This window comes from Notechis scutatus, chromosome Z, assembly GCF_049901735.1.
Source record: "Notechis scutatus isolate UNSWTSFEM ecotype Mainland chromosome Z, rNotScu1.2, whole genome shotgun sequence".
Taxonomy (NCBI): Eukaryota; Metazoa; Chordata; class Lepidosauria; order Squamata; family Elapidae; genus Notechis; species Notechis scutatus.
The window spans coordinates 120,250,569-120,321,003 of record NC_142025.1 but is presented as its reverse complement, the minus strand read 5'-3'; the positions used below and the strand labels follow the sequence as shown (position 1 = coordinate 120,321,003).

The window sequence follows — 70,435 nt, the reverse complement described above, 5'->3', positions numbered from 1 at the left end:
CCTTCCTCTGTAATCTGCCTTGTTACTTCTTGTCATCCCTTCCTCTCTAATCCGCCTGCTTACATCTCTTGTCATCCCTTCCTCTGCAATCTGCTCTGCTTACTTCTTCTTGTCATCCCTTCCTCTGTAATCTGCTTACTCTCTTGTTATCCCTTCCTCTGTAATCCGCCTGCTTTTACTCTCTTGTCATCCTTCCTCTGTAATCTGCCTGCTTACTCTCTGTTTATCCCTTCCTTCTGTAATCTGCCTGGCTTACTTCTCTTTGTCATCCCTTCCTCTGCAATCTGCTTCTGCTTACTCTCTTGTCATCCTTGCCTTCTCTCTTGCTTATCTTCCTGCTTACTCTCTGTCATCCCTTCCTCTGCAATCTGACTGTTTACCTTCTCTTGTTCATCCCTTCCTCTGCAATCTGTCCCTGTTTACTCTTTGTCATCCCTTCATGTAATCAGCTCTGCTTACTCTTCTTGTCATCCCTTCCTCTGTAATCTGCTCTGCTTACTCTCTTGTTATCATCCTTCCTCTGTAATCCGCATCTGCTTACTCTTCTTGTTCCAAAGGATGATCCCTTCCTCTCGTAATCCCTGCCTGCTTGCCTTACACTCTTGTCATCCCTTCCTCGTAATCCGCAATCTGCTTACCTCTCTCATCATCCCTTCTCTGCAATCTGCCTGCTTACTTCTCTTGTCATCCCTTCCTCTGTAATCTGCCTGCTTTACACTTTTGTCATCCCTTCCTCTGCAATCTGCCTGCTTACTCTCTTATTATCCCTTCCTTCTAATTCTGCCTGCTTACTTCTCTTGTCATCCCTTCTTCTTAATCTGTAATCCTTCCTCTTTAATCCGCTCTGCTTACACTCTTGTCATCCCTTCCTCTGTAATCCGCTTGCTTACACTTTCCTTGTCATCCCTTCCTTCTAATCTGCGCCTTGCTTACACTTGTCATCCCTTCCTTCTGTAATCTGCCCGCTTTCTCTCTTGGTTATCCCTTCCTTCAGTAATCCTGCTCGTTACATACTCTCTGTACTTATCCCTTCCTCTGTAATCATTTGCCTGCTTACACTTTGTCTTGATCCCTTCCTCCAGCAATCCGCCTGCTTACTCTTTGTCATCCCTTCCTCTGCAATCCGCCTCTGCTTACTCTCTTGTCATCCTTCCTCTGCAATCCGCTCTGCTTCGCTACATCCCTTTGTCATCCCTTCCTTCTGCAATCCCTGCCTGCTTACTCTCTTGTCATCCCTTCCTCTGCAATCTGCTCTGCTTACACTCTTGTCATCCTTCCTCTTCAATCTGCCTGCTTACTCTCTTGTCATCCCTTCCTCTGTAATCTGTCCTGAATCAGTTTACTCTTTCTTGTCATCCCTTCCTCTGTAATCTGCCTGTGCTTAACTACACCTTGTCATCCCTTCCTCTCTGCATAATCTGCTCTGCTTTACTCTTCTGTTTCATCCCTTCCTCTTAATCCGCCTTGCTTACTCTTTGTCATCCCTTCCTCTGTATCCTGCTTGCCACTCTTGTCATCCCTTCCTCTGCTAATCTTTCCTTCTTAATACCGCCTGCTTACTCTTTGTCATCCCTTCCTCTGCAATCTGCCTGCTTACACTCTTGTCATCCCTTCCTCTGCATTCTGCCTGCTTACTCTCTTTGTCATCCCTTCCTCTGCAATCTGCCTTGCTTACTCTCTTTGTCATCCCTTCCTCTGCAATCTGCCTGCTTACTCTCTTGTCATCCCTTCTCCTCTAATCCGCTTCTGCTTACTCTCTTGCATCCCTTCCTCTGGGTAATCTTTGCTTACTCTCTTTGTCATCCCTTCCTCTGCAATCCCTGCCTGCTTACACTCTTGTCCATCCTTCCTCTGTAACTGCCTGCTTACGTTTCTTGTATCCCTTCCTCTGCAATTCTGCCTGCTTACACTCTTGTCATCCCTTCCTCTGCAATCTGCCTGCTTACACTCTTGTCATCCCTTCCTCTGTAATCTGGCCTGCTTACACTCTTGTCATCCCTTCCTTCTGCATTCTGCCTGCTTTCACACTCTTGTCTATGCCTTCCTCTCTGTAATCCATGCCTGCTTTACACTCCTTGTCATCCCTTCCTCTGTAATTCTGCTCTGCTTTACACTCTTGTTTATCCCTTCCTCTGCAATCCGCCTGCTTACACTCTTGTCATCCTTCCTCTGTAATCCGTGCCTGCTTACACTCTTGTCATCCTTCCTCTGCAATCCGCTCTGCTTACTCTCTTCTTTGTCATCCCTTCCTCTGCAATCCTGCCTGCTTACTCTTTGTCATCCTTCCTGTAATCTGCTTCTTACTTTCCTTGTCATCCCTTCTTCCAGTAATCCGCCTGCTTACACTCTTGTCATCCCTTCCTCTGCAATCTGCCTGCTTAGACACTTCTTGCCATCCCTTCCTCTGTAATCTGCCTGCTTATTCTCTCTTTGTCATCATCCTCTTCCTGTGCAATCTGCCTGCTTACACTCTGTCATCCCTTCCTCTGCAATCTGCCTGCTTACTCTCATCATCCCTTCCTCTGCATTCTGCTCTGCTTACACTCTTGTCATGCCTTCCTTCTGTGTAATCTGCCTGCTTCCTCTCTTGTCATCCCTTCCTCTGTAATCTGCCTGGTTTGCTTACACTTTGTCATCCCTTCCTCTGCATTCTGCTCTTTGCTTACTCTTTGTCATCCCTTCCTCTGTAATCCGCCTGTTTACTTTCTTGTCATCCCTTCCTTCTGTAATCTGCCTGCTTACTCTCTTGTCATCCCTTCCTCTGCAATCCGCCTGCTTACTCTCCTTTGTCATCCCTTCCCTCTGCATTCTGCCTGCTTTACTCTCTTGTCATCCTTCTCTGCAATCCGCTCTGCTTACACTCTTGTCATCCTTCCTCTGTAATCTGTTTGCTTACTCTCTTTGTCATCCCTTCCTCTGTAATCTGCCTTGCCTTTACTTCCTCTTGTCATCCCTTCCTTCTGTAGATTCTGCCTGCTTACTCTCTTGTCATCCCTTCCTCTGCAATCCGCTTGCTTACTTCTTCTTTGTCATCCTTCCTCTGCAATCTGCCTGTTTACTCTCTTGTCATCCCTTCCTCTGCATTCTGCTCTGCTTACTCTCTTGTCATCCCTTCCTCTGTAATCTGCCTGCTTACTCTCTTTGTCATCCTTCCTCTGCATTCTGCCTGCTTACTCTCTTGTCATCCCTTCCTCTGCAATCTGCCTGCTTACTCTCTTGTCATCCCTTCCTCTAATCCGCCTGTTTACACTCTTGTCATCCCTTCCTCTGCAATCTGCCTGCTTACACTCTTTGTTATCCCTTCCTCTGTAATCCGCCTTGCTTACACTTTGGTCATCCCTTCCTCTGCACCTTCTGCCTGCTTTACTTTCTTTGTCATCCCTTCCTCTGTAATCCGCCTGCTTACTTCTCTTGTCATCCCTTCCTCTGCAATCTGCCTTACTCTCATCATCCCTTCCTCTGCAATCCGCCTGCTTACACTCTTGTCATCCCTTCCTCTGCAATCCGCCTGCTTACACTCTTGTCATCCCTTCCTCTGCAATCTGCTCTGCTTACACCTCTTTGTCATCCCTTCCTCTGCAATCTGCCTTGCTTACCTCTTGTCATCCCTTCCTCTGCAATCTGCCTGCTTACACTTGTCATCCCTACTCTGTAATCTGCCTCCTCTTACTCTCTTGTCATCCTTCCTCTGCAATCTGCCTTCTGCTTGCTCTCTTTGTCATCCCTTCCTTTGTAATCTGCCTGCTTATTCTCTTTGTCATCCCTTCCTCTGTAATCTGCCTGCTTACTCCCTCATCATCCCTTTGCCTTCTGCCTGCTTACTCTCTTGTCATCCCTTCCTCTGCTCTTCTGCCTGCTTACTCTCTTGTCATCCCTTCCTCTGCAATCTGCCCGCTACTCTCTTTGTCATTCCTTCCTCTGCAATCTGCCTGCTTCTTCTCTCTTGTCATCCCTTCCTCAGATCTCTGCTGCTTACTCCTTTGTCATCCCTTTCTTTGCCTTCTGCCCGCTTACTTTCTCTTGTCATCCTTCCTCTGCTCTGCCTGCTTCCTCTCTTTGTCATCCCTCTTCCTCTGCCTTCTGCCTGCTTCCTCTCTTGTCATCCCTTCCTCTGCCTTCTGCCTGCTTCCTCTCTTATCATCCCTTCCTCTGCCTTCTGCCTGCTTCCTCTTGTCATCCCTTCCTCTGCAATCTGCCTGCTTCCTCTCTTGTCATTCCCTTCCTCTGCATTCTGCCTGCTTCCTCTCTTTTTGTCATCCCTTTCTCTGCAATCTCTCCACTCTAGGGAGCAGGAGGGAAAAAAACAGACTAGTTGAATCGGGAATTCTGGGAGTTGAAGTCCACAAGTCTTAAAGTGGCTGAGGTTGGGGATTTCTGCTTTAGAGAATTAAACTGCACCCAGAACAAATACGACCAAGATCTGGTACAAACTGGATCACACAAAGCTTTTTCTACCACCAAAAGCAACCCCCCCTCCCCCAGGCCTGAAGCTTCTCCACCCCCCGCAACCCGTAATGGCATAGGGTCTCCCACTCAAGCAGGGGAGAGGGTTGGACTAGAAGACCTCTGGGGGGTCCCCTTCCCACTCTGGAATTTTGCATTCTGAACTCCGCAAGGCGTCCAGTGAGGGAGAATGAGGCTGGCCTGACTCACCTTCGAAAGGTCCACCTCCGCTGCCTCCTGATCCGGTCCCCGTGGCCCAGTGGGGGGCTGGGGCCACCAGTAAAACCAACCAGGCAGCCACTGGGAACATGATTGGGTTGGTGGAGAAACTCTGAACAGGACTGGAAGTGGCCCGGGTCAAATCTGAATTTTCAGACACTGTTGACATAAAACTGTCCAGAGGTCAAGCCCTCCCCTCCCCGCCAGCCAGCCAGAGATGGCCAGGGGGCAGATTTGTTCCCTCCCCCCAAGTCTGGCCAGGCTGCAGGCCAGCCCTCCCACCTTGGTCAGGAAACCCCCTGCCTCCCGCAAGGCTTCCGCCCATGTTTTTCTTCCCGCCAGGTTTGACTCTAACTTACGACCAAAATTTCTGTTTTTTTCATCTTCCGCTACAGTTGTTGAGTTGAATGGCTGCCGTCGTTAAGTGGGTGGTAAGGGCAGACATCCAGCGAACGCCCGCTTGTGCAGGTGGTCGCAAAAAAGGGGATCCCATCACACACACACACACACACACACACACACACACACACATCGGAAAGTTGCCGCCGTCATTAAATATGAACTAGTTGCTCAGCATCGATTGACAGAGCTGGGAAGGACCTGGAGGTCATCTAGTCCAACCCCACCCACCCACCTCAAGCACGACCCTATCTACACCATCTCTGACAGATAGATGGCGGTTCAATCTCTTCTTCATGAAAGCAGAGGAAGCTCCCACAACACCCTGGGGGAAACGCTGCCAAGGTCGTAAGTGTGAGAAACGGTCATACATCACTCAACGACCTAAAGTTGAGGATTATTATTATTATTTTGGCCAATTCCAAAACGCTGTTCCCAAACAACGCCAGGGAACGGTTTAAAACCTTGCCCGGGTTTGGGGGCGGGGTGTGGGGGAAGAGGAACAGGACCGTGGGATTGGGCTAGATGGCCTCCCTGAGCCCCTTCTGTTGTTGTTTTTTTACCCTCCCTAATCTCAAGCAGCCTCGTAGGAAGCGGCTGAGAGAGACGCCCCTCCTCGCCAATTAAGGGCGAGAAGCAGGAAGTTACTCCCCCACTTTTCCCTCCCCCAATCCCTCTCCCCTCCCCCCGCAAAGGTCTTTATGGATGCGCAGATGTTGTGCAAGTCGTTTGGCAGCCAGGCGCATCTTTTTCGGGAAGGGCGGCCTCATCCTGCCAGGGAGGGCCCTGATTCTCCCTTCCTTGGGGAGGTGGGCACACAGATCGGGGACCCTCCCCGCGGAATGCCCACCGGAGGGGGATGAAGCCCCCCTCTTTCTTTCCGCCATTCTGCGCCAGCAAACTTCCTAGCTTCTTTTTCCGCCATTGCCCGCTGCCACGTCCTTCCTCCTCGTATCCCTAACCCTAAACCCTCCCATTTCTGACTTCCCCCCCAAAATTCTCTAGGAAATTAAATAAAGCTATTTGCGACCAGCTGGTGCCCCCCACCCTGTCTGTCCTTACAATACTCCCCCCCAGCAAAGCTTGACACCCCTCCAATTCCCAGTCACAAGCTTATAGATTGGAGTGGGGAGTTCATACAGGAGGGGAAAAGAGAAAGGCTGCCAGGGGGCACAGCTGGGGGTGGTCTATGTGCCTCAGGGTAGCCCCTTCCCCTGGGCAGGCATGGGTCAGGGGGGCACTTTGAACGTCTGCTTCGAAGGCCTTCCTTGCTGCCCGTTGTTAAGTGAATCGCTACCGCTGTTCAGTGAGTATCAGGGCTGTTCTAACGAACCGGATTCCCACGTGGACGTTGCGTAGTCGGGCAGCCGCCTTAAGGAGACTGTCAGTAATACGAGTCAGTCGCCAAGCATCTTGGATTTGGATCCGGGACCGCGGGAAAGGTGTCGCAGCCTGTGTGGAAAAAAACCATCCTGCATTGCTTTTTTTTTTGCTTTTCCCCCGGTGGCGTTTTTAACATCCGTCACTAAATAAACAGCCGTAAGTCGAGGACTACCTATAACGAAGCGTTTTTTTTGCTGGCATTATGGTTAGTCCTCGACTTACAACCAGTCACTTAGAGCGGACCTTCTTTGGGGGCCACCTAAGACCTGGATTCAAAACTCTTGGCGGTCAGGTGTCTTCTGTGACCCCAGGACACTGCGACGGTCGTAAATATGAGCCAGTTCCCAAGCATCTGAATTGGGACCAATGGGGATACTTTAACTATCGTAAGTGTGAAAGAAGGTCGTAAAGGTCACTTTTTTCAGTGTTTATGGAACTCTGAACAGCCACTCCATCATCACCATAATCCCTTGCGGAGTGGAGTCTGGGCAACGGAATGGAGCTAGCAGAGTGTTTTGCTGGCCGGCTGCCCTTCCTGTTGACGATGCGGAGTTTTTTGTTTGGCAGATATAATTCTCATTGTGCCCAGAGAGAGAAATGCCTTTACCTAGGACTCAAACTCACCACCTCCTGTTCGCGAGGCGAGAGCACCGCCTCTAGGCCACCGTGCCACTCGTCCGAACGGCCACTCAATGAACAGCCACTGCCTCTACTGCAGAAACAATGCTGAAACTCAGGTGCGGCCGAGAGTCCCTTTGTGCAGTTGTCTGTTCTTCGTGAGCGTTGTAGTAGTGTGTCTGCGTGGCATTGCATGCCCCCCCCCCCCAAGATATTATGGGCGTGCCAACTTGGCATTATCTCTGCTTTGCGGGCAGCGCAAAGTTGGGTTGGTACAGGTTGTCATTTCACAAGTCTCCAAACTTGACAACCTTAGGATTCCCCCGCCGGGTCTTTTTATTTTATTTTTTTCTCACTTTGCTAAACATCAAGATATATTATGTTTATTGCATACCCACCCTCTATTAAGAAAATTATCCAAAATTAGCGATAAAGGTAGTCTAAAATCACGCTTGTTCTTGTCCTCTATCCATGCTGAATTCTGGGAAAATTTTGTCTGCTGGGGAATTCTGGGAGTTGAAGTCTTCAAAGTGGCCAAGGTTGGAGACCCTGCTATAAAGTTAATGAAAACCATCTAGGAAAAAACACTGCCAAAGGATGCCAATTCCCAGTAATCCATTAGATTCTATACATCAGGGGTCTCCGAACTTGATTGCTTTAAGACCCGTGGACTTCAATTCCCAGAATTCCCCAGCCCATTCCTTTTTTTTCCCCCCCACTTCCCTGACTTACAAGATATATTACCACCAGCGAGGCTAGCAAAAATGTATGGTCCTCAATCGCCTACATGCTGGAAATGTTTGAAAGGAGGGGGTACTTATTACCACATGTGGAGGGACTGCAAGAAAACACAAGAATTTTGGCACAAAATCCGGACATGGCTGGAAGAAATGTTGGGGTTTAAAAATTAACTTTACACCAGAGATGTCCCCATTAGGAATAATAAAAGAAAGTTTTAGTAAAGTAGATACCTACCTAATTATCCATGTAATTACTGCAGCAAGATTATTACTTGCCCAAACTTGGAAGTCAAAAGAAATTCCAAATGACGAAGCAATAATAGACGAGATTTCTCAATGTGCTGAACTAGACAGTCTGACATTAGAATTGAAAGAACGAGACGTATCAGAATATTATAAAGTATGGAACAATGGAGGGATAGGAAAGGAAGTCTATAAAATGTAAATTGGAATTTAAGAGGTAATTGAAATGCAACACAATGATTAAGATATAAAACGACACAAAGATCAAATGTACATATGTGTATATATATGTGTGTGTATATGAATGCTTATACATTGCTTAATTATTATTTTTCTAGAATAATAAAGACAGGTATGTACGTCAAAGAAAGTCCACCACGTTCAAGATTTTTTAAATGTTTATTTTCAATAAAATTTTATTAAAATTAAATTATATATATATTATACAATGACGTGGGAAAATACCCGAACAAAGCTGAATACCATACATACATACATACATACATACATACATACATACATACATACATACATACATACATGGTATTCAGCTTTGTTCGGTATTTCCCACATCATTATAGTTGTGCTTTAAAGTTGTTGCAACGTTTTCGGCAGAATCTCATCTGCCATCATCAGGCTTTGATTGTGTCCGTCTGTGAGTCAGACTTTCACAGCCGTTTCTGTTTTAAATATATATATATATATATATATATAGTCTACTGCATTCCCACCATCTATTAAGTGTTTTGAAAAAATGTGATAAAAGATAGTTAGCTACAGTTGTCCTCTCCAGCTGAATTCTGGGAAATTGCCTTTCCTGACAGGGACTTCTGGGAGTTGAAGTCCACAAGTCTTAAAAAGGTGCCATGTTTGGAGATCCCTGTCTTAAAAGAATTTGGGGAGTGGGGGCTGCCCTTTCTGTTAAATGATGCCATATGTGGATGCATGGGAGGGGGGGGGCATTTTCTTGGCAACACCCATGCCCTCTGCGGTTTGTGTGCCACACCGCAACTCTCTTCCACTCTAGAAAGTTGCCAACACTTTCCAACAAGCCGTGAGCCAAAGTGGTTGCAATCCAGATGAGCGATCATTGATTTTTTTAAAATATAAGTTTGCATTTTTTTTAAAAAAAAAAAGTCCAGGTAAGTTTGCTGCATAACACATCGGCACACCTGTAAGGCGTACACACACAAACACACACACAAAAACAACTTGGGAGAGCAATGCTTACCTGTCTTGCACTTGGAGGGGGTGAAACGATGGGAGGCCAATGGCTTGTTTACTCATGGTTGCAACAACACCAGGAAGGTTAGAGGGAAGGACAAAGATCCAGCTGTTGTTTATTTTATTTATTTATTTATTTTGATTTGTCAATCGTTTACAAGATAATAGGTATAAGTAAAAATATAGTTATGAATACACGGATACATATAAGAAAAATAAAAGAAACAATAGGACAGGGACGGTGGGCACGTTGGTGCGCTTTATGCACGCCCGACAGATGCGCTATGCACGCCCGACAGACCTCTTAGGAAAGGGGTGAGGTCAATAGTAGTAGACAGTCTCAGGTTAAAAGTTTTTGGGGTTTGGGGAAGAAACCACAGAGTCAGGTAGAGGATTCCAGACATTGACCACTCGGTGGGTGGCTTAAGTCGTATTTCCTGCCATCAAGTTTGGTGCAGTTTATTTTGTGTTTGTGCATTGAAAGATGGAAGGGACAGGTAGGGAGGGCCGGGTTAACTCAACCTTAGCAGCTGGAAACCTGCCTCGAAAACAGTTAATGGAGAAACGGACTTTGGCGTCCTAGCGGACGATGCCTTAAATATGAGTCAGCCGTGTGCTGCAGCCGCCGCCAAGAAAAGCCAATGCGATTCTGTGGTTGTATAAACAGAGGCAGAGGATCAAAACCACGTGAAGGATTACTACTGCTGTGTAAAGCCTTAGTAAGATCGGGCGATTGGGTCGAGTTTTGCTCACCACGTTCCAAAACAGATGTTGAGACTTTTGGGGGAAAAGTGCAACTAAAAGGAGCAAAGGCCCTGAGACTAAAACATTACGAAGAAGGGTTGCAGGATTTGAGAAAGAAGGAGTAAGAGGGGCATGATAGGAGTATTCCAGTAATTAAGGGGCTGCCCCGAAGTAGAGTGGGGTCAACTTATTTTCCAAAATCCCTAAATGAAGGACAAGAAACAACGGATGGAAACTAACCAAGGATAGAAGCAACCTGAAATTAAGGAGAAAATTTCCTAACAGGGAGGACAATTAACCCTGGGGAACTGCTCGCCACCAGAAGCTGTTCATCATCTGGAAGTTTTTAAAGAAGAAACCGGATTGCCGCTTGTCTGAAATGGGAAAGTTTCCTGCTTGAGCGGAGGGCTGGACTAGACGACCTCCAAGGTCCCGCCCCCGCTCTATCCTGATTGGGAAGAGGGGTGGACGTCCATTCCCAGAATTCTGTGCTGGCTGGGGGAATTCTGGGAGTTGAAGTCCACTCCTCTTCCAGTTCCAAGGTTGAGAAACACCCGTGAATAAAATGGGGTTTCTTGGAGAAAGGACTAACAGACCCATGGTTCTTGGCCAGGTTTCGTGGGGGGCTGCCACACCTTTTAATCCTACCCCAAATGTACAAAGTGGAGATTCACGCCAATCCCTTTTAAGCTTCTGACCTATAGAAAAGGCTTTTTTCCCTCAAAGTGTGTGATTTGCAACTGCTCTGGCTACAAGGCCCACACACACCCCTTTTCACTCATAAAAGTGGAAACAAACCCCATTTTCCCTCTGCCCCCCCAAATATTCCCCTTCGGGGTACACAGAACTGGGTAGCCAGCATCTTGAGTGGGGGGGAGGCTCTTTTCTTGCAATCCCCCCAATACAAGCAGGTTTACTAGAGGTGTGTGTGTTTCTTTTTTCCCCTTGGAAACAAACTCCTCTGGCCAGATGAAAAGGGGACAAAGCGGCGTCTTGGGGCATTGAGGGTAGATGGGGGAACTTAAGCCCACTCCCCTGCTGCTTCCCCCCCACCACCACCACCAACATGACCATTAATTTAACAACAGTGAGAGAAAAATGAACTCTTGACGTTTGGATTTGCTGATGAATTGGATTTGCAGTTCCGGAGAGGATGGGAAGACTTTGCAAACGATACGTAAGGTGCGTTTGAGGCTGTACTTCTGTTTTTGTACTCTGGAGTCCTGGGGGCTGTCTGAGCTGAGTGGTTTTCTTGCAGACGTTTCATGACCCAACTAGGGAACATCGTCAAGGGCAAGAAGGGTTTGTGGAAAGGAGGAGGAGGAGGAGAAGGGGGAAGAGGAGGAGAGGAGGAAGAAAGGGACTGAGGGATCCTTGATGTTCCCTGAACTGGGTTATTTTCTTGCAGACGTTTGATGACCCAATTAGAGAACACCGTCAGTGCTAGAAGGGAAGGTTTGTGCGGGAGGGGAGGAGGAAGAAGAAGAAGAGGAGGAAGAGCAGCTAGAAGGAGGGTTTGTGGAAAGGAGGAGGAAGAGGAGTGCATCATCAGTGCTAGAAGGGAGAAGGGTTGCAGGGAGGAGGAGGAAGCTGAGGGGTCCTTGGTGGTTTCTGAGCTTGGTTGGTTCCCTACAGACGTTTCTTTACCCAACTAGGTAACACCATCAGTGCTAGAAGGGAGGAAGGGTTGTGGAGAGGAAGAGGAGGTGCAGGGCTGAGGGGTCCTTGGTGGGCTCCTGAGCTTTATTTCCTTCCAGACGTTTCTTGACCCAACTAGGGAACGTCATCAGGGCTAGAAGAGAGCGGGGTTTGCAGAGGAGGACAACTGACTGTGGGGTCCTTGTCGGTCTCCGAACTTGGTTTCCTTGCAGGCGTTTCGTGACCCAACTAGGGGACGTCATCAAGGCTAGAAGGAAGACCGGGGTTAACCAGCCCGGATGATGTCCTCTAATTGGGTCACGAAACCGCTGCACCGAAACCACCAGGCCCAGAGCCGCACCGAGGACCCCACGGCCTTTATCTTCTCCTCTTCCTCCTCCTCCCCACCCTGCTTTCCACAAACCCCACTCCCTGCAGCCCGTGGGTTTGTGGTCGTAGCCCTCCCACCCATTCTGTCTCTTTTTGTCTCCCAGCCCAGGACGGTGGCTAACGCAGAAAGAAAAAACGAAAAAAAAAACACAGCAGGCGCGCTTCCAAAGGGCGCGCCACCATCAACGTTATAATGGTCATTTTATTTTGAAGAAGTTATTGGAGTTACACACAAAGATGCAGAAAGATAAATACAGTAATTGTCTAAAAGGAATTTCCTTACACTTGTCACAATTTTTTTGGGAACAGAGACCGGGGGAAAAAGCGGCAGGGAAAAAAAAAAAACAGAAACAAAACCCACGATGATTTGTCCTCGTGACTAATGACCGACGTGATTTTGAAACGACTTTCTCTCGCTCTCTCGCTCTCCCCCCTGCTATTGTTTTCCTCTCTCTCTCCCTTTTATTTTTTTATTTTTTTTTGCTTTTCTGTAGTTTCCTTAAACAGATTTCAGTAAATATCTAAAGTGCCGTAAAAACTAGCTAGAGGTGCTTTTCTAAAAAAAAAAAATAAGGAAAATAAAAACGAGTTACATTCAGTAGCAAACGGTCAACAATCACCGGAGCGCACCCCTCCGCACAGACGCCCCCCAGTGACAAAGTGCAAAAGATCGGCCACTATGTACATGTCAGCGACTTTCCCCTTCTGCCCCCAATGTTCTCCCCCCCAAAAAGAACCCAGAGCCTCCTGCTTGGGGGTGTTGGGGTGGGGGAGGAAAAACCACCCCAAATATACCTTTGGTGCGTGTTCTTGTTCCGCCCGGCCCAACCTCCCTTGCCCTCCCACCTCTGGATGCGATCAAGGGGTGCACTGCTGAAATGCAAGCGCCCCTCCCACTCAAAACTCACCGGGGGCTGGTTGGGGGTCTGCAACCTTAAACCTCAAAGAGCCATTTGGACCCGTTTCCCCCCACCGAAAACACCAGGGAGCCCGATAAATTTAACCCCTGGCGTGACTCTCTCCCACCCCGGTCAACTCTCGTGCTCTGGAATATGGAGCGGGAGTCTTCATGTCTCCCAGCGTCACCCTTACCTTCTCAGGCCAGGTGAGGTGTGACAGGAAGGGGAGGGACCAGCCAGTGGTGGGATCCGCCGACAGGGAGGCACAACAGAGGCCCCGGAAGAAGGAGAAGGAGAAGAAGAAGAAGAAGAGGAAGAACAGCAACAGCGCTTAGACTTATATACCGTTTCACAGTGCTTTACAGCCCTCTCTAAGCGGTTTACGGAGCCAGCCCTCTTCCCCCCATAATCTGGATCCAATTTTACCCGCAGGATGGAAGGCTGAATCTACCTGGAACCTGGTGGGATTCGATCTGCCAAACTGCAGTAGGAGTAGCTTGGAATACTGCATTCTAACCACTGCACCACCAAGAGGCTGAGGAGGAGGAGGAGGAGGGAGAGGAGGAGGAGGGAGAGGAGGAGGAAGAAGGAAGGGAGCGGGAGAGGGAGGAAGAGGAAGAAGAGGAGGAAGAGGAAGAAGGAGAAGGGGAGGGGAGGAGGAAAAAGGAGAAGAAGAGGAAGAAGAAGAGGAGGAGGAAGAAGAAGAAGAAGAAGAAGAAGAAGAAGAAGAAGAAGAAGAAGAAGAAGAAGAAGAAGAAGAAGAAGAAGAAAGAAGAAGAAGAAGAAGAAGAAGAAGAAGAAGAAGAAGAAGAAGAAGAAGAAGAAGAAGAAGAAGAAGAAGAAGAAGAGGAGGAGGAGGAGGAGGAGGAGGAATAAGAGAAGGAGGAGGAGGGGGAGGAAGAAGGAGAAGGGGAGGGGAGGAGGAGGAGGAAAAAGGAGAAGAAGAGGAAGGAGGAGGAGGAGGAAGAAGAAGAGGAGGAGGAGGGAGCGGAGGAGGAAGAAGGAAGGGAGAGGGAGAGGGAGGAAAGAGGAAGAAGAGGAGGAGGAAGAGGAAGAAGGAGAAGGGGAGGGGGAAAAAGGAGAAGAAGAGGAGGAAGAGGAAGAGGAAGAGGAAGAGGAAGAGGAGGAAGAAGAAGAAGAAGAAGAAGAAGAAGAAGAAGAAGAAGAAGAAGAAGAAGAAGAAGAGGAGAAGAGGAGGAGGAGGAGGAGGAGGAGGAGGAGGAGGGGGAGGAGGAAGAAGAAGAGAAGGAGGAGGAGGAAGAAGGAGAAGGGGAGGGGGAGAAGGAGGAAAAAGGAGAAGAAGAGGAAGGAGGAGGAGGAAGAAGAAGAAGAAGAAGAAGAGGAGGAGGAGGAGGGAGAGGAGGAGGAAGAAGGAAGGGAGCGGGAGAGGGAGGAAGAGGAAGAAGGAGAAGGGGAGGGGGAGGAGGAAAAAGGAGAAGAAGAGGAAGAAGAAGAAGAAGAAGAAGAAGAAGAAGAAGAAGAAGAAGAAGAAGAAGAAGAGGAAGAAGAAGAAGAAGAGGAGGAGGAGGAGGAGGACGAAGAGCAGCAGCAGTGGCTCCAGACCTGTGGGTTGCAGACCCCTGGGTTAGAGGGAAAGGACCCTTCTCCCCCCACCCCCACAAAGAACAGCAGTGTGTGCTGTAACCTAGCTGGTGGGAGGCCTCTGCGCGCAAGGCCTGCAAGCCGGCATTAGGCCCCGGACTAGACTCCCGCAACCCCAAAATTTAAAAATAAATCCCAGGAGAAGTTTGGAGAAGGGCAAGTAGTACACTGACATGTTCAGCCCTGGGTAGCAGGCGGGGGGTGGGGTGTGGGTGGGGAAGGGGCCGAGTGCAGAAGGAGCTGTGCGCCTGCCGGACAGGAAATGAATGTGCGTGAGAAAAATCCCGCCTCAACGGATGTCACGAAGGGCTGGCAAGGCGAGCGGTGGACAGGAGGAGGGTGGGAAGAAGACGCATCACGGCAGAAAAAAAAACAGAGGAGGGGGCCACAGGTCCTTTGTGTTTGTGGGGTGGGGTGGGAAGGAAAGGGTGGGCAGAAATGTGCGCGGTGCGGTGTGCTGCAATGCATCCTCTACGTGTGCACGCCAATTCTGCCGTGCCAGAGTGCCGCAAAGCAATGTCGGGGAACCAGTATCATCTCTCACGTGGGAAAGGGGTTTTTTCCCCCCTCCCCATGGCATGTCTACGAGGTCCCTGGAGCCAGTCCCTGTGCAGAAGGGAGGGGGAGGGCAGGTGTGACCCCGCCCCCAGCACCTCGGCTCCCAATTCTGCAGGTGGAACAGGGTTCAAAGGTACCTGAACCTCAACTCCCCTGCTTGATTCTACACTGGGAATTCTACACAGTGTACTGTCCAGGGAACTTCGCGGCGGACCTATGAATCACAACCAGAGGTGCAGAGGGGGGGGAGGGAACCTGGTTTACCTGGAAAGGTTTCCCCACTACGCCAAAGAGGAGTAGCAATGCCCCCCTCCCAGGCTTAGCTTGGGGGGGGGGAAACTTTCACAAGGTTGGAAAGAACGGTCACGCAGGTCTTGCCACTCCACAAACGATGGGAAGGTACATCATCGCGATGCCTGCAAATGCTGCGGCGGCAACGGCAGAGCCAGGAAAAAAAATGGGAGGAGGGGAGGTCATCCAGACACTTCCCTGCAGCGGGGCAGGAAGGGGAGGGAACACACGAAAAAGTTAAATTTGGAAGATGGTTAAACTGCCGCGAAAGGAGCTGCAATGTTTTTAGGCCAGGATTGGGAACTCCCATACTTCACCAGGCAGCAGGGCCTTTGGCAGCGTTCTGGATATTCCCCTCCTCCATCTTCCTAAAAGAGACAAAAAAAAGGGGTGGGGGCAGGAATTTTACAGGGAGAACAAACGGGGAGAGTTGAATCTAAGAACGCTGTGTGTGTGATTCTTCCTTCCATAAATAATCGCAAAATCAAAATGTGCCATGGGTTGTTTTTTTTGGGGGGGTCCTTTTGGGGAAAACCTCCCCGATCAAAATCAGTCCACGTTTTTTAATGTTCGGAATCGGGAAGGAAGGAAGAGTTGGAAAAATTTCACCGGGCTTAAGCATTCGGCTTTCAAACAGGAAAACGCCGCTTATTTTGCCCGTTAAAAAAAATTATTTCCTTCCTCCTCCAAATTGTGCAGCGTTCCTTTACTTCTTATTTTTTTTTTCCCTTTTCCCTGGAATGCAATACATTTCCCCCAAAAAAAATATTTTTGAGGGGAGAGCTAGCAAAGGAAGAAAAGGAGGGAGGTGCTCATTTTGGGGGGGGGAGATTCAACTCTCGGGGGGGGAGCGTCTGCGCTGCAGAGTTTTTCGCGGCGCGCACTTCATTGGTCCACGACAAACCATCTTTAATCTGTCCCTCTCTGCTTGGAACCCACCGTTCCAGCCTCCTGCCCTCCACACACCACATTTTGCAGGCTTTTTCCTCGGGGAGATCCGCCCCCCGTTAAAGTTATTATTGTTTGAAACTAGGCCACCCATTTTGAAAAAACAAAAACAAAAAAACGTAACGCTACTTTTGAAAACGAAAAAACGAGAGAGAACACTAGTTACATGTATAGCTGAAATTACCTATTGCTGATCCTTGGTCGTTTATACTGGGGAGTGGGTGGGTTGGGGGAAGGGAGGAGTTTGGGGAATGGGAGGAGAGGAAGGGGTTTTGCTGCTGGGCACCCAAATTTAAGAATACCCCCCCCCTCCTCCGCTGGGGTCCCCCAACAGGGTGCTGGGCTGGGGGACGTTGTGGTGCGACGCAACTCGGTTGGTCCTTCCACCATTCCGTTCCTCTCTGGCTGGCTTGCACCCCGCAACTCCTCCCTACATCCCATGGCTGTCTTCCTCTGCCCAAAAAGGAAAATGTGATTCATCACATCCAGCCAGTTGGAAAACAAATCTTATGCACGGAGAGCGAGGGCGCACACACGCACATACACACGGGCTGGGCCGAAGGAAGATCAGGGAAGAGAAGGGAGAGGAAGGCCGCCCCAATAAGTGGGAAGGGGGAAGAGGAAAAAGAGGGTCTGCGGAGGAAGGACATTCCGATAGCAGGGGTAGAGTCTTTAGACACCCCAAGAACAGAGGGGTGAGGAAGGAGCAAGGCCTGATGGGGAAAGGAGGGGAGAAGAGGAGGAAAGGGACCCTCAGACGGTTTGTGGGAAGGAGGAGGAAAGAGGAGGGGGTCTGCAGGCACACCCCCGACGCAGGGAGGGGAGGAGCTACATTAAAGAGTCAGACCACCACCCCTCTTCTCCCCATCCACCCCCAGCAGCAAAAGTACAGAGGGGGGCGAGAAGGGATCAGGAGCCGGAAGAAAACAGGCTGGAAATCGCCCTGGGGTTGGGGAGGCGTTGAGTCAAGAGGGGTGAAGAGCGGTTCCTTGTGCAAATTCACTCTTATTTGTGTCTACAAACAACATTCATAGGGGTGTTTAGGAACCGGGCGTGGGTGGGAGTGGGTGGGCAGGAAAGAGGGAGGGAAGAGGGTACCCTGTACCTATTTTTGCTATTTTTATTTTTTTTAAAGAAGTCTTCTCTACGACAACGTGTCCCATGCGAAATGCCCCTGATAGGAAGGGGTTGTGGGGCTGGTTCTCTTCTACCTGTCCCCCCCCAGTTTAGGGGGGCCCCTCCGCACTCACCCACCCACCCCCACAACGGTCCTCCTAAGCATGCCCCCTACCTTCTCAGAACCGAAGAGGGGCGGAGGCCGGCCACTCCTCCGCCTTGCCTTTCTTCCGTGCCCCGTAATCCGGGTGCCCCTTGCCTGCCCTGTCCCTCAAAGAAGCCCGCCTTTCTTCAGCCTCTCGGGCACCGCTGGCTCTCCGCGGCTCTCGCGAGCCGAGCCGCCCATCCCCAGGCCCCCATGGGCGGCGGGCGGCCCCTCATGCCCCACCACGCCCGGCAAGGGTTCATCGAATAGCTGAAGACGTTGGGCAGGAAGGGCAAGGGCTGCCCACTGTCGTTCGGAATGACCATGTTCAAAGCCACCGGCAGGGTGAAATTGTAGGGGTAGGCAGCCAGCAGCTGGTGCCCATACATCAGCGGGTACGGCTCAGGGTAGAAGCTGACTTTGCCATCGCCGCTGCTGCTTCCGGCCTTGCTGACGGTGTTGAACTGAATGGCGCTGGGATAAGCCAGGAATGAGGCCTTGTCTTCCACCTCCTTTCTGCTCCGGCAACTCCCGGGCACCAGCAGGGGCAAGGGGTACTCCTGGACCGGTATCGGTCGCCTTCCATCTCCTGGGATGCCAGGATCTCTTTCTGGACCGGGCCAGTGTGAGAGATGATGGGGTCTTGAAGAGAGTGGGGCAGATCTGGCGGCAGGTCGGCGAGGCTAGTGGTGGTCGTGGTGGCCTGTAGCAGTGGCGAGCAGGTGGGCGGCTCCTCGTGAAAAGGGGACTTGACGGCCCCTGGCGGCGACAGGTTTTCATCTTCGGGCCGAGGGGTGTGCCCGCTGTACGGCACTGTTTCTGCACAGCCCTCCTCGGGCACCTCTGGCTGGCCTCCGGGCGCCTCCCCGCTGGAAGACGACACCTGCATCTCCTGAGTGGTCTCTTCCTTGACCACCGGGGAGGGGTGGGCATGGGCACCTCGGTGGGCTTCTTGGAGTAAGCAATGACCGTGGTAAGCACCGGCAGGGGGACCTCCTCTTGGCCTTCATGCCGTTTCATGTGGCGGCTCAGGGCCGCCGCGGTCTTGCAGACCTTTGTGCAGTGGGCACAGGCAAACTTCACCAGAGGCTTGCGGCCCACCCGGTGAGGGGTGGCTGTCAAAACCGCCAGGGCCTGGCTGTCCTTGGCAAGGCGGGCGTGGACCCGTTCGTGCTTCTTCAGTTTCTTGAGGGCCGAGAAGAGTTTGCCGCAAATGCCACACTCGTGCTTCCATTCAGTGCCCCGCCCACCCCCCACTTTGATCGGCTGGTCCATCTCATCCCGGTCGGAGGCAGCGCCCTGTCCCCCGGATACCTCGGCAGAGCCCGGACGGTGGGGTCCCGCTCGGCTTCCCTCCTTGCTTTCCTCTGACCGCTTCATCCAGTGCAGGGAACGCAGCTTGTGCCGCCACCGCGACTTCTTCACCTTCGGCAGGGCTTTGCTGCTGCCGCTGCTGCCGGGCTTCCGTTTGGGTTTGTAGCTGTAGTAGGGCGCCAGAGTTGGTCTTCTGTGTCTCCGCGGTCGCTGTCCTCCTCACCGCTCTCGTTCGCAAACACCCTCTCGGCCCGCTTGCCATGGAGCGTCGGAGGCAGGAGGGAGTGATGCGGTTTCTCACTGCTCAGATCATGGCTGAAATCCAGGCGCCTTCCTCCCACCCGGCTGCTTTTGTCGAGCATGAGGTCGGTTTCAGAGATCCGCCGCTTGACGATGGCTTCCTCGCCGATGCGGACTGTGATCTGGCAGAGTGGAGCTGCTCGGCTTTCGGAGGTGGCTCCCACACAGGCCGGTTTAGCCATGTAAGTCATGGTGCGCCCACTCCGCGGTCCCCTCGCTTTGAACCCCTGCTCACTGCCGTCCTCTTCCGAAGCCTGCTCCTCCATCTTCTGGGACTGGATGTATTCCCTCAGGACCTGCTTCTTAATGGGTTTGGTTATAGCTGGAGAAGGGGACTCCGACTGGGACAGCGACGGTGGAGTCCCCGCATTCAACAGAGCGCTGGATGATGTGCTGTTGTACGTGATCACGGAAGGAGCCTGGGCTTTCACCGAGGTGCTATGAACGATCACAGAAGAAGTGGGGTGCCCATAGGCGATGACGGTGGGTGCCTCTGTGCTCAAAGACCGGGCCGGCTTGTCCAGCTGGCCCTCCTCACTGGGAGTTGGAAAGACGGACGTGTCCTCGGTGCTTGTGGTTTCCTGCTGGTGGGTGCATTCGGCCTCAGGCAATTCTAAAGAGGCATTCATGGTGGGGAAGACGGAAGCCACGTCACTGGCGCTCAAGGAGGAGACCAAGTTTCCGTCCAAGGGACCACTCTCCCCCAGGGTCATGGGGACGGCACGCGTTGGGTGCAGAAGGTCCTCGGATGCCACCACCTGGCTGTACGTTTTATACGGCCTCTTCTGGGAGCGCATGGGCAACAGGCGGTAGAGTTTCAACGCATTCAGTTTAGGCTTGTAACCCCCGTTAGGGGTCTTCTCTGAGGAGATGAGGCCAGGATTGATCCCGTGGAAGGCTTTCTGATGAGTCTTCAGGTTGTAGTAAGTCACAAAGGTCTCCCAGCAGAAGATGCACTGGTAGCGACGTTCCCCGGTGTGCCACACTTCGTGCTTGGTGCGGTACTCGGCCAAGGCGAACACTTTGTCGCAGTAACGGCACGGGTATTTCCGGCGCCAGGAATGGACATTGGAGTGACGCTTGAGACTGGAGAGGGTCATGTAGGACCGCTCACAGACGGTGCAGAAGTAGATGATGTGCCCGTCTACAACTTTGACGAAGTGGTCTTGGTCGGAGAGATAATCCACGCGTGGCGGGCCCCGATGGCGGAAAAGCATCGCCTTTTTGGAAGAGGACGCTGCTACTGTTGGCTTGGAAGGTAACTCTGGGCTGGTGGGCGCCTTGTTGGTGGGGTCCCCCTCTTTGGGTTTCTCCCCCTCCTTGCACAAGACTTCGTGTGTCTGCAGCCGCTTGATGTGGATGAAACTTTTGCCGCAGTGGCGGCAGGAGAGTGAACGCCGCGTCCGGTGGAGCTGCGTGGAGGCTGAGGGCTGAGGATGTCGCAAAGGACCGGTTGCAGCTCCCGCAGCAGAAGGTGCTGCTGGCTGGGTAGGAAGCCCCGGAGGGGGACGAGGGGGAGGAAGAAGAGGCGGACGCTGGCACCCCATCGCTTGGGTTGACAGAAGCTGCAGGAGGAGTCCCGGAGAGGTTGTGGTCCCAATCGATGTTTTCCTTCAGCACGAAGGTCAGATCGGAGGCAGTAGGCGGCGATACGGCCGTAACGGAGCTCAGATTGTAGAGGATCTTGGCCGTTTCGGTTTCAGAGTCAGGGCGAGGCTCCTGCCTGGGGCTGTACACTTTGGTCAAATCCTGCAAGCAAACAGGGCTAGTGGGTTCTGAAGAACGGGAGGGGCAGGTGAGGTCAATGGGGGAGCCACACCCTCGAGGGGAGGCCATGCTGGGGCTGTCCATCTTAACCTCCGCCAGGGGATCATCCAGGTTCTCCAAGCGGGAGATGCCCAACCGTCGGCCTACCACCCCAATCTCCTTGGCAATGGCCGGACTGGGCACCGAGAGCCGAGAGTTATAAATGAAGTTCAAGATGTCCGAGAAGATTTTCGCCTGGATGTCGGGAAGCTCCAGGATCTGGCGCGGCTGGCGAGACGCCGATTCCTCGGAGAGGACCTCCTTGAAGTAGGGGCTGGAGGCCGCGAGGATGTTTTTGTGGGCCTTGAACTTAGTGTCTTCGGCGATGATGGTGATGTCACAGAACTGTCCGCGTAGCCGCTGCTCGTTCAGCTGGATCAGAAGGGAACTAGAATGGCTGCTGTCTGTGAGCTCCACCCCCGAAGCCATCGTGCTGCCTCGGACCTATGGCGAAAAGGAGAGACAACGATGTGGTGACATCAGGAAACACTGGGAAGACTGGATTTTGGAGTTCACTGGTCTCTTATCACAGCCTTTCTTAATCTCAACCGCTTTAAGGACCCACTCTCAGAATTCCCCCTCAAATCGGGAAGAGAATTAAACAGATGGTGGGAATGCGGTAGATGTAATATATCTTGATTTTGGTCAAGGGGGAAAAAAATAATGCTCAACAAGCTGAATTAATAAACCAGTTAAATGTGGACTACAGGCCAGGGGTCTCCAACCTTGGCAACTTTTAAGCCCGGAGGACTCCAACTCCCAGAATTCCCCAGCCAGCTTCGCTAGACTTCAACTCTCTGCTTTGCTTACTCTCTTGTCATTCCTTCCTCCGCAATCTCTAGGGAGGAGGAGAAAAAACAAGAGGTATGGTTGAATGGGGAATTCTGGGAATCTTAAGTCCTCCAGGCTTTTAAGTTGCCAAGGTTAGAGACCACGCCCCCCCCTTGGACTAAACGGTGTGGCAATTAAATGGAAAACTGATTGGAGGGAGGGCTGGGGGAATTCTGGGAGCTGAAGTCCAGCCCACCCATTTTAAAGTTACCAAGGTGGGAAAACGCCACTCTATCTAGTCTCCCCCCCTCACCCACCCACCCAAGTGAAGACAGGCCCCCAGTGCAAATTCATTCCCCCTGGAGAGACACAAAAAGTTGCGTCGAATGCCAAGCCACATCTCAATGGTTTGGGTTGCGGGCCGAGAGAAGTTTCCCCAGAGGAGGGAGGGCTGAAACATCAAACTTGAGGTTGCCGGGGCACCGTTTTCGGGAAGGAGGGTGAAGCAGCTCTTGAGATGGCATTTCCTGGAACCGGCAGAAGGAAGCGACAGGAAGTTGCCAACTTTGGCAAGTCCGTTGGCGAGACACAGGCCCTGCTGTTTTTCCAAGCCTGGCCAGCCACGGGGCACGGCACGCTTGAGAAACTCTTGTTCCTTCGTGAGGTGGATGCCATTTGGCTGCTCCGTTCTTGCTTTTCCCTCCCCCTTTGAGCCATTTTGCACACGGAATTCCCTTCCTGGCAGCCTTAAGATGGCCGGAGGATGCCACGTCCAATGCCAGCTGAGCTGAAAAAAAAGCAAAGTCCAGTCCGATTTTGACTCAGTCCTGAAACGCAGCCCTGGGCTGGCTGCTCTCGCGCCAGAGGTAGCCGCTGACCGTTTTTGGTCCACCCAAGCCGTGTCCCCCAACATGGTGGTATACCCCACTTTTTCCCCTGATTCTTGCTTTCTTCCCTGGCCCGGGGTGTGTGTGTGTGGGGGGTATTACAAAAGCCAGCCTATTTTGCACGCGCTGGGAAAGTCAGCGGTGCACGCACAGATATGCACACGCCCGTGTGAACGAAGACAGAGGGTGAGGTGTACCATCCGGTGTCAATCATTCCAAGAGCTGCATTTTCTCCCCCCCGTCCTCCCCCTCGTCAGTGGATCTCTCTCTCTCTCTCTCTCTCTCTCTCTCTCTCTCTCTCACACACACACACACACACACACACACACACACACACACACACGCTCAGTGTCCCTTTCCTGGCAGTGATGGGAGTATCCAAACGGAAAGGGGGTTTCTATGGAAACAGGCCGGGATGGAGCAGAGAAGGAGAGGCGGGGGGAAGGGGGGAAGGGAGGCTGCCGTGGGGTAGGGAACAGAGATTTGAGGAGGGTGGGGGGATGCTGCAGTCAAACTGGATGTTGTCGTGGAGGACAGGCAAGGCGGCAGATGTGGGACCACCAGAGAACATAAAGACTCTTCCCCCCGCCCTCCAGGGCCGGTAGGTTCGATGGCGAAGATTGGTGCTTGCCAGTAGGGTGGTGAAAGCAAGACACACACACACACACACACACACACACACACACAAATCTGGGCATGGCGTCCTTGTCCTTGTAGGTCAGAGGCCCCGCTGATCTTTTTCAGACTGTCAACAATGGATCTATGGAGATGTAGGGGCACTTTGCTCTCCAGGCAAGTAGGATTTTGCCCTCCGTAAATATTGTATCAGTGGGTAAAGAAGATGGAACGAAAATCTCCCAACACCCCCTTTGCCCCTGGGCATCGTGCGGTGGTTCCTGGGAAATGTAGTCCTGTTGCACAAACACACACACACGTAAATTGTTCAACCATTGGACTTGTTTCCCCCAGCGCGAAGCTCTATCGCAGAGATCTCCAAACTTGGCAACTTTAAGACTTGTGGACTTCAACTCCCAGAATTCCTAGCTATGCTGGCTGAGGAATTCTGGGAGTTGAAGTCCACAAGTCTTAAAGTTGCCAAGTTTGGGGACCCCCTGCTCTAAAGTCAAGGGGAAGGACACCTGCAAACACACCAAGGAGCGAATCGAGCTTCAAAAGCTTCAACCAAAGCTTCCTTCCTTCCTTTTCTTTTTTTCTTTTTCCCTAAAACGTGTTTGTGTGTCCGGAAAAAAAGAGATTCCTTCATTGTCTTGGCTACCAACAATGAGGCTTCTCCTAGAATGTCAGACAACCTTGGAGATTCAAGCCCCCCCAAAAAAGAAAGTTTGCCGGTTTTCCTAAAATGCTCCAGGTACTACCAATAAAGGAGAATATTTATAGCTCGGGGTCGACATGAGCTGGGTGGTTTTTCTGGCAGACGTTTCATGACCCAACTAGGGAACGTCGTCAGTGCTAGAAGGGAGGGGGGGTTGCATGGGAGGAGGAAGAGGAGGAGAAAGAAGAAGGTAGAATCTTGGGTGCTCTCTGAGCTTGGCTGTTTTCTGGCAGACGTTTTACTACCCAACTAGGTAATATCATCAGTGTGAGAAGGAAGTGGGGTTTGCAAGTAGGAGGAAGAGGAGGAGGAAGAAAAAGAGGAAGAGGAGGAGGAGGAAGAAGAAGAGGAGGAAGAAGAAGAGGAAAACGTGGGGTTCTTGGATTCTCTGAGTTGGTTTGCTTTCTTTGTTTCATTACCAAACCAGTAATATCATCAGTGCACGAGTTCACTACCTAGTCAAATACTGATGACCTTGCCTAGTTGGGTTGTGAAACGTCTGCCAGAAAACCACCCAGCTCAGAGAACACCAGGGACCCCTGGTGCGTATCTGGAAGAGTCACTTTTTTTTTTTTGCTTACTTCACACACGCACACCGCATTTGCAAACATATCCAACCCTGGATGAGAAGGAGGAACCGTGGCAGAGGAGGGAAAAAGAGCAAAAAAAAAAAGAAGAAGAAGAAGAAGAAGAAGAAGAAGAAGAAGAGGAGGAGGAGGAGGAGGAGGAGGAGGAGGAGGAGGAGGAGGAGGAGGAGGAGGAGGAGGAGGAGGAGGAGGAGGAGGAGGAGGAGGGAAGAAGAAGAAGAAGAAGAAGAAGAAGAAGAAGAAGAAGAAGAAGAAGAAGAAGAAGAAGAAGAAGAAGAAGGAGAGAAGCAGAGCAGATTTTTTTATAGGGCTGGATTGCTTGTGAGTCACAGAGGCTGATGTCAGCAGATTGGATGGGGAGAGGCAACAGGGCTGGTGGGGGGGAGAGATGGGGGGAGGAATAGCAGAGGATTGTTGCAGCAACATGGAAAACGAATCGCAAAGCCAGAAGCAGGACAGTGCTAAGTGCAGGGAGGCGGGGGGGGGAGGAGAAGAGAGAAAAAGAGGAACAGACAAGAGAGAAAGGGAGAGAGGAAAAGAGAAAATGAGTGAGAGAGAAAGAAAGGAAGGAAGAAAAAGAGAGGGAGAGAAAGAGAGAGAGAGAGAAAAAGAGAAAGGCAGAGAGAGAGAAAGAGAGGGAGGGAGAGAAAGGAAGGAAAGAAGAGACAGAGAGAAAAAGAGGAGAGAGAAAGAGAGAGGGGAAAAGAGAAAATGAGAGTGAGAGTGAGAGAGACAGAGGAAGGAAGAGAAAGATAGGGAGCGAAAGAGACAGAGAGGAAAAAGAGACAGAGAGAAAGAGAGAGGGAGGTAGAGATAGGAATAGAAAGGGGGAGAGAGAGAGAGAGAGAGTCACCATGGGCGAATAGGTGGCAATATAAATTCAATAAATAAATAAGAGAAAGAGAGGAAAAGAAAGGGGGAGAGAGAGAAAAGAAAAAGAGGGAGAGAGAAAAGAGAGAAAGACAGACAAAGAGAAAGAGAGAGGAGAGAGAGAGAGAGAGAGAGAGAGAGAAAGACAAAGAGTTCAAAAGATGGAAATCTGAATTTGGACCTCTCAAAATAAAAAAAATATGATATTCCCCCCCCACTCCCTAATTTGGAGGGGCTGTTGCTTTGCTTAGCCTGGTGGGAAACGTGCAGGCAGCAGACACAGCAATATCGCAATGCACAATTGTCTTTGGCGAGATGGGCCGGGTGCAGCTTTGATAAATAAAAAAATAAAACTCAAGTCAAATAAACACCGTGCAGATGCTTAAAGAGGAGGCGGCCAGGTAATTCCCACCCTTTTAAAAATCTGCTCTCCTCGGCTGCCTCAGGCACCCGAAATGGCATCTCCTCTCAGCCCCCTTTGTCTGTTGATTTCAACCTTGGTTGGCCACAACCGGCCTCCCTGGGTTGAAAATTCCATTTACCTTGCTCCAAGTAAACACGGAGGAAAAGATAAATAAAGGTTTCAATCCTGCGCTGAGGGGAAAGAGAGAGAGAGAAAAAAATCCAATTAGGAGAATTGGCTTGGCATCCAGCTGGTTGGGGGCGACGGAGATGAGCCAGCGAGGGAGAACTGAGCCCTTCGAATGAAGCTTCTTGTGTCCTGCCTCGGTTTTCCTCATCTGAAAAATGGGCCCAACAACCCGACAGAGAGAGAAGCAAAAAAGCTTTGCAAAAAAGCTTTGGGCCGACAAGGGTTTGAAAAAGGGGGGGGGGAGGAAGCCCCTAAGACGGTCCCCACCTACAGGACCCTGATTGTATATAGGTAGTCCTTGACTTAAGACCGTAATAGAATCTGAAATGTCTGTTGGTGGGAGAGACGAGTGAGTTTTGCTCCATTTCATAGCCTTTCCTGCCACCATCGTTAAGTGAATCACAGCCGTTGCTAAGTTAATCACAAAGTCGTTAAGTGAATTGGGCTTCTCCCTTGATTTTGTGGGGGTCAAAAGGTCACAAAAGGGGATCCCAATGCCACCGTCATAAATAGGAGTCAGTTGCCCAAGGGTCTGAATTTGGAGCACGGGACCACGAGGATGCAGTGACTGTCGTTAAGTGTGAAAAACGGTCCTAAGTCACTTTTTCCCAGTGCCGCTGTAACTTCAAATGGTCACTAAACAAACTGTTGGAAGTCAAGGACTACTGTAGAGATAGTCCTCGACTTACGACCAAAATTTGGACCACAACTTACATGGCTAAATCAAGGCTTGTTGGTCAATGAATTGCACCTGATTTTATGACCGTTTTTTGGGCACGGTTGCTAAGCAAATCCCTGAAGTTAAGTGAACCGTGTGGGCATTAAGCAAATCTGGCTCCCTCATGTCACCCCGGATTGTGCAAATGCCGTAAATACATTCTGGTTGCCAATAACCCAAATTCTGATTGTAATAGTTGTAAGTGCGAGGACTGGCTGTAAGTCACTTTTTGTCACTAAATGAAGGGTTGTAATTCGAGGATTACCTATATTAGGCCTAATTTCCATAATTCTCCTGTCTTTTAGACCAAGGGTCTCAAACATGGCAGCTTTAAGACTTGTGGACTTCAAACTCTCAGAATTCCCCAACAGGCTCTTTTTATTTTATTTATCAAGATATATTATGTTTATTGCATACCCACCCTCTATTAAGAAAATTATCCAAAATTGCGATAAAGGTAGTCTAAATCACACTTGTTCTTGTCCTCTATCCATGCTGAATTCTGGGAAACCTTTTGCCTGCTGGGGAATTCTGGGAGTTGAAGTCTTCAAAGTGGCCAAGGTTGGAGACCCTGCTATAAAGTGAATGAAAACCATCTAGGAAAAAACAGTGCCAAAGGATGCCAATTCCCAAGTGATCCATTAGATTCTATACATCAGGGGTCTCCAAACTTGATTGCTTTAAGACCCGTGGACTTCAATTCCCAGAATTCCCCAGCCCATTCCTTTCCCCCTCCCCCACTTCCCTGACTTACAAGATATATTATGTCTACTGCATTCCCACCGTCTATTAAATGTTTTCAAAAAAAAATGCAATGAAAGATAGTCTAGCCACCTTTATTCTTGTCCTACCCATGCTGAATTCTGGGAAACCTTTTGCCTGCTGGGGAATTCTGGGAGTTGAAATCCCGCAAGCCTTCAAAGTCACATGTTTGAAGACACACACCGCCGCCCCCCCCCCCGTAAAATATTGCCTGTAGGATCCTAAGCCAACATCCAAAGCCAACCTAGGTCCAATGCTGGTTGCGTCCAATGTTTCACCCCATGGACATCTCAGTGGCATTAAAAGATTCTATATATCGGGGAGGAGGGTGTCTCCAAACTCGATTGCTTTAAGACCTGTGGACTTCAAGTCCCAGAATTCCCCAGCCAGTTCTTTTTTTTTTCCCCACACTTCCTTAACTTCAAGATATATTACGTCTACTGCATTCCCACCATCTATTAAATGTTTTCAAAAAGTGCAATAAAGGCAGTCCAACTACAGTTATATTCTTGTCCTATCTGTGCTGAATTCTGGGAAATTTGCCTTGCCTGCTGGGGGTTTCTGGAAGCTGAAGTCCCCGTTATGCAAACCCATTCGAAGCCGAGCAGAGAATATGTTGGGCCATCTCGGTCCAATCCCCATCCACGGTGGAGGAAACTCAGTTCGAAACGCCAGCGTTTGACCGAGATATGCAAACTTCGCAAGCCATCATCAGCCTTGCTGGATCCCAATGTGGGTTCTTCAAATACCTGGGTTAAGGCTCTCGCCCGGCCTGGCTGGGAATGCTGGGAGTTGTAGTACGTACACACACACACACACACACACACACACACACACCCAGCAGGAAGAGAGGCCCAAGGCCTGGCTGCCTTTTGATGTTGCCACGGTAACGGGATGCAGGCCTACCATCATTTGCAAGCTGGCCTAAACCGGTGCAAGGTGAAGCTCCTTTTAACAGATTTAACATCAGAGTTGGAAGGGACCTTGCAGGTCATCTAGTCCAACCCCCTCCCCCGCCCAAACAGGAGACCCCACACCATTCCTGACAAATGGCAGTCCAGTCTCTTCTTGACAGTCTCAAGTGGGAAAAGTTCTTGTTTTTCCCAAAAGTGGAAAGCTGACAAATCTGGCAAACGATGGTGGAAGCTAAAAAAAGGGGGCGGGGGGTGTCAAGAGGAAGAGATGCCCCATAATTGAGCTCTCCCCCCCCCCTCCAAGCAGACATTGGCTATCGTGGCCTCAATTTGGGGTCTTGGCCTGTATCCTGGCACTGTTGCCGTGGAGAAAGAGCGGCGCTTGGCCTAGATACAAGCCCTGGTTACTATGGAGATCGCCACAGAAAAACCCGCCATTTCCATAGAGACAGCGTGGGCTAGACCAGACCTTGCCAAAGGGATGCCCTGGCAAGACGTAGATCTGGGACTCCTGCCTGGAGGACCAGGAGTGGGGGGGAATCTGGGACATGGCAGAGCCCCTTGCCTGGAGGACCCCCCAAAAAGTGACCCACTGAATGACGTTGCCCTTTACCTAGACAAGCTGGCCAGACCTAGAGGGCATCCTGGCACCCGCTTCTCGCCATGCTGCTTTCTCCCAATGGGGCTGGGCTGGACCCTCTGCAGAAGAAAAGAAAATATTGTTTTATTGTAAACCGCCCGGAATCACAGGAGGGCGGCGAATAAATCTAAGAGACAGTGAGACGACAACACACACACAAACACACACAAAGAGAGAGATAGAAAAATAGCTAGAAAGAAAGAGATGGATAGATAATAGGCAGAGACGGAGAGAGACAGAGAGAGATAAAGAGGTAGACGATAGATAGATAGATAGATAGATAGATAGATAGATAGATAGATAGATAGATAGACAGATAGATAAAAGGTAGATAGATATAGATGATAAATAGACAGACACAGATAGATAGATAGATAGATAGATAGATAGATAGATAGATAGATAGATAGACAGACAGACAGACAGACAGACAAATAGATGATGGAGAGATAAATAATAGATATAAAGATAGAGATGATACATAGAGATGATGATAGATAGACAGAAAGACAAATAGATGTGATAGTTATGATAAATGATAGATACAGACATAGATCATAGATGATAAACAGAGAGAGAAAGAGACAGACAGACAGATAACATATAAATGATGGAGAAATAGACTGACAGAGACAGACAGATAATAGATGGAGAGATAATAAATACAGATTGACAAATAGATAGATCCATACAGTAGGTAATAGATGGTAAACAGAGATAATAGATACCTAGACAGATAGGCAGGCAGAGACAGATAGATGGATATAGACAGACAGACAGACAAAAGAGGCACCCCATTACTCCAAATTCAAACCGTCTGCAGTTCTGAGCCCCGCCTCCCTTCGGACTGTTTGAATAACAAAATAATCTGCATTTTGTCCAGAGCCCAGCAGCTCGCTGGCTAGCTTGGAATATATATATATTTTTTTTGCAAAACTATCTCTGGCTTGACTTGTTTTGCTTTTTGCAAAAGCTTCATGCCCCGATCAGAGAGCAACGACAAGTTCGGAGTCAAAAAAGAGCCAAAACAGCCAGAGTTTCCCGCCTAAGTCGGGGTTGGGGTGCGAAATCAGGAGTGTATCTGGGGTGTGGGCAGGGGGAGATCTGGGGTGCCACCTAGAGAGATTCGGGTCCGTCATGAGGACTATTTGCATGCCAAGCATGGTGTTCATGCTTAAATCTTTGGCCAGAGGCAGGCCCAAGCTCCAGAAATAATCTTAAGAGATGCTACAGCTGAGAATATACGAGTTTTTAAAAAGCAGATGTGAAAAAAAAGCATGGGAAATGTCAAACCTCCAGGAAGGCCTTCGATTAAAATTATATTCCTCATTAGCAATACCTTGGAAAGCTCTGTTGGATGTTTGGAAAAACAGCATTGATAGATTTTTGGGGAGTTTTGCCAATTCCTGCAAGCTTTATGCACCCTGTTTTTTGGGGGGAGAGGGAGAATTGCAAGCAGGGTTTTCCCCGGGGTTTAAAAGCAACAAAGAGCCACGGTGATTAAAAGTTGTCGTTTAGAAAAATAATAATAACAACATAACATATCCTCGGCAAAGAATATAGGTCGTAGTATAGAACTAGATGATTGAGAAAAATATTATGGACCCAAAATTACAACAGCTTATAAAGAGAACCAGTATAAAATGTTCTATCATTGGCATTTAGCGCCAGCGAGATTGCCAAAAATGTACCCAAATAGGACATCAGGATCCGGAAATGCAAGCAGAAAGATGGAACGTTCTTTCATATGTGGTGGCAATGCCCCAAAGCCAGAAAACATTGGGCAAAGATACAAAGATGGCTACAGGAGATAACAGATAGAACTTCAACCTGAATTATTCCTAATGGGAATAATTAAAGGGAAATTTAGCAAACAAATCCAACACATCATATTGCATATAGTAACAGCAGCAAGGGTAGTTTTCCCGCAGAGTTGGAAATTAGAAAACATACCGTCCGAAGAGATGTTAATACAAAAAAAATATTAGAATGTGCCAAGATAGACAAACTTACAACAGAACTAAAAGGCAAGGAGGAATCAGAATACTATGTGGTATGGGATAAATGGTATAAGGGATAGAACATAGGAATAAGGATTAATGTATAGAAATAAATGTAAGTATATGTAATATCTGTGACATAATACTGTTAACAATGTAAACAGAGATGTGTAATTTGGAAAAAGAAAAAAGAAAATAATAATAATAATAATATTTGCACACAGCCGGATTATTTTGTGACTCGGAGACCCAAGATAAAAGTTTTTAAAAATTCTCACTTAAAAAAAAAAAAAAAAGGTTAAAGCAGTTTTTCCTCAATCTTTTTGGAGGAGGGATGAACTTCAACTCCCAGAATTCCCCCCAGCCAGCCAGCCAGCTAAATTAAAGCTAAGCTGGCTGGGGATTTCTGGGAGTTGAAGTCCACCCCTCATCATCCCAAGTTGCCACGGTGGAGGAATTCTTTATTAAAATATGTAATGGAGCATCGCTTAAAAATAGAAAAAGATTCTTATTTTTTTAAAAAAACCTCCTTTCTTTCCCGAAACATTAACGAGGAATGCCGCTGGATTCAAAAGCATGGAAGCTGTAAAACGTCAACAGTGCCAGCACTAAAAATAATATTAGGATTTCTTTCTTTTATATCCAGTCTACACCCAAAAGCTTTCACGCTGTTAGGAACCCCAGAAAAACAGAATTTGAAAATGTTCTTCAACCCCAAATGGCGGATTCTGTACACGATTTTTCCACCGTCCTATCGGTGTTCAGAATAATGGAACAACAAGAAAGGGACCTCAGAGGTCATCTAGTTCAACCCCCCCGCTCAAAGAGGAGACCCTATAACACGTAGCCCTCGACTTACGGCTAAGAATTGAACCCCAAATCTCCATCGCTAAGTGAAACATTGGTTAACTTTACGACCTTTCTTGCCACAGCTGTTAAGTGAATCTCTGCCATTGCTACATTAATAACACAGTCAGTCGTTAAGTGAATCTGGCTTAATCCCCATCGACTTGGGTCACAAAAGGGGATCACATGACTGCCCCTGCGGGATGCTGTGACTGTCATAGAGGAGTCAGTTGCTAATCATCTGATTTTTGATCATGTCGTTAAATGTGAAAAAACAGTCATAAACGGACACTTTTTTCAGGGCCTTCGAATGGCCACTAAGTGAACTGTTGTTACCTGTAATTTATTTACTTTAAAAAAAAATTTTTTTTACATATAATAAATCCATTCCATTTCAATCAAGTCGATTAGGTACATATTTCACGTGCTTACAATTAATAATAATACTCATCAATATAACAACAGCACATTCCCATATAAGTAATATCCAATACATCTATTTCAAAAGCTTCTCTTAATGCTTTATAATTACATCTAGTCCACTTTAATTTTGTTTTATTTTCTAGCCATTGATAAACAAGGCCCATTCCATGTAATATTCAGATTCTCCTTTAACTTCTAATGTTAATCTATTCATTTCTGCACGTTCAAATATTTTTTTTCCATTATTTTCCCCTCTGTCGGTATCTTGTCACTTTTCCAATTCTGAGCAAATACAATTCTAGCTGCTGTTAAGACATGTATGATTAAGTATGTTTTTTTCTTTACTGTAACCTTCAGGTGTCACCTGTCATTTATGACAGTGGCAGAGTCCCTTCCCCTTCCCACAAGCCAAGCCAATGGGGAAGCCCGATTCGGTTAACGACCGAGCAACGTGCTTCACTTAATGACCGTGGGGGAGAAAGGGTGCGCAACTGAAGCAAAACTCACAGAAGAACCGTCTTGTCAAGTTAGCGAGATGAAATTTGGGGGCTCGGAAAATGTGGGCCTTGCTCCGTTGGGCGGCTCTCCGTGCCACCCTTAACAGCATTCGGCGCAAATGAACGTTGACGAAACGCCAGGGGAAAAAAAAGAAGAAGAACAAGACACGATGAAAAAAAGACTCTGGAAAGAGTGCAGAGAAGAGCAACCAAGCCATTTGTCTAGAATGGTATAGGGTTTCCTGCCTGGGCAGGGGGGTGGACTAGAAGACCTCCAAGGTCCCTTCCAGCTCTGTTGTTCTATTTCTATTATTTCTATTTCTATTATTTCTAGTTCTACTTCTACTTCTACCAAGGAGGGAAACAGCCTAGAACGAAGGAGGAATTTTTCCTAACAGTGAGAAGAATTCACCAGTGGAACGACTTGCCACCAGAACTGGAAGTTTTTAAGAAGAGATTGGACCACCATTTGTCTGAACCATTTGCAGGTCATCCTTAACAGTTCACTCAGTGACCACCCAAAGTTGCAACGGCGCCGAAAGGAAAGCGACGTATGACTGTGTTTCACAGTTACGACCTTCGTAGCACCCCTGTGGTCATGGGATCAACATTCTTGGCAACTGACTCATAATTAGGACCGTTGCAGTGTCCTGGAGTCATGTAATCTCCTGACAAGCAAAGTCAATGGGGAAGCCAGATTCACTTAACAACCGGGTTACTAATTTAAGAACTGCACTGATTCACTTAACAACTCTGGCACGGAAGGGCATAAAATAGGGCAAACTCACTGAACAAACGTCTCCCTGAACAACCAAAATTTTGGGCTCCATTATGGCTGTAAGTCAAGAACTACCTGTATAAGGTTTCCTGATTAAGCAGGGGGTGGGACTAGAAGACCTCTAAGGTCCCTTCCAACTGTCAATTCTCTTTAAAAAAAAACAGGCGCAGGCCTAGGGATGCATGAGAGAAAATAAGCTTTTGTGCCTTTTGAAGCACCTCCAAACGCAACTCCTGTCGAAAACCTTGCACGCAATCGAGGCCAGCAGCTGGATCGGAGACTAGCCAACATTCAGGGTTTAGGGCGATCTTGGACCCAGCCTGGTGCGGTTGTGACATCAGAATGAGGAAGCGTGCTATAAATATCGGATTCATTCTGCAAACCCACCTAAGGCCCGGGCACCTGGTTTTGCAAGCGAGCAAAGGCGGCAAATACCCCAGATGACTGTGTGGGTGGGTGTAGTGTGTCGGTGTGAACGGCTATCCTGGCTTGTTCTGGACGCCGCTCCCAACATCAGCAGGACCAAGAGAAGGTGAATGAGCAGCCCCAAAGTAGCCAGTCGGGCAGGGATAAGGATTAGCCAAACCCTGGCAAATCATTAACCAAAAAATACTAGGTGTCACCACTCAAAAACCCAAACCCTAGTTGGTGTGTATGTTTGCATCTTTTTTGTACGTACGTGTTTCTGGCCTTCAAAGCAAAACACGTTACTGGCTAAATCGGTTATCATGGTATCGTTCCTTGGTTTTTCAGAAACTAGCTGTGGGGGCGGGGGGGGGAATAAAGAAGCATTTTTTTTTTTTTAAAGAAGGGATTGGAGGTTTTTAAGAAGAGATTGGAGAACCGTTTGTCTGAAAATGGTATAGGGTTTCCTGCCTAAGCAGGGGTTGGACTAGAAGACCTCCAAGGTCCCTTCCAACTCCTATTCTATTCTATTCTATTCTAATTCTATATTTTTTATTCTATTCTAATTCTATATTTTTATTCTATTCTATTCTAAATTGTGTTCTGTTCTATTTTCTATTCTTACTAGCTCGATCCCCGTGCTTCGCTACGAAACTATGTGGTGGGGCTTCGTTTTTGGGGAGGAAAATAAGAGGGGGGGAGAAATTCTGCCTCTGTCTCCCAGCATCCATCGGTATTCATCTGGCTAGAATCCTGTCAGCATCTGAGAGAGTTGAGGGCTGTTTGGAAACTGAAAGAGTATTTGCTGTGTGAGCAAGGAGACAGCAAGGAGCCTGGGCATGGCTTAGCTCAACTGTTCTATACTAAAGCTGCTTGGTGCTGTGAAACGGAAACGAAAACGCCTCTCCTCTCCTCTGCTTATGCTTTGCCTTTGGAAGAGATTTCTTTTCAGGTGGGGAGGGGGAGCAGAACTCCTTAGCATCAGATAATAATAATAATAATAATAATAATAATAATAATAATAATAATAATAATAATAATACTAATAATACTAATACTAATAATACTAATAATAATAATAATAATAATAATAATAATAATAATAATAATAATAATAATAATAATAATAATAATAATAATAATAATAGTAGAGGAAATACTCTATAAATGCTCTGAGGGTCATTTGGAAAAATCCTTTCTTAGGGAGCCCCTAGAAGCCAAGAGGAACATAATGTGCCAAATTTCAAGTTTGTCGGCTTTACGGTTCTGGAGATTTTGTGATGATGTGTGAGGGGCCTTTCGCTTTTATAGATATATATGTATATAAAGAAAAGGAAGAAAGATTTCTACCCTATCCTATGCCACACTCCACGGATAGTCCATTGAGGAGCCCCTAATTTCTGTTGTTTGTCAAATGAGTTTTGTCCCATTTTACGACCTTTCTTCCCATGGTCATTAAATAAATCACTGCAGTTGTTTAAGTTGGTAACGTGGTGGTTAAGCAAATCCGGCTTCCTCCCCCCCCTTGACTCTGCAGAAGGTCGCCAAAGGGGGTCACAGAACCCCAAGGGATGACGCCGCCATCGTAAACACCAGTCAGTGGCTGAGCGTCCAAATTTTGACGTGGGGAAATGCCCCAACAGTCGTTAAGTGTGAACAATGGACCTAAGACCCTTTTCCCAGTGAGGTTGCAAACAAAGTCACTAAACAAACAGTCGTTCGATCGAGGAATTAATCTACATTTAAGAGTGGCTTTTTTTTCTTCTTCTCCAAGTTGGAAAAACTTTTTAAAGCTGGGTGGGACTTCAACTCCCAGAATTCCACACCATCGGCCGAGGAATTCTGGGAGTTGAAGTCCCACCCCGATTAAACATGCAACAATACACACCTTCTCCTCCAAAACACACACAGACAGACAGAGACACAGAGCCAGTGCCAAACAGGAAGTCGACTGTGCCTGCCACACCCTCCCTCGGGGAAGCCAAACCAAACCATTTTGGAGGATGCAAACCTTTGCTCTGAAGCCAACCACAACAACGTGCCTTTGTGTATGTGCGTGTGTGTGTGTTACATAACGCATCCCTCCTCCTCCTCCTGCGCTTCTGCAGCAAATAGGACCTGTCGCCCTGCATTCCTGGGCTGAGAGAAAAACCAAGGGCCTGGACCCCTCCCCATTCAAGTGGTTGCCAAGGGGGGTGGGTGGGGAGAGAATAAATGGAAATAAGCCAATAAGCCACAACTTGCCTGGGGTATTCCTGGCGTCGAAAGGAACAGACAGGCATCCTGGGGTTGGACTAGATGACTTACAAGGTCCTTTTCCAACTCTTGATGCTCTGTTAACTGTTCCTGAAATTAAACCTGTTCCTGGTTGACCTTTCCTGCTCGTTCAGGGGCTGCTGGAAACCCCGCCCCCTTGCAACCCCCAGCCTCTCAAAACAGTTTGGATACGCGTAATCCTCCACCGGACGGCCGTTTCCGCCGCTTGGGAGAGAACGTGGAAGTAAACGTTCGCCCCGTCTTATGACCTTCCTCGAACCCGCCGTTAAGCGAATTGAGTCGGAGGTTGCAAATCCCAAGGTTATTCGGTGGATCCAGCCCACCCAAGGTTGGGTTTGCTCATCCGAACGTCGCCAAAGGGGGTGACGGAAACATTGCAGTGGTCGTTAAGGGTCTCCCGCCCGTGCAGTGGGGTTGGACTAGATGACCTCCAAGGTTCTTTCCGACTCTATTCTGATTATATTTACATATTTATCTCAAATGGAACAGGGTCTCCTGCCTGAGCAGGGGGGGGTTGGATTGGATGACCTCTAAGGTACCTTCTATACATACAAATCCATGGCCGTGTCTGAATTTTGAGGACGTGGCCGTTGGTGTGTGTGTGTGTGTGTGTGTGTGTGTGTGTGTGGCTGCCACGGTTTTAAATGTGAAAAGAAAATGGTCTTAAAGTCCTTCCCCCCCCTACCCCTGGTTGGGAGTTTTGAACGGTCGCTCGACGGAACAGTTGTAATTCGAGGATTGTTATTTTCAGCCAGTGTTAATTTTTCGGTTCCTAAGGGAGAGGGAGAGTTAGTTGGTTTGCAAAAATAATAATAATAATAATAATAAATAAATTGGATTTCGTTTGCACCGCCTCCCGTGGATCTCCAAGGTCAGAGAAAAACGTCCGAGCGGCCAAAGGAAGGAAGGAAGATCTCATGGCCGGCTGCGCAGCTGGGAAGCTTTCCATCGCGATGACCTTTCCTTCCCTAAGCCTCTCTTCTTCTAAGAGGCCGGGCTGAATTGGCAGGAAAGGGAAAAACACACACGCACGCACACACACACAATCCTCCCCACCCCCACCCCCGAAGGCAGGAGGGAGAGGCTGCAGAGCAACCTGGAAAAAGCCCAGGTGGAAATTCTCCAGGGAAAACCCAACAGGCCTACTGACAAATCAGTTGATCGAATAGAGCTGGAAAGGGACCTTAGAGGTCGTCTAGTCCAGCCCCTGCTCAAGCAGGAGACCCTGAGCCATTCCAGACAAATGACTGCCCAGTTCCTTCTTTTAAAACCTCCAATGTTGGAGCACCCACAATTTCTGGTGGCAAGCGGTTCCCTGGTTAGTTGTCCTCCCTCTTAGGAAGTTTCTCCTTTAATTCCAGGTTGCTTCTCTCCTTGGTGGGTTTCCACCGTTGCTTCTTGTCCTTCATTCAGGGGCTTCGGAGGATAGGTGCCCCCACCTCTTCTTTGGGGCAGCCCCAAATACTGGAAGAGGCTGTCATGCCCCCAAGTCCTCCTTTCCTCCAGACTGGCCCAACCCAAATCCTGCAACCGTTGTTCTTCGTGGGTTTTACTCTCCAGGCCTTGAATCGCCCTAGTTGCTCGCCTCTGCCCTTTCCCCAAAGTCTCAGCAACTTTCCTCTAAACGTGGGGACCAAAACTGGACGCCGGATTCCAGGTGTGTATTACGGGCGGCTTCTTCTGTTCATCCAGCGACCGGTTCGAAGTTACAACGGGACTGGGGGGAAAAGTGATTTACGACTCCGTTTTTCACACTTACGACCACGTAGTCACCAGATCAACATTCAGACTTCTCGACAACCGACTTGTATTTATGACGGTTCGCAGCGTCCCTCTGACAAGCAAGCCGGATTTCGCTTCACAACCTAATTTCACAATCGCCAGTGATTCACTGAACAAAAGTGGTGAGAAGCATCGTAAAACGGGAGAGAGGGAGAGGGGGGAAAGGGAGGGAGGGAGGGAGAGGAGAGGGGGAAGGGAGAGAGGGAGGGAGAGGAGGGGGCAAAGGGAGAGAGGGAGGGGGAAAGGGAGAGAGGAGGGGCAAAGGGAGAGAGAGGTGAGGGGAGAGAGGAGAGGGGAAGGGAGGGAGGGAGAGGGGGGAAGGGAGAGAGGGAGGGAGAGGGAGGAGGGGGAGAGGGAGGGAGAGGGAGAGGGGCAAAGGGAGAGAGAGGGGAGGGGGGAGAGGGAGGGAGGGAGAGGGAGGGAGGGAGGGAGAGGGAGAGGGGGAAAGGAGGGAGAGAGAGAGGGAGGGGAGAGAGGGAGAAAGGGAGAGAGGGAAGGGGAGGGCAAAGGGAGAGAGAGAGGGGGGAGAGAGGAGGGAGAGGGAGGGAGAGGGAGGGAGGGAGAGGGGAGAAGGAGAGAGAGGGAGGGAGAGAGGAAGGAAAGGGAGAGAGAGGGAGAGGGAGGGAGAGAGGGAGAGAGAGGGAGAGAGAGGGGAGGGAGGGGGAAAGAGGGAGAGAGATGAACACCCCTGTTGCAAACTCTCCACCCCCTGAACTTTAAGGCAGTTGTGCAAACCTGAGACACGCACGAGTGTGCACACGAGAAAGTCTTCCTCCGGTGCTTGTGCAAAACGGCCGGTGCCACGCTTGCTATTAAAACAGGCCTGAATCTGTAGGGAAGCTATACGCACCTTAAGGTACAAGGTCAAGGTAAATCCTCGCGTATCCGTGCCAGTCGTTTCCGGCTCTAGGGGCGCTGCTCACGTCTCTGTTACAAACCTGAAGAAGAGCCAGCGCTGTCCGAAGACGTCTCCGCGGTCCTGTGGCCGGCAGGACTAAACGCCAAAGAAGGCGCACGGAACGTTGTTCCCTTCCCACCAAAGGGGTCCCCATTTTTCTACCTTCCCCTTTTTTTTTTTTGCGCGCTTTCGAGAACGACTCGGTTAGCAGAAGCCAGGACAAGGAACGGGAGCTCACTCCGTCACGGGCGCTAGGATTCGAACCGCCGAACTGCCGACCTTTCTGATCGACAAGCCCAGCGTCTGAGCCACTGAGCCACCGTGCATCTAGGGGAGGACACACAATTGTCTCTGCCTGCCACAATTCCCCACACCTTAAGACAACACACCTATGAATCTCGCACCTTGGCGTACCAAATCCAGACACTGCCCCCCCCAAAAAAATTCACCACTCCCGACGCCTTTATTTAAAAATATCACCAGATTGCCAAGTCTCCGAATCGGCACACAATGACACCTGTACAGGTAAACCCTCAACTTACGTTGGTTCCGTTGAGCGACCGTTCGAAGTTACAACGGAGCTGTGGGGGAAAAAGTGTCTTCGGACCGTTTTTCACACTTACGACTTTCGCAATCTCTCCCCCCGGTGGGTCAGGGGATGAGAATTTGGACACTCGGCAAACGGACTCGTATTTACGACGGTCGCGGTGTCCCCACAGGGGGGAGGCGTTGTCACACGATCTGATTTTGCGATCTTCCGACGAGGAAAGTGGACAGGGGAACGAGATTTGCTTAACAACCCGAGTTAATATCTTAACCACCCAGCTATCGGTTTCACTTAATGACGACAAACCATCTTACTAACTTAAAAACCGCAGTGATTCATTTAACAATGGTGGGAAAAAAAGTTAGTAAAACGGGGGGGCAAAACTCACTGAACCCATGTCTCGCTTAACAACGGAAAGGCTGGGCTCAGTTGTGGCCATAAGTTGTGGATTTGCCTGCGCAGGTCATCCTAGACGTACGATGTTTCGTTTAGTGACCGTACGAAGTTACAACAGCGCTGAAAAAGGGACTTCCGACCCGCTTTGTGCACACTTACGACCTTCGCAGCATTCCCGTGATCGGGAAGAAAGGTTGTAAAACAAGACAAAACTCAATGAACCCATCTCTCGCTTAACGATGGAAATGCTGGGCTTGGTTGGGGTTGTAAGTTGAGGATTGCTGTGCAATTCTCAAGAGACACCAGGAGCACAACAGGGAGGGAGGGATTGAGGGGAGGGGAGGGGAGAGGGGAGGGAGGGAGGGAGGAAAGAAGGAAAGGAGACGAGGGGAGGGAAAGAAGGGAGGGGAAAGGAAGGGAGGGAGGAAAGAAGGAAGGGAAAGAAGAAGGGAGGAAGGAAGAAAGGAAGGGAGGTGAGAAGAAGGGAGGGAGACAGGAAGGGAGGGAGGAAAGAAGGAAGGGAGACAAGAAGGGAGGGAGGGAGGAAGGAAGGAAAGGAGACGAGGGAGGGAAAGAAGGAGGGGGAAAGGAGGGGGAGGAAAGAAGGAAGGGAAAGAAGAAGGGAGGGAGGGAGGAAGGAAGGAAGGAGGTGAGAAGAAGGGAGGGAGACAGGAAGGGAGGGAGGAAAGAAGGAAGGGAGACAAGAAGGGAGGGAGACAGGAAGGAAGGAAGGGAGGGAGGGAGGTGAGAAGAAGGGAGGGAGACAGGAAGGAGGGAGAAAAGAAGGAAGGAGACAGGAAGGAAGGGAGGGAGGGAGGGAGGTGAGAAGAAGGGAGGGAGACAGGAAGGGAGGGAGGAAAGAAGGAAGGGAGACAAGAAGGGAGGGAGACAGGAAGGAAGGAAGGGAGACAGGAAGGAAGGGAGGAAAGAAAGAGAAGGAAGAAAAAAAAAGGAGGCAACGGGAAGATTTAGGGACCGTTCCAAGTTACAACGGGGCTGATAAAAGGGACTTACAGCTGTTTTCCCCCCCAGGCAAGTGACCTTTGCAGACTCAGTTGTGGTTGTGTAAGTCGAGGGTTACCTGTACTCACAGCTACTGGTAGTTATCCAAGTTATGCAACTAAACACATTTCTCCCTCCCCGCCAGCCACGTTTAGAGAAAACGGAAAACACGCGCGCTCCAAGAAGGGGAAAACAACAGCTTTAGCTGCCGTTGTGGCTTGACAGCTCCACACCAAGCGCCCTCCGGTCCTGCGTTTCCAACTGCCCCCTCCCGTGATGGGTGTGCTTGGGTGTTTGTGTAAGGGCTTGCAAATTAACAGGGCGGATGTGCGGAAAGACAGCAAGGAAAAACGAGGGAAGGGAAGAAAGGGGCAAAAGAAAGGAAAAGGAAAGGAAGAAAAGGAAGTAAGAAAGAAAAGAAAAAGAAAAGGAAGAAAGAAAGAAAAAAGGAAAAAGGAAAAGGAAAAAGGAAAAGAAAAGGAAGAAAAAGAAAAAGAAAAGAAGAGAAGAAAAAAGGAAAAAGGAAAAGAAAAGGAAGAAAAAGAAAAAGAAAAGAAGAGAAGAAAAAGAAAAAGGAAAGAAAAGGAAGAAAAAGAAAAGGAAGAAAAAAATAGAAAAAAAAGAAAGGAAAGGAAAGGGAAAAGGAAAGAAAGAAAAAGAAAAGGAAGAAAAAAATAGAAAAAAAGAAAGGAAAGGAAAGGGAAAAGGAAAGAAAGAAAAAAGAAGGAAAAAGGGGAAAAAGGAAAGAAAAGGAAAAAGGAAAGAAAGAAAAAAGAAAAGGAAAGGAAGGGAAAAAGAAAAAAGGAAAGAAAGGAAAAAGAAAAGGAAAAAAAAGAAAAGAAGAAAAAAAAAGGAAAGGAAGGGAAAAGGGGCTTGGGAATATTGAAACAAAATAGACATTTAAGGCCCGGTGATGTTGTTGTTAGTTGCGCACCGTGGCTGCCAAAAACCCCCGGAGATGCAAAAGTGCCAGGAAATGCAGGGGAAAAGAAAAAATTAGCCAGAGGAGGAGGAGGAGGAGGAGGTGTGGCTATCAAATGTATTTATTTATTTTTTCCGCGCCTCCCCCCGCCTTCCCTTCCGTGCCTTTCTCTGGGAGGAAAATTTGGAGCAACGCAGCAAAATGGAAGCCTCCAAAGGGAACTGCAAAATGCGGAGAAGGAAGGAAAGAGGAGGAGGAGGAGGAGGAGGAGGAGGAGAAGGAGAAGGGCCGGCCGGTTGCAGTGAAAACAAGCACTGCGGGGGTTACGGATGGTTCTGGGGAAAATGGCCGGGCTGGGGGCGGCGGGGGCGGGGGGAATCTATCCCACACCAAACCTGTGTGTGTGTGTGTGTGTGTGTGTGTGTAAGCTTCCAGGTTTCGAAAACTGGGAGGGTTCAAAACCGGTTTTCCCAAACCTGGTTTGTATTTGGTTGCAAAAAAACAACAACAACAACAACACCACCACACAAGCCATTTTGGTTCCTCGCCCCGAGGCTGGCTGAACTGGCTGAACTGGATGACCAACGGGGGGGGCTGGAAAGGAAAGAAAACTGCACAAGTGGTCAACGGAGGGGGTGGGGGACAAATGCCTGCGGGGAGGCATCTGCCAGCCTTGCCACCTTCGAGGGGAGCTTCCTGGGAACTCCTCCACCTGTGGGAAGCGCTGGCATCCTCCGAATTGTCTCCTTGGCACACAGCAGGCCTGGGGGTGTGGAGGGGGACTCCCGCCCAGCAGGCACAGCTGGAAAAGCCTCCCCCTACACCCTCCTCACCTGATCGTGTGAGTCATACCTGCCTTAAATGGCTATCCACCAGTGGGGCAGGGGAGGTCGAAGGCTGACGCGGGCAGGAGGCTGGGCACTTGGGGTCTTCTGAGGGTGTGCGGGATGTTTCGGGGGGAGAGAAAGAGAATGATGATTTATGAATTATGGTGCCCCCAAGATCGACGGGAGGATTTAACTTGGGGTGGTTTGGAAGAGGAAAACAATGGGAGGGAGGGAGGAAAATAGGAAGGAAAGGGAGAAGGAAGGAAAGGAGGGAAGGAAGGAGGAAGGGAAGAGGAAAAGGAAGGGAAGGAGGAAGGAAAGAGGGAAGAGAAGGGAAGTAGGAAGGAAAAGGAGGGAGGGAGAGGGAAAAGAAATGAGAGGAGAGGAGGGAGGGAGAAGGAAGGAAAGGAGGAAGGAAGGAGGAAAGGGAAGAGGAAAAGGAAGGGAAGGAGGAAGTAAAGAGGGAAGAGAAGGGAAGTAGGAAGGAAAAGGAGGGAGGGAGAGGGAAAAGAAATGAGAGGAGAGGGAGGGAGGGAGAAGGAAGGAAAGGAGGGAAGGAAGGAGGGAAGGGGAAGAGGAAAAGGAAGGGAAGGAGGAAGGAAAGAGGGAAGAGAAGGGAAGTAGGAAGGAAAAGGAGGGAGGGAGAGGAAAAAGAAATGAGAGGAGAGGGAGGGAGGAGAAGGAAGGAAAGGAGGAAGGAAAATAGGAAGGAAAGAGGGGAAGGAAAGGAGGAAGGAAGAAGGAAGGGAAGAGAAGGGAAGTAGGAAGGAAAAGGAGGGAGGGAGAGGGAGGGAGGGAGAAGGAAGGAAAGGAAGGAGGAAAGGGAAGAGGAAAAGGAAGGGAAGGAGGAAGGAAAGAGGGAAGAGAAGGGAAGTAGGAAGGAAAAGGAGGGAGGGAGAGGGAAAAGAAATGAGAGGAGAGGGAGGGAGGGAGAAGGAAGGAAAGGAGGGAAGGAAGGAGGAAAGGGAAGAGGAAAAGGAAGGGAAGGAGGAAGGAAAGAGGGAAGAGAAGGGAAGTAGGAAGGAAAAGGAGGGAGGGAGAGGGAAAAGAAATGAGAGGAGAGGGAGGGAGGAGAAGGAAGGAAAGGAGGGAAGGAAGGAGGAAAGGGAAGAGGAAAAGGAAGGGAAGGAGGAAGGAAAGAGGGAAGAGAAGGGAAGTAGGAAGGAAAAGGAGGGAGGGAGAGGGAAAAGAAATGAGAGGAGAGGGAGGGAGGGAGAAGGAAGGAAAGGAGGGAAGGAAAATAGGAAGGAAAGAAGGGGAAGGAAAGGGAAGGAGTAAGGAAGAAGGAAAGGGAAGGAGGAAGAAAAGAGAAGGAGAAAGGGAAGGGAAGGAAGGAAAGGGACGGAAGGAAGGAAGGAAGGCAGAAACTGGCGGGCAACTCTTCCCGATCTCACCATCCGCCGCCCCCAAATCGCTGCCCTCTTTCCGGATCGACTTTCCGGCCGCGGAGTCTCTTCGCCAAAGGAGCGGAAAATCTCCAGCTGCGATTTCGACACGATGCCTCCAGAGCGCCCCCCGCACCTCCTCCTCCTCCTCGCGCCCCTCCAAAACAAACAAACCGGCCGACCCAGCCAGCCAGCCCGAACCAGCCTTCTCCAAGCCGGCCCTCCCCAACCCCATAAAGCGCCCCACCCACCCCAATGGCCCCTCCCAGCCTGTCCTCTGCCCCCACCCCATAAAGCCCCTACCCCAATCGCCTCAAGCCTTTGCTTTGCCCCCAAAGCCTCCCACCCACCCCTGTCGCCCCCAAACCGCTCCTTTGCCCCCACCCCATAAAGCCCCCACCCCAATTGCCCCCAGCCTCCCTCTGCCCCCCCATAAAGCCCCTGCCCCCCATCTCAACCCCCAGCCTCTCCGCGCCCCCACCCCTTAAAGCCCCCCAGCCCGGTCCGGACGATGCCCTAACTTCGCCAAGCCGCCCCAGCAACTACGCAGCTTCTTGGACAGGCGGCGGAGGAGGCGCCGCCGCTCGGCCGGGCTGGGCTGGGGCTGCGATGACCGGCCGGGGTCCCGGGAAATATGAGGGGAGGGTCCCGGCCGGGCCAGGGGCTCTCCTACCTGGCTGCCTCCGTGCCGGCCGTCCGGGGACAGCGCAAGATGGAGGCGGCTCGCCCCGCTGGGCATGCTGCTGCCTCCGCCGCCGCTGCCTGCTTGGCACGGGCGAAGCTCGCCAGTCTCGCCGCCGCCGCCCCCTCTGACATCATCGCTCCAGCCGGAGAGCCCCCTCCCCTTCCCAGCAACCCCCTCCTCCGCCTCCCCCGCCCCTCCAACACACGCGCCATCCCACCTACCCGGGCCGGACCGCTGCCTGGCACGCGCGGCTCGTGCACGGGCAAATGGAGGAGGAGGAGGAGGAAGACGAGGAGAAAGACCAGGAGTGGGGAAGAGGAGGAGGAAGGGGAAGAGAGGAAGAGGACAAAAGGAAGAGGAGGAGGAAGGGGAAGAGAGGAAGAGGAGGGGGGAAATGGAGAGGGAGAAGAGGCGGAGGGGAAGAGGAAGGGGAAGAGAGGAGGAGGAGGAAGATGAGGAAGGGGAAGAGGAAGAGAAGTGGAAGAGGAAGGGGAAGAGAGGAGGAGGAAGATGAGGAAGAGGAAGAGAAGGGGAAGGGGAAGAGAGGAGGAGGAAGATGAGAAGGAGAAAGACCAGGAGTGGGGAAGAGGAGGGGGAAAGAGAGGAAGAGGACAAAAGGAAGAGGAGAAGGAAGTGGAAGAGGAAGAGAAGGGAGAGGAGAGGAAGAGGAGAAAGGAAAAGGAAGAGGAGGGCAGAGAGAAAAAGGAAGAGGAGAAAGGAGGGAGAAGAGGAAGAAGAGGGACATGAAAGGGGAAGAGGAGGAAGAAGGGAAATAGAGGAAGTGGAGGAGGAGGGGGAAGAAGTAGAGGCAGGGTCTCATTTGTGCAAGACCCCCACAAGCATGAAAAGAGTGTCCCGCTTACAACCTTACAACCGCTGCTGGCGGAGGGAAGGGGAAGGGAGGGCAGGTTTCAACAGGGATGGGGGCGAGGGATGTGTGCCCCGCCCAGGCGACAATCGGACAGACACATAAACACACACAAATGGGGGGGTTGGTTGGGGTCTTGCCCGGAAGCCTCGGTTCTGCCTGTGTGAATGCATCCACGGTCTGCCAGGGGGATGCATCCCCTTCCCCATGTAGCATGCGGGGGGGCACCGGCAGAGCGGGACTCCCCGTTGGCTGTCCCGGGCTGAATTTGCAACCAAGTTGGGGTTCGGTTCTAGAAAATGGAGGGGGGGCACTGAGCATCGTGCAAGGGGCATCACCCTTTTCTGCCAGCTGCCAAAGCCACCACTGGGCAGTGGGAGCAACCCTGGGGGTCTCCGACTAAACCCCACCCCCCACCCCCCAGCAGCCGACCAAGGAAAGCAACCTCACCGCGAAGGAAGAAACTTCCGGACAGTTGAGAACAATTAACCTGTGGAACAGCCTGCCACCAGAAGTTGGGGCTGCTCCCAACAGAGAAGAGATTGGACTGGTCAGGAATGGTGTAGGGCAGGAGTCGGCAACCTGCAGCTCTAGAGCCACATGGGGCTCTTTATCTCCTCTGCTGTGGCTCCCTGTTGCCAGTCGGCTCTACAATTGTGATAGGGCTTTCTGTTAGGACAGGCAGAGGGGGAAAAAATGCCGCGCTAGGAGGAGACTCTATGGTTGGGGGTTAGACCACCATAGAGTCTGGTCGGCTCCAGAATTGAATGGGGGGAGGGGGCTTCTGGTTCAGCCGCTTTGTGGCTCTTTGAGTGTTTAAGGTTGCCGACCCTTGGTGTAGGGACTCCTGCTTTGAGCGGGGGAGGGAGGGTTGGACTAGAAGACCTTGGAGGTCCCTTCCAACTGCTATCTGGAGAAGGAGGAGGAGGAGGAGGAAGAAGAAGAGGAGGAGGAAAGAAGGGTCTCCTGCTCTGAGCAGCGGGTTGGACTAGAAGACCTCCGCAGACCCTTCCAACTCTTGCCCTTCTGTTAGAAGGTCTGAGGTCACAGAGAAGTACAGTGACCTCATAATGCTTTCCTGGCCCTGGGGAAACCAGGCCAGTGTGGGATTGAAGTGGTTGTCCCCCGTTTGGTGGTCGAGGAGGGGTTGCTAGGCCAAGGCGAGAGGTGGGTGTGCGCCGTCGGAATCTGCTCTGGTGTGTTTGTGCGTGCGTGTGAGGCACATTGTGGGGGGGCTGCCGTCCCTGAGCCTGGAATCCCCCCTGCAAATCCCCCTTCTCTGCCATTTAAGCTGCGTATCTTCCTCCTCCCTTATTAAAATCTGAATTAACACAAATTAAAAAAGAAACCACACTTCCAAAGCCAGGCCGAGATGCACAACGAATGTTGGTTTATCTAACGATTTTAAGAGAAAAAAAAATGCGGCACAGGAAGAAAAGGGTGATAAGATGGAAAGTGACACCCCATGTCAGATTGTATCGGATCCTAGCCATGCGCTGCCTTGGTCAGCTGGTAACTTTCTCGCTCCGATAGGGACCCTGGTTGGCTTTGAACAAGAAGGCCAAGCTTCTAAAAGTGTAATTCATTAGAAAAATGTCACTGACTAGAAAGTGTAATTTATTAGAAAAATGGCATTGAATAGAAAATGTCATTGATTAAAAATGGCATTGACTAGAAAATGTCATTGATCAGAAAAATGTCATTGACTAGAAAATGTCATTGATTAGAAAAATGTCACTGACTAGAAGATGTAATTGATTAGAAAAATGTCATTGACTAGAAAATGTCATTGATTAGAATATGGCATTGACTAGAAAATGTAATTGATTAAAATGGCATTGACGAAAATGTCATTAATTAGAAAAATGTCATTGACTAGACATGTCATTAAAAATGGCTGACTAGAAAATGTCATTGATTAGAAAAATGTCATTGACTAGAAAATGGCATTGATTAGAAAAATGTCATTGACTAGAAAGTGTAATTGATTTGAAAAATGGTATTAACAAGAAAATGTAATTGATTAGAAAAATGGTATTGACTAGAAAATGTAATTGATTAGAAAAATGTCATTGACTAGAAAATGGCATTGATTAGAAAAATGTCATTGACTAGAAAGTGTAATTGATTTGAAAAATGGTATTAACAAGAAAATGTAATTGATTAGAAAAATGGTATTGACTAGAAAATGTAATTGATTAAAAATGGCATTGACTAGAAAATGTCATTGATTAGAAAATGGAATTGACTAGAAAATGTAATTGATTAAAAATGGCATTGACAAAAATGGCATTAATTAGAAATGGCATTGACTAGAAAATGGCATTGATTAGAAAAATGGCATTGCCTAGACAGGTCATTAAAAATGGCAATGACTAGAAAATGTCATTGATCAGAAAAATGTCATTGACTAGAAAATGTCATTGATTAGAAAAATGGCAGTAACTAGAAGATGTCATTGATTAGAATATGGCATTGACTTGAAAATGTAATTGATTAAAAATGGCATTGACGAAAATGGCATTAATTAGAAATGGCATTGACTAGAAAATTGCATTGATTAGAAAAATGTCATTGACTAGAAGTAATTGATTAGAAAAATGGCATTGACTAGAAAGTGTAATTGATTAAAAATGGCATTGACTAGAAAATGTCATTGATTAGAAAAATGGCATTAACTAGATGTCATTAAAAGTGGATATGACTAGAAAATGACATTGATCATTGACTAGAAAATGTCATTGATTAGAAAAATGTCATTGACTAGACATGTCATTAAAAATGGCATTGACTAGAAAATGGCATTGATTAAAAATGGCATTGACGAAGATGGCATTAATTAGAAATGGCATTTACTAGAAAATGGCATTGATTAGAAAAATGGCATTAAAAATGGCATTGACTAGAAAATGTCATTGACTAGAAAATGGCATTGATTAGAAAAATGTCATTGACTAGAAGATGTAATTGATTAGAAAAATGTCATTGACTAGAAAATGTCATTGATTAGAATATGACATTGAATAGAAAATGTCATTGATTAGAAATGGCATTGACTAGAAAATGTCATTGATTAGAAAAATGTCATTGACTAGAAGCAATTGATTAGAAAAATGGCATTGACTAGAAAGTGTAATTGATTAAAAATGGCATTGACTAGAAAATGGCATTGATTAGAAAAATGTCATTGACTGGATAATGGCATTGATTAGAAAAATGGCATTGACTAGACATGTCATTAAAAATGGCATAGAAAATGTCATTGATCAGAAAAATGTCATTGACTAGAAAATGTCATTGATTAGAAAAATGTCACTGACTAGAAGATGTAATTGATTAGAAAAATGGCATTGACTAGAAAATGTAATTGATTAAAAATGGCATTGACGAAAATGGCATTAATTAGAAAAATGTAATTGACTAGACATGTCATTAAAAATGTCATTGACTAGAAAATGTCATTGATTAGAAAAATGTCATTGACTAGAAAATGGCATTGATTAGAAAAATGTCATTGACTAGAAAGTGTAATTGATTTGAAAAATGGTATTAACAAGAAAATGTAATTGATTAGAAAAATGGTATTGACTAGAAAATGTAATTGATTAGAAAAATGGCATTGGCTAGAAAATGTCATTGATTAGAAAAATGGTATTGACTAGAAAATGTAATTGATTAAAAATGGCATTGGCTAGAAAATGTCATTGATTAGAAAAATGGTATTGACTAGAAAATGTAATTGATTAGAAAAATGGCATTGGCTAGAAAATGTCATTGATTAGAAAAATGGTATTGACTAGAAAATGTAATTGATTAAAAATGGCATTGACTAGAAAATGGCATTGATTAGAAAAATGGCATTGACTAGAAAATATAACTGATTAAAAATGTTATTAACTAGAAACAAAAATGTCTTTGACAGCTGCTTTCCAGGCCTATTGGTGGTCCTCAACTTATGACCACAACACAACCCAAAATTATCATTATTATTATTATCATTATTATCAAAATTATCATTATTATTCCCAAGTGCCCCATTTGACAAACTTTCTTGCCCCAGTTGTTAAAGGGAATCACTGCAGAATCACGTAGTAATACGGTCATTAAGTGAATCTGGCTTCCCCGTTGTCTTTGTTGGGTCAGAAGGTCAATAAAGGGGATTACACGACCACCACCACCCCGCCCGGGACTCTGCGACTGTCATAAATACGAGTCAGTTGGCAGTCACCCGAATTTTGATCCCGTGAACCGTGGGGATGTTGCAACGGTCGTAAGCGGAGAAAGTCAAAAAGGCCAATGTAACGCATACAAAAAGAACTTCCATCCCCCAGGGACTGGTTCAATTATGTTTTTTTTTTAACCAACTCACCTGCTGTTTAGAATAAGCGTTGTAAGGAACCTCGGAGGTCTTCTAGCCCAACCCTTGCTCAAACAAGAAACCCTATATATTTCTGACAATTGTGTCCAATCTTGTCTTCAAAACCTCCAGTGTGTCAACTCATAAAACATTCCTAGGCTTGTTTTAGTAGTTGCCATTAAAAAGGGGGAGTAAGAAAGGAAATCGGGAAGAGCAGGGCAGCAGTTGGAAAGCGGAAGCACATTCCAACCCTTTATCTTTAAAAGAGTATAATTAAAATACCAGAGCTTTTGCCCGGGAATATATTGAATTGGAGAACGTGATGGATGACACTCAGTCCGTAATTGGAGAACGTGAGTAATGACACCCAGCCCGTAAACTGGCTCAATTGGAGAGTCTGGTTTATGAGACACCCAGCAGGGGGGAGGGGGGGAACAGGGTCACAGGGGACTGTAAATTACGTATGCCAGAGTTGGCTTCATATGCTGTAGGTTAATGCCGGCGTGTTCGCTCCTAATAAATCTTTTGAAGTTTTTTAAAGTTTGGCTCGAGAATCATGACTTAATTAGGGCAATTGCTGGAATCCTGACACCCTGTCTTCTTCTTTCTCCTGCAGGCTGGGATCCATGTTCTGGAAGGGCCCTGGGGCCTGTCACTCCCCGAGATGCCCCCTGTGGCTTTGGACCCAGGACCCTCCGGAAAAGGCACTTGGACTGTGTCCGACCTCTTGCGCTTCTCCCCGCCACCCTGCTCCCCTGGCCCGCCTCCTCGCCGTCCTGCCTGGCATCGTTACCGCCTTTCCGAGAGCATGAAAGGGCTGCTGGTGGCCCTCTTGGGGGGCGGCGTGCCGGCCGGCTTTGTGGCCCCCTTCACCCGCATTGTCAATGAAGCGTCGGGGATGCCGTCCCTGGAGATCCTGTACTTCCGTTGCTGTCTCCACCTGCTATTCACCGGCTACCTGCGCTACAGGAAGGTGCCATGTTTCGGGCCGCCAGAGGTGCGTTGGCGCACCCTGCTCCATGCCTCGGTTAACGTCATCTCCATTGGCTGTGCCTACAGCTCCTTCATGATGGTGCCCAGTGGCAACGCCGCCACTGTGCGCAAGGGTTCCTCCACCATCTCCTCCGTCCTGCTGGCCTTCTGTATCGAGAACAGTCAGCTGACCGGCTACGACTGGTTCGGGCTGGTGGGCAGTACGCTGGGCTTGATCATCATGGTGGTGCCGGACCTGTTGAGTTTGGACAAGAGCACCCAGATCTACAACACCTTCGGCTACGTCTTGGCCTGCTCAGGAGGCATGGCGTTGGCCTTGGGGCTGATCATTTTCCGGAGGCTGGACTTCCCAGCGAAGCTGATGACCGTGGCGTTCCTCTTCGGTGTGGTGGGCAGCCTGGTTTGCTCCCCGCTGATGTTCCTCTTCCAGGAGCCGGTGCTGGTGCTGGATTTGTACACTTGGATTTACGTGGTGTCCATCAGCATCCTGGCTTTGTTCTCCTTCTTGTGCGCCAGCTACGCCGTGACGAAGGCACACCCGGCGCTGGTGTGCGCCGTCTTGCACTCCGAAGTGGTCGTCACCCTGGCCGTCCAGTACTACGTGCTACGGGAGGCCGTCACGCCCTTCGACATCATGGGGGCCGGCGTCATCTTGGGCAGCATCGCTATCATCACTGCCCAGAACATCAGCTGCCACCCAGCCGACGAAGAGGAGGGACCGATCGTGCCGCAGCAGGAGGGCAAGCACACCAAGGAGGCCCCGGGTCGAAGCAGGCACCAACCGCCGTATTCCACGGCACAGAGGGATCGCGTGGATTAAAGGAGGCGGTGGGTGAAAGCGGTGGGCGCCAACCAGCAGATTGAACAGCAGGGAGAGTGCGAGTAGATCAGCGAGCCAGTTGGTCAAAGTAGGCACCAACTGTTACAGCAGAAGGATCCAGTAGACCCAGCAGGCAGTTGGTCCAAGCGGGCACCAACTGGCAGATTGGACATCAGAGAGGGTTCCAGTAGATTAAAGAGGCAGTTGGTCAAAGTGGGCACCAACCGGTAGATTGTACAGCAGAGAGGGATCGAGTAGATTGTCCAGGCTGTGTGTCAAAGTGCGCACTGGCAGTTTGTACATCAGAGAGGGATCCAGTAGATTAAAGAGGCGGTCGATAAAAGTAGACACCCATCAGCAGATTGGACAGCATGGAGGGATCTAGTAGATTAAAGGGGCAGTTGGCCAAAGCGGGCACCAACCAGCGGGTTGTACATCAGAGGGATCCAGTAGAAGTGGGCAACAACCAGCAGATTGGACAGCAGAGAGGGATCCAGTCAATTAAGGAGGCAGTGGGTTCAAGCGGGCCCCCCACCAAGATGGGGAGGCCAGGAAGAAGAGCGGCAGAGGCCCTGGGGCAGCCAGGAGGTCCCATCCGACAGAACAGCGGGCAACAGTAGCCAAATTTTTCAAACCAAAATCTTGGTGGCAGTTGGTGGAAGAACAGAGGTGGCTAACCAGCCAACGGATCCATGCAAGATGAGGACATTGTTGGTTTCCTGAAAATCTCAGCTGCGCCACAAAGCCGCCATCTGCCGAGGTGTCCCTGGCAAGCAGCACTGCCCAAGGCAAGGCTGCCGGACATCCGGACGGCATGGTTACTCCGAGACCCGCTGACCTGTGGAGTGGAAGAGAGCATCGGTGTTTTCGGTCTGTGCTGAGAAGCCAGGAACGAGACAGTCCCCACACAAATTAGCATTTGTGGTCTGTTTGGGGTATATTGAGGAAGAGGACATGGGGGTCTGGGGGGGCCCCTTGGTCTCCATCTGATGCGTTGATTTCCAAAAAACGATTTTGATGGAGAAGTTTGGGCCTCAGATCCGGTCTGCGGGGTGTTTTTTTCCCATGCTGGCCCCTTTAAGATGGGCAGACTTCAACTCCCAGAATTCCACACTGGCTGGGGATTTCTGGGAGTTGAAGTCCACTCATCTTAAAGGGGCCAGGATTTGAGAAACGCTGCTCCACAATGGGATGCAGGAAGGAACACAAATCCTGATTGTTGAGCTTCCCCTCAACCTGCCCTCCCCCCCAAATCCAAAGTAAATCAAATTTGAGAAACTGGAGAATTTATGATTGTTTCTGTACACACAGCTAAAAAGACAGCTTGTACTGGTTAATCTATTATTATTATTATTATATTCATTAAACATGAAACTCAGGCAACTAACCATTTAAAAACATATCACAAATCTCATTGACTCGCGCTGATGGTTGATACAGGTTGCTGTCAGCATCCTAGGTATCAACCATTATTATTATTATTATTATTATTATTATTATTATTATTATTATTATTATTATTATTATTATTATTATTATTATTATTATTAAACATGAAACTCCATTTTATTTTTTTATGTTTTGTTTTTATTAATTTTTATTATTTTATTACTATTTATTATTTTATTTATTAATAGTAAATTAATAATTAATAATTATTGTTATTATTATCTCTTTTATTCATTAAACATGGAACAGTCAACTGAACATTTAAAAATGTATCACACATATCATTGACTGGCGCTGATGGTTGATAGGGTTTGCTGCCAGCATCCCAGGTATCAACCAAGTATTTTCTTTATTATTGTTATTGTTATTATTTATTATTATTATACGCAAAGATAGAAGGAGCGCCTCAATCTATAGGACTCGGAAGCCGAGCCTGATATTTGGCTTGTGAAAACTTCCAAATAAATCCCAGTTTGGGAGATTATAACAATTCAGAAGGTTAAAAAGGAGAGAAAACGAAGGGACGAAAAACAGATATATGTATGCAGAAGAGAGGAAGTGATTGGAGGATTTGAAGCAGGGGTGAATCTAGAAGCCCTCCTTAAGGAGAGGATTAAAAAATGGGGCACCGCTGGCAAGCCAACTTGAGACTGTACAAACAGAACCGGGTTAATATTCAGGAATCTGTACAATAAACCAGGATAGCATCCAGGTGGCTGTGGAACAAACTGGAAAATGCAAATTGTTTGGGCCCAGAACAATTCTCGATCTAGGTTAGCATTATTCAAACTTAGCTAAGCTTTGTGGACTTCAATTCCCAGAATTCCCCAGCCAGCGATGAATTCCCCAGCCAGCGATGCTGGCTGGGGAATTCTGGAAGTTGAAGTCCAAACTGCTTCAATGCCCTAAGCTTGAAAAACTTCTAGATCTAGAAAGGTCCAGAGTCTACAATTCTGGAGAGTCTACTATTCTGAATTAAAATGCCACTGACTCCTATTTAACGACGGTCGCCGTGTCCGGGGGTGTGTGTGTCACATGATCCCCTTTTGCGACCAGCCACGAAGCCGGATTTGCTTAACAACCATGTTGCCAAACAACGGCAGCGACGGACTTAAGAACGGCGGGCAAGAAAGGGGGCCAAACGGGGAGAAAATTCACTCGAGGGAGGTCTCGCTTAGCAACAGAAACATTGGGCGCGATTGTGGTCCTAAGTCAAGGAGTGCCCCGTTTCTCCTAAATGACCTCTGGTTACCCTTGGGACCATTTCATTCTGGTTCTCTACGGCAATTTAGACGATCCTGGTTAATTTGGCAATGCCAGCCAAAATCTATTCTTCTCCTTCTCCTTCATCTTCCTTCTTCTTTTTCCTTCCTTCCTTCCTTCCTTCCTTCCATCCATCTATATAAAAGCGAAATACCCCTCACGCATCATCACAAAATCTTCAGAATCATAAAGCCTACAAACTTGAAATTGGGCACGTCTGTTCCTCTTGGCTTCTAGGGGCTCCCTAAGAAAGGATTTTTCCAAATGACCATCGGAGCATTTAGAGTATTTCCTATATTATTATTATTATTATTCACACGCTCTGATGCTAAGGAGTTCTATTCCCCCTCCTCACCTGGGAAGAAATCTCTTCCAAAGGCAAAACACAAGCAGAGGAGCTTCAGTTTCAGAGCACCAAGCAGCTTCAGTCCAGAACAGTTGAGCTAAGCCACGCCCAGGCTCCTTGCTGTCTCCTTGTTGCTCACACAGCAAATACTCTTTCAGTTTCCAAACAGCCCTCCACTCTCTCCCACACTGACAGGATGCTAGCCAGATGAATACCGATGGATGCTGGTAGGCAGAGGCAGAATTCCCACCCACCCCTTATTTTCCTCCCCCAAAACTAAGCCCGACCACATAGTTTCGTAGCGAAGCACGGGGATCGAGTTAGTGCTTTAGAAAAAGAAGGAAGAGAGGAGGTTACGGCATGGCGCCCGGCCCACAAATGGACATGAAAATGGAATTTCTCGCAGATTATAAACCAGCCCTTCTCCTTTTAAAGCACAAAGGCAGCATCTTCTCATCGTTTCTCTTTTTTCCCCCCTCAGGTCTGCCAAAGGAACCTGATGCATCAACGGGTTATTTCCCCCCTCCCCCGAATTTCCCAATTCCTGGCAGGTCGGCTCCTTTTCCAAGGCATCCTTCTCTCTGGCCGGCGGCAGCAGCGTCGACCGCAAAGGGCTGGTTATTTTGCTAAATTCCAGAGTTATGACTCAGCGGGCCCCCGGGGCCGGCTGAGATTTGAGAAACAACAAGAGGCAGCCTTCCGTTCCCCCTCCCTCCCCCACTTTCCTCCCCCAAAGTGTTCTCTCGATCAGGGGACTCTCCTTCATGAGGACTAGAAAGTCGGCCAGGTTGGCTGCCCTCGGTTCCCATGCAGGGAAGAAATTTGAGAAATGGATTTGGGGCTGGTTTAGGAAACAGATTTCAACAGGAGAGGGAGAAGGAGAAGGGGGAGGGAGGGGACAAGGAGGGGGAGGGGGGAGAGGGAGGGGCCTGGCATCCAGGACAGCTAATTAACATGCAAATGTAATCAGAGGCACTTCCAGGCTGGAGAGCTCGGACACCGCCAGATGGCATGGATACTTACAGATTTCCAAATTGGAAGGCAGAACTTGGTGGGGAAAGGGAGATGATGGCGTGGGTGGGGTGGAAAAGGTCCTTTGGGGACCCCCTCCAGAAGGGGTCCAAACCCCAAAAACTTTAACCTTAGACTGTCTACTATTGACCTCACCCCTTTCCTAAGAGGTCTGTAGGGGGCGTGCATAAGCGCACCAACGTGCCTACCGTCCCTGTCCTATTGTTTCTCTTATTCTTTTATTTTTCTTATATGTACCCATTTCATGTATTCACAACTATGTATACGCTTATACTTATTATCTTGTAAACAATTGGCAAATCAAATAAATAAATAAATAAGGTGTGGATGCTCCAACACTGGAAGTTTTCAAGAAGAGATTGGAAAACCATTTGTCTGGTGTAGAGTTTGCTGACTGGGCAAGGGGTTGGACTAGAAGACCTCCAAGGTTCCTTCCAACTGTTATTCTATTCTATTCTGTTCCATTCCATATTTTCTATTCCATTCCATTCTATATGCTATATGATTCTGTAAAGATCTGCTTGGGGGTTGGACTAGAAGACCTCCAAGATCCCTTCCAGCTTTTCTGTTCCACTCTACTCTACCTTGATACCCGCTACGAAACTCTGTGGTGGGGCTTAGTTTTTGGGGAGGGAAATAAGAGGGAAAAATTCCGCCTCGGCCTACCAGCATCCATCGGTATTCATCTGGCTAGCGTCCTGTCAGTGGGTGAGATAGTTGAGGGCTGTGTGGAAACTGAAAGAGTATTTGCCATGTGAGCAAGAAGGAGGCAGCAAAAGGAGCCTGGGCGTGGCTTAGCTGAACTGTTCTGTACTGAAGCTGCTTGGTGCTCTGAAACTGAAATTCCTCTGCTTGTGTTTTGCATTTGGAAGAGATTTCTTTCCAGGTGGGGAGGGGGAGTAGAACTCCTTAGCATCAGAGCCTGTTAACAACAACAATAATAATAATAATATAGGAAATACTCTCTAAATGCTCTAAATTAGTGAGCACCTAGAAGCCAAGAGGAACATATGGGCCAAATTTCAAGTTTGTAGGCTTTACGATTGTGGAGATTTTGTGATGATGCGTGAGGGGTCTTTCGTTTTTATAGAGATAGAAAAAAAGATTATATATGGTATTCTATATTCTATTCTATTCTATATTCCATTCTATTCCTATTCTACAATGGAGGTGGAGTCTCGCAACGAAGAATGAGATTTTGGACCTGGGGGGTTGCAAAGAGAGGAGGGGTGATTGCAAGAAGGCAAGCGCCTTGGACCGAATTCCAATCCTGCTGAATTCGAACCTGGAGAAACTTCCTAGCCAGTGAGGACTATTAACCAGTGGAACAGCTTGTCACCAGAAGTTGTGGGTAGGCAGGCGGTGTTTCAGAAAAACAGGACAGACACTTGCGTGAAGTGGTATGGAGCAGGCGGGGGGCTGGACTAGAAGACCTCTAAAACGCCCTTCCGGTTCTGTTCGGATTCAAAACCCACAGCGTTCAGGGTCTTCTGGAGTTGTTTGCCATCGTTGCCCGTTGACCCCTCCTCGGCACCCGCTCACAGAATATGGGCGCCTGCCTCCTTAAGCGGCCATTTGCAGCCTGGAAGGACCGAGCTGAGCTGGCTGGCAGGCATCCCAGCCTGGGTGGAATGGCCGCGAGCGAGCCAGAGAAAGGTCCGCGAGCGCCTCGCGCCCTCTAGCGGAGGCCCAAAGCAGCGGCAGGAGGCCCGAAGGAACCACGTCACCAGCCCGGCCTCCGCTTTAAAAAAAACAAAAACAAAAAACCCAAAGCACGGATCTTTCTCGGCACGATCCTCACGCCCTTCAAACACGCAGGCTCCAGCAGCTCCCAGGTGCTTTGGGGCTTCTTTTTCCCTGCCTTGGCTGCCTTTTTTCCTTTTTGGCAACTTCCGGGCTTTTATAATATTCTGATTCTTGGCCACTTCCTGGATTAGTCTCTCCATTTTGAGTTTGGTGTAGTCTGGTGAAAAGGGCTGGAGGGGGACACGATCTTCCGATATTTGAGGGGCTGCCATAAAGAGGAGGGGGTCCACCTATTCTCCAAAGCCCCCGAAGGCAGGACAAAGAAGCAATGGGTGGAAACTAATCCAGGAGAGAAGCAACCTGGAATTAAGGAGGAATTTCCTAACAGTGATAATTAACCCCTGGAACTGCTTGCCACCAGAACTTGTGGGTGCTCCATCACTGGAGGCTTTTAAGAAAAGACTGGGCAGCCCGTTGCCTGAGATTATGGGTTGGTCCCTTCCGACTCCTTATTTATTTATTTATTATTTCCTTGGTCCAGTGAGTTGCTCCTATTAGAGCTGAGAGCAAGTGACTGGCTCAGGGTCCTTCAGCTGGGTTTGTGTCTAAGGCAGAACTAGAACTCTCCTCTCCTGGTTTCCGGCCTCCCTACAGGCTGTAATTTATAATCCATGATTCCGTTTTCCCCCCCATGCAGAACTTTGCAGCCAAGCTGTTTGCAGCAACGAATGAATACTCTGCTCAAAATGATAAAAAAGGGGAGAAGGGACTCTCCAGGCATAGGTAGTCCTCAACTTACAACCGTTCTGTTTAGTGACCAGTTATCACAGCGCTGGGAAGAAATTTATGTCAGGTCCTTGCATTTACAACCATTGCCACATCTCGTGTGATCAAAATTCAAGCAACTGGTATGTAACCCACACCATGGGGTTCGCCATTTGCAACCTTCCCAGCTGGTGAAGTTTTTTTGGGGGGGAGGGAAGGAAGCCCAATTCGCTTAGTGACCCCTTGATTCACTTAGCAACTGCAGTGATTCACAACCCTAACAAAGAAAGGTTGTAAAATTGGGTGGGACTCACTGAACAACCTCGTTTAGCAAACAGAAATTCTGGTTCCCCGTTGCGGCCTTAAGGATGACCCTGTATTTAAAAAAAAAAAATCTTTATTTTGCATTTTTCACTGTCTTTTTTGAGACTTAAAAGCTTGTAATTGCACCAAAAAAAATTGCTTTAATAAGATTTTCCCCTCGTGTTTATGGTCTGGTTTAGTTAAACTATTAACTGCTTTCGAAAGCCAGTGGAACATGATATATCAAGGAAATATTCTATTATTTTTTTAAATCTGGGGTGTCCAACCTTAACAATTTTAAGACTTGTGGACTTCAACTCCCAGAATTCCCCAGCCAGATGGACAGGGAATTCTAGGAGTCAAAGTCCACACCTTTAAGGCTGCCAAGGTTAGACACCCAGGTCTAAATCAATGTTTTTCAAACATAAGCCACTGTTTAAGATGAGTGGACTCCATTTCCCAGAATCCTTCCATAAACATGGAATCAAGGCTACGTGTGCCATTCTACACAAATCTAATTCAATTAAGATGGTTAATAGCTTCTCTAGGAACTGATGGTGGGCTGGTGACACCAAGAAATATTTATAGCCTTTTAAAATGCAGTTTAGAGTTTCAATTAGAGTTGGCATACTTGCTGTTTGGATCCCAGATTCTGGGGGGGGAAATGGTTTTTACACACTGCAGATCCTAGTTATTTGAAATAGATGAGCAAAAATGCCCTTAATCCGGATTCTTCTTTGCAATTTCACAGCTGCAATCTGCGTAGCCTTGGTGACAATCCAGAGGTACATCACCACTGCTTCCCAGGTGTTAAAACATCTTCTGGAATTCCTGTGACTTCTGAACTAGGTTTAATCCTAAGTAACAGATTCTGCCTTTCTGCTGAGGTGGACAGAAAGTCAGAAATAAACAGGATTACTGAGAAAGAACATTTGTAGCTCAGGGTTGAAATGAGAGCTCCTTGGTACTCTCTGGTCTTGGTTTTCTTGCAGACATTTCATGACCCAACTAGGTAACATCATCAGTGCTCATTGTAATGACATGATCAGTTTGAACAAAAACATATGCAACAAAACCACCAAGCTCAGAGAGCAACAAGGACCCCCTCATATACAGGATCCAGGCATAAATAAAAAATTAGAAAACCGATTAAACTTTTAACATCCAATGGTTTAAACTTTTGATTGTCTTATAGTTATTTATGACATCAGAAGCAGCACAGAATTGCTTGAAGAAGATGAGAGGCATGTAATTTAACAAATCACAACTACCTGCATCCACACAACACACAACAGCAAAAATCAGACCAACCACATGACAGTTTAGCATAGCAGTTTCCCTGGGACCCTCCATGTTTGTATGTCATGCGGAGCGGTTGTTTCTTCCCTCCCAAAAGCCTGCCAGTCATTTTCCCCCCCCCCCAGATTTTGAAGGTGTTGCATATATTTTATCTGTGCATTGTCTTATAATTCTCCTTCAAACTTTTGCTGAAAACAGAAGCCCGTGCTAGGAATGCAAACATCAGCCCGAGTGTACCGACAATATCTTATTTTGATTTTTCCATCCGTCTCTTGGACTATCAAGATCCTTTCAGATTCTTTTTCTCTTTTCCTGAATATCCCATTTTTGGCATATCCCAATTCATTCTCCTTCTGCCAAAAATCCTCAAAAAAAAATTGCTATGCCACTACAGGGAGTCCTCCACTTACAAGAGTTCGTTTAGTGACCTTTCAAAGTTACAATGGCACTGAAAAATGCCATTTTTCACACTTATGGCCGTTTTTCAGAGTTACATTCCCATGGTCATGCGATCAAAATTCAGATGCTTGACAACTTTTGCAACCTTCTGACAAGGAAAGTCAATGGGGAAGTGACTAATTTATCAACTGCAGCGATTCACTTAACAACTGTGGCAAGGAAGGTCGTAAAATGGGTAAATCTCACTTAACAAATGAATTTTTGGGCTCAATTGTGGTGATAACCCAAGGACTACCTGTATTTAAATAGAGAAATTAAAGGGTCAGTGAATTATTAAATTTAATAATAGCATAGTGGAGGTGTTATTAACAGATCCCAATTCCACCCACATGTCCTTAAGATTTTAATGTTTAGTTCCAATTTATGTTTTAAGGTCCATGTACATTTTTATGACTATAAGCTTCCCAAAGTTACCCTATGGTAAGATGGGGAGCTAATAAATTTTATTAATAAATATTTGCCCGCAAATCTCACCATGGGGCTACTTTAGGCAGCTCCCATCTTAAAAAAATAAAGAGGAAGTTTAAACAAAAGCAAAATAATAGAAAACAAACAAAGAAGGTTGGTATGTCTAGTTTTAAAAATGGTTATTTGTAGACAAAGACGCACACACAGATAACTTCTGGCAATTTATTTGCTCCCCTTTCCAGCTTTTTTAAAAAAATAAATTCATTTATTGATATTCTAACCCTGTAAAATAAACCTAAAAATAAAGACATCAGGGAAAGAAAGAGGAAGAAGCGAGGAGGAAAGAGGAAAAACGACATGCATTGGCTTCCCACTTTTTTCAGGGCTGTAAAAATACAAAATATATCTTTTAAATTTCTCCCTCCACCATTTTTTCATCATTATTAGGATTAGAATCCTGTAAAAAAAAGACAAAGGAAGATAAAAGATCGCCAGGAAAGGGAAAGAAAGCAGGAACAAAAGGGGGTGTGGGGGGAAGCAAGCATTGGTTACAAAATACAAAAATACAATGTATATATTTTGCTTTTCTCCTCATCCAGATTTTATTGCGTTGGGGTTGAAAACAAGCCTAAAAAGCAGCCCCGTAAGAGCCCTATGGTGGAAAGCCTGGCCCATAGAATGGGGGCACCCCCTTTTTTTACCTAGGCACCCCTCAATCTGGCACTCCAGGCCCCTCTCTGCCCCCTTTAATCTCCCCCTCCCCACACATTGAGCCCCTCAGTCTCCCTTCCTGCCCCCCAACCCCCTTATTAACCCCCCTCCGTTTCTCCATTTCCCCCAAATTTGTTCTCCCTCACACCTCGTGCCCGCAGCAGCCCCACAGATCGCTTCCTCCCCCGAGCCCCATATTTGAAGGTCCCTCATAATTTACGTCCTCCCTGCCCCCTCAAACCCACTCCCCTCAGGCTTTCCTCAGACAGAACCCTTTAATTTTCACCTCAGGACGGAGTTCCCTCACCCTTCCTATCAGAAGCCCACTCACCCTCCATAGCAGCAACGCCCTGACTCCCCCAAGTCGCCCCTTCGCAAATAAATCGTCCCCCTTACAACCTCCTCTGGTAGGTTAATTCACCCGTTCCGGCCTCCCCGTAATTCCGCTAAATTTTAGCCCTCCGTACCCCCAAAGACGCTCTCGGGAGCCTTTCCGCCAAGGCCCGAGTCAGTTGTGGAAGTAGGCCCCGAAGCAGCGCGCTTTCCGAAGCGGAGTGGCCGGGCGAGCGAGCGCCTCTCCGTGGCCAAGAGAATCACGCGAGCGCGAGGCCTTGCAGGCCGCTGCTCGGAGCGTTCCATCCGCCTCGACTTCGCGCTCGACAAAAGCTGGCTCTGTGAGGCAACCGACTCTCCACCCTCGGGGCCACTTCGGCCCTTTTCGGAAAAGTTCGGCATGGGGGGGACACACCCCCTGCTCTCAAGGAGCGGCTTTGTTTCCCCGCCTTTCGCAATCATGAATAGTCAACGAGGTGCCTCGGAAATCTTCGGGAAAGGAGCCTTCTTCCGTAAGGACTGTACCATTAGCAAAAGGGGGGGAGCAGAATAATTAAAGAAATTGTCCTTATGACAAGGTATGAATAAGGTTTTTGAATCGTTATTTCTAACTTTGCAAAAAAATATATGCTTCCATTGCATTACTGAAAATAGTTTATTTGAAAACCCCCAAATAATTCTAGCAAGCACGCCAAATAACATTTTATCCGAGCTTTTCAAATAACCTAATTACTTTCCTAGTCCAAGTGGCCTTATGCACATTTCGGATCTCTGCTCAATAGGCGTTTACAAAAAAATCAAAATTAAACAGCATGACTGAGCTGAAAGTTACGCAAACCGAGAAGGATCCAGTTGGATCGCCCCAAAAATAAAATTGCACGAAAGTCTAAATTATATTTCTATCATTAATGTACATTTCCTTCTCTTCCCGCCCCCTTACATTTGGTTCGATCTTTCCTCCTTCCCCGGCGCCACCTCTCCTTCTTGTTTTCCCTCGGGTCCTAGCCACGCCCCCTCTCGTTCGGAGACGACGCAGACGCAGCCCCGCCCCTTTCGGCGTCCTCGCCCTTGCCGTTGTACTCCTGTAGCCCCGTGTTGGGAGGAGCGAAGCTATATAAAGGCGGCGACGGCGCCACTTCGCTCAGTCGCGCCGGAGAGCGCGGAGGGAGAGGACGGGAGGGAGGGAAGAAGCGGCTGGACGTGGTCGCGTGGCGGGGCAAATTGGTATTTCGGCGCGTCGATTCTCTTTTCCCGACGGCGTGGCGAGAAGCCGGACGCTTCCCCGGGGGACAGAGCTCGGGACGGCGGCGTAAAACAAAAACAAACAAACCCGGAGTGTTGGGGGAAGGGCCGGCGGCGGCTGCTGTGGCTTCTTCCGGGCTGGTGACGGACTAAGGCGGAGGCAGAGCAGCAGCAGCAGCAGCAGCGGCGTCATCACGTGACTTTGGGAAAAGAGAAAAAAAAAAAGCGGCGGCGGACGAGAGGGGAAAAAAGGGGCCGCCAAGATGCACGGGGGCGCGCCCTCCGGGGACAGCGCGTGCCCGCTGCGCACCATCAAGCGCGTGCAATTCGGCATCCTCAGCCCGGATGAGATGGTGGGTGGCCCAACGTTTGGGGTGGCGGTGGGTGGTGTGGGTTTGGGGGTATCCAAAGTTTCCTTTTCCATCGGAATTTGGGGAGTGGGGAGAAGGGGGGTCTTGGGCTGCTTAGGGTGGTTTCTGTGACCCCCCCCAATCAGACTGTCCTAAGCAGCCCCTCCCCCTCTTTCTTTGGGGGGTGGCGCACAGCTTGCAAGTTTATCAGTGCTAATTTGCAAGAAAAGATGAGGGGGGAAGGGTCTTCAGTTAACTTAGGGGGGATTCTCCAACACCACCCCTTTGTCAAGCGCCCCATCTTTCTGGGGTTTTGCAAGTGCCAAATGCCTTTTGCAACCCGCTCCTCCTTGGGGCAATTTGCAAGTTTTTTTTGCAACAAGTGTCAGTGCTTCTTTGCAAAGAAAAACGGGGAGGAAGGGTCTTCAGTTAACTTAGAGGGTTCTTTGACCCCCACCACTTTTTCAGGTGCCCCCTTCTTTCTGGGGGCTTTGCAAGTTTTTGCAAGTGCCAAATGCTTCTTTGCAAGCACCTCTAAAAAACTTGCAAACTGAGGCAGTTTGCAAGTTTTTTGCAACAAGTGGCAGTGCTTTTTGCAAAGAAAAACATGGGGTGAATGGTCTTCAGTTAATTAGGGTTATTGGACCCCACTTTCTCAAGTGCCTCCTCTTTTTTTGGGAGGGGGCTTTGCAAGTTTTTGCAAGTACCCAGTGCCTCTCTGCAAAAGAAAGAGAAAGTAATGGTTTTTTTAAAAAAACAACTGCTTTGCATCGTAATTTGAGGAGGGGGGTGTCTTGGATTTTAGGGGTTTTTGATGACTCCAACAACTCTCCCGAGCAGCCCCCTGCCCTTTTTCGGGAGGTCTTTGCAAGGTTTTTTTTTGGTAAGTGTAAATCCTTCTTTGCAAAAAACAAAAATGCATTTTGGAGGGGGGAATCTTGAGTTACTTAGAAGGGGGGCTGTGACCACCCCATTCTCCCAAATGCCCCCCTCCTCTCACTTTTGGGAAGATTGCAGTTTTTCCAAGTGCAAATGGCTCTTTCCAGACAAAGTATCTGGTGTCAGTGGCCTTCCTTTGAGAAATGGTTTCACTCTGGATTGGGGTCTCTCTCGCTCTCTCCCCCCAATCCCCATTTCTTTTAATCCTGATTTTTAAAAGAGTGGGGCTTGATAAAGATCAGGGCCAAAGGTGATCCTTGCCTAATTCTGCCATTTAAAGATTTCTGCCACCAACTTCAATTGTGTCTTCCAATTGTGTGTTATTCCAAAATATCAAAATTATTTTATATGCCGTTTGTCTCACTATCCAGAGTAATTGGGCGGGCAAGTTGGCAGCCTTGGCAATCTTCAAAGAGTTTGCTTGCTTGGAACTTCAGATTGGTTTACTTAATTTTTATTCTTCCTCTATTACTTTATAAGTCACTCAAAGCAGGGATTATTCCTAATCCTTTTCCCCACAACAACCCTGTGAGGTAGTCTGGGTTGAGAGAGAGGGGTGGGGGAACTGGCCCATAGTTACTCAGCAGCTACAAAGTTGTTTTATTATGGAATCCCCTTTGTTTTGTATAGTTCTGTATTTACTTTTTTTGTTACATTGTAAGTGCCCAAAGTCACTGCAACAGTGAGATGGGCAACATATAAGTTTAACAAATAAAATTCAGTCTACCAACTTTTTTTATTCCACAGTACTGCTTCCTGGGCTTTGTTTTGTTCAATCCTTAAGTCTTTTTGGTCCAAAATTCTGCCAAATCAGATTTCAAGTTCCCCTTCTCTTTTTTTTTTTCCAAAAAGCCCCATCCTGTGTGTGGGGTAGCTGAGATTGTCAAATATATCTGCCAATGATGTGGATCAATTGTTTTTCCCTCTGCAGTTAGCAAAATATCTTGTTAAACCAGAGTTGTGACAATTTGTATCATCTTGTTAAACGTGGGTTGTGACAATTTGAAAATTATTGAGGCTCCCTAGTAATCCCTTTGACAAGTAAATCTGGTTTAAAAGAGATGAGTAATCAGGTTTTATTTAACTATATTTTATTTTATTTATAAGCTACCTTTTTATTTCTATATAAATAAAGATATGGCAACTATATCCAACACATTTCCCTCCCATTTTCCCCACAACAACACTGGGAAGTGGATTGGGATGAGAGAGAGGGACTGGCTCAAGGCCAACCAGGTGGCTTTCATGGCTAAGGTGGAACTCTCCATCACCTGGTGATTGGCCCAAAGTCACCCAGCTGGCTTTCATGCCTAAAGTGGGATTATAAGTCTCCATCACCTGGTGATTGACCTAAAGTTACCCAGGTAGCTTTCATGCCTAAGGCAGGACTTGAAAACTCTTAAAAAAAAATTTTTTTTTTAAATATAAACATTCCATCTTCCATTAAACAGTGTGTCTAGTTACAAATATCTCTGTGCAGTAGCAATCAAAAGTTACCACAGTGCACATTGGTATTAATTTTCTAATCTTACAATAATATATATAACAAACCTATTCATTTCTTCCTCTTAACATGTCTTCTAATAATATCATAGTAAACCTAATCGTATCAATAACAGTCATAGCGTATACATATCTGTTGTGACATACTTTCTATATTTCACTGCTTTTATTTCTAGCTTCCAATTTTCTAATTGATAAAATAATTCCCATGTCATCTAATATTCAGTTTGTTCTTCTTAATTGCAAGGGTTAAATCTATTCATTTCTGCACATTCTAATATTTTCCTAATCACATTCTCATCCGTAGGAATATCTTCACTTTTCCAATTTTGTGCAAATACAATTCTAGGACTAGAAAACTCTTTTATCGCCTAATGGCGATTGTCCCAAAGTCATCCAGCTTTACTGGCTTTGATACCTGAGGCAGGACTGGAACTCCCAGTCTCCCAGTTTTTTGCCTGCTTCCTTAACCACTAGGCCGGCCTACATTCTGCCTTTTCACTTGTAGTCTTTTCTCCCCCCAAGTATTAATTTCCTCTCTGGCTCGTTGGAGTTGCCACTACTTTGTGGCACGTTCACATTTTTTTAACCAGAGGCCCATCCTTCCCAGCACCCGGCACTCACCCGCTTCTTTGCTTGCAATTTCTAGAAACGGATGTCGGTGACCGAAACGGGCATCAAGTACCCAGAGACCACGGAAGGTGGTCGCCCCAAACTCGGAGGGCTGATGGATCCTCGCCAGGGGGTCATCGAAAGGACCGGGCGGTGCCAGACGTGCGCAGGTGAGGACCCCGGCCGTGCCCCCATCTGGGTGGTGGGCCAATATGTCCGGGGACATCACCGCCTCCTGTTTGAGAGCGGTGGGGTGGCCTGGAGTTGGAGCTCTCTCCTCACAATCAGGAGGCTGTGGGTTCGATCCTAGGTGGGAGGCAGATATTTTTCTCTCTCTGGGCGCGATGAGAATGTATCCGCCGAACAAAACTCCGCGTTGGCAACGGGAAGGGCATCCGGCCAGTAAACACCCTGCTAGCTCTAGTGGCCCAGACTCCACCCTGCAAGGGATTATGGGGTTGTTCAAAGATGATTTATGATCACTGCCTCCTGTTTCTCTCCGCAGGCAACATGACCGAATGTCCCGGCCATTTTGGCCACATCGAATTGGCCAAGCCGGTCTTCCATGTCGGCTTTTTAGGAAAAACCATGAAAGTCCTTCGGTGCGTTTGTTTCTTTTGCTCCAAACTGCTGGTCGACTCGGTGAGTAACGAGGCACCTCCGCTTCCCCAACATGGCAGCTGAACCCCGAGAGAAAAGGTCGAAGTCGGGATTTTTAGCCCTTACGACCACAGCTCAGCCCGTGGCTAAGCGAGACATTGATTGAAGTGAGATTTAAGCCCCATTTTATGACCTCGCTTGCCACTGTTGTTAAATGAATCCCTGCAGTTCAGTTACTCACACGGTTGTTAAGGGCTTCCCCGGGGACTCTGCTTCTCGGGAGGTTGCAAAAGGGGATCATGTGATCCCCCCAGGGATGCTATGACCGTCATAAATGCGAGTCAATTGCCATGGTTGCACGTGTGGAAAAACTGCCCTAACGTTATTTTTGTAAGCTGCTGTTGTAACTTTGATCGCTAAACGAACTGTTGTGAGTCAAGGACCCCCCTGTATTTTATTTATTGTCTTTTCAGTTTGGTATATTTAGTCATCTTTTTAAGATTGTAGATTTAAGATTGTAAGTCAGAGTATCAGAGTTACCTTCTTATAAGAAGGGCGACCAATAAATTTTAAAAATACCATGTTTTCCCGAAAATAAGACCCTGTCTTAAATTTTTTTTTAACCACCCAAAAAAGCACCAGGCCTTATTTTCGGGGAATGTCCTCCGCCAATCTCACTTGCGCACATAGCCTTCAGCCTCCTTTTGGCTGCCCGAGGCCTTCAGGAACTTCTGCGGCTGGCAAGGTTTTCCTGAAGGCCTTGGCAGACAATAATAGCTGATAACTTCGGATCAATCCAGAGTCATCAGCTCCAGAGGCCTTCAGGCAAAGCCTTTGCAAGCCTTGCTGGCTGCAGAAGAAACGGTCCGGCAAGGCAGGTGTTGAGGGGTGCGAGGCCTGGCTACACCTGTCCAAAGGTAAGAAGTAGGGCAGCTCCACCCATTCCCACCCTAGCTTAATTTGTACCCGTCCACTCTGGAGTAGGTGGGATCTTAATTAGGGCTTATTTTGGGGGTAAGGCTTACATTGGGTGCACGTGTAAAAAAAAAACAAACCAAGCTAGGACTTACTTTCAGGGTAGGTCGTATTTTCGGGGAAACGGTAAATAAAGGCGAAGACTACTGGCATTCCATGCCCTTCCTTGTCCTGTCTTGTGAAGCCGCGGGCGTCATTTCCTGTATGTTTTCCCTTCTCCTCCTGGCAGAACAATCCGAAAATCAAGGATATCTTGACTAAATCCAAAGGCCAGCCGAAGAAGCGGTTGACCCACGTCTACGATCTCTGCAAAGGGAAGAACATCTGTGAGGGAGGAGAAGAGATGGACAACAAATTTGGGGTGGAGCAGCCCGAAGGCGACGAGGACCTCACCAAGGAAAAGGTGAGAAGCCCCCACTTGGTGGGGAAGGGAAGTTGGTTTAGCCAACCCCTCTCTCCCCCCCTTCCCAAACCATCACTTCTTGGTCTTCACTCAGGAGTTTCCCCATTCAGCTTGGAAACCTTTTGCAGGGTTTTGGGTCCTTGAATGAATTCTTCATTGGCCAAGTATGATTGGACACACGAGGAATTTTTCTTAGGGCATATGCCGTCAGCGTACATAAAAAGAAAAGGTACATTCATCAAGAATTATAAGGTACAACACTTAAATGATAGCCATAAGGTACAATAAGCCATCAATCAGAATACAGTTGGAAGGGACCTTGGCGGTCTTCTAGTCCAACCCACTTCAGTGGTTCCACTGGTGAATTGTCCTCGTTGTTAGGAATGTTCTCCTTAGTTCTAGGTTGCTTCTCTCTCCAATTAGTTTCCACCCATTGCTTCTTGTCCTGCCTTCCGGTGCTTTGAAAAATAAGTGGACAGCCCTCCCCTCTTCTTTGTGGCAGCCCCTCAAATTTCTGAAATAGTGCTATCATGTCACCCCTAATTCTTCTTTTCTTGACTAGCCAGACCCAAAACGTCTGCAGCCGTTCTTCGCACGGCTGAGTCTCCAGGCCTTTAATCCTCTTAGTTGCTCTTCTCTGAACTTTTAGTGCAAAATACTTGGGCCCTTCTTTGTTTGCATCCTTTTGTGGCAGAACATCCTTGACTTAGCAAGGAATTATCTTCCGTTGACGCTGGCTGGCCCTAGAATTCTTCTGATCCTTCTTTCAATCAACTTTTTCCTAATCTAGCCTGAAAATCACTGCCTGGTTATTTATTGATACCCCACTTTTGTTCTTTTAATACAAATGACTCAAGACAGCAAATACATCCAGCGTACTTTCCTCCTCCTATTTTCCTCACAGCAACAGCCCTGTGAGGTGGGCTGGGCTGAGGTAGAAGAACTGATTCCAGGTCACCCAGCTGGCTTTCCTGCCTAAGGTGGGACTAGAACTCCCAACCTCTCCTGGTGATTGGCCCAAAGTCACTCAGCCATCTTTCACCTTTTTTTTTTTTTTTTTTGCTTTGTTTGACCGAACATTAAATTGATTCACTCTGATTTTCAGCTTTGGCATGGTTTATGCGCAGCACTTGCCATTTCTGGAGCCCGTACTGAAGTTTAGTTACTAGACCGGGAACCTTTTCCCTTGATAATAAATACAAAAATATCAATATTTGTCAATCACGTCTCAACCAGAAATTACAGTCTCGGATTCCGTCTGCCTGTTGCCCTGGAAAACAGCTGTTCCCTTTCCCAAGATCTGAATTTCCACCGGGGGAAATTAATGCGCAGACGTTAACACCTGTGATAGTTTTAACCCGCTAATCTTCCAGGGGCAATTTGATCAAAGCGTGCGCGCGTGCCTCACTTGCAATTTCCAATTTGGAAAAAATATGGATGCTCCGTACTTGGTCAATTCAGAAGGAAGAAGAAAACTCCCCATTAACAGCTGCTTTTTAATATTCCCCCATCAATATTCCCTTGCAGGTCACCCAAGGGCAATTCTGCTGATGGTGTGTCTTGAGTTTTCTTCTGAATTAATGTAATTGATGCCCATTTAAGAGGAACAAAGAGGTCCCAGAAAGGCTCTTAGGCTAAAAGAGCTTTTTATAGAATTAATTGGGTCTGAATTCTGCCTCAAGTCTACCCAGCTTGATTGGGATTTCCTGTTAAAACTCAAAAAGAAATGTTGTGGTAACATACAACACACACACACACACACACAATTGGGTAATAATAGGTAAGTGAATTTCAGCTCGTTCACACATTGGTTTGCTAATGTTCTTTTGCCTAACCCTTAAAGACTATTCAGTGAAAATAGAAGAAGAAGAAAAAAACAAAAAAAAACTAGAGAA

General features: G+C 48.2%; 3 protein-coding genes across 3 annotated transcripts in view; 2 read left to right on the top strand and 1 right to left on the bottom strand.

The window, feature by feature from the left end:
* Positions 1–15,114: 15,114 nt before the first annotated feature.
* On the bottom strand, positions 15,115–44,882 carry ZBTB4 (zinc finger and BTB domain containing 4). The gene is given in 7 exon segments (XM_087946567.1): positions 15,115–17,843; positions 17,846–18,171; positions 18,174–18,521; positions 18,524–19,093; positions 19,096–20,630; positions 20,632–21,464; positions 44,753–44,882. Coding segments are annotated over 7 exon segments (3,795 nt in total). The 5' UTR covers positions 44,819–44,882; the 3' UTR covers positions 15,115–17,726.
* Positions 44,883–50,579: 5,697 nt separating this feature from the next.
* On the top strand, positions 50,580–51,974 carry LOC113427010 (solute carrier family 35 member G3). The gene has a single exon (XM_026689475.2). It carries the CDS (start codon positions 50,654–50,656, stop codon positions 51,800–51,802), a length of 1,149 nt encoding a protein of 382 aa, XP_026545260.1. The 5' UTR covers positions 50,580–50,653; the 3' UTR covers positions 51,803–51,974.
* An 11,085-nt stretch (positions 51,975–63,059) lies between these two features.
* The window catches only part of POLR2A (RNA polymerase II subunit A), a 36,773-nt gene continuing 29,397 nt past the window's right edge, over positions 63,060–70,435 (top strand). Inside the window, 4 exon segments of the mRNA XM_087946566.1 lie at positions 63,060–63,511; positions 66,600–66,732; positions 67,068–67,204; positions 68,367–68,540. Of these exon segments, the coding sequence (XP_087802692.1) occupies positions 63,422–63,511; positions 66,600–66,732; positions 67,068–67,204; positions 68,367–68,540 (534 nt within the window). The 5' untranslated portion in view covers positions 63,060–63,421.

Bases quoted from the DNA above. Each gene is read 5' to 3' on its own strand.
- LOC113427010 (XM_026689475.2), top strand. From the start codon at position 50,654: ATGCCCCCTGTGGCTTTGGACCCAGGACCCTCCGGAAAAGGCACTTGG.